Source organism: Trichoderma citrinoviride (assembly GCF_003025115.1).
Source record: "Trichoderma citrinoviride strain TUCIM 6016 unplaced genomic scaffold BBK36scaffold_2, whole genome shotgun sequence".
In the NCBI taxonomy this organism is placed as follows: domain Eukaryota; kingdom Fungi; phylum Ascomycota; class Sordariomycetes; order Hypocreales; family Hypocreaceae; genus Trichoderma; species Trichoderma citrinoviride.
Genome location: NW_020194710.1, coordinates 1,154,216 through 1,221,935, shown reverse-complemented (window position 1 = coordinate 1,221,935; position 67,720 = coordinate 1,154,216). Strand labels below are relative to the sequence as shown.

Sequence of the window (67,720 nt, the reverse complement as noted above, 5' to 3'; positions counted from 1 at the left end):
GGAGATACGAGATACGTTGGAGCTGCAGGCATCCTGATGCTTGCTACCCTACAATTTCTCTAAATCTCACCACATCAGATGTATTTGGCTCTCCAAGACAATTAAGAATTTATTCGTAATTCTAATGCCAAGGACAGGATCCGTGAGCTTGGTATATGGCTTGATGTTTACCATATAGAGAGTTTTGATCCAGTGAAAGAAGTACATAGTCGGGCGTTGCGAAAAGGCATCGATTTCAGCTACGTGTATGGGATATCTGCGGTCAACCGAGTGGCCGTAATCCCACCACCACTGTCCATTGACCACGAATAGCCTACCTGCACTCCTTGAACCAGCGGACCAGGGACGGGAATCAACAGCCAGCCATACCTTATTCCATACGAAGCCGCCAGGTAGTCAAAAAGGGAGCATGAATGCCGCCAAAACAGCGGTGTGTGCACGGCTGCCAACACCGTCGATTCGATTCCCACAGCAAACTGTCAGTATTCTCGCAACAAATGCCCTATTCCATCACGCTTGTCAAAACTCATGCACGTGGATAGCCGACTCTTCGGGGCAAGAATAAGGTCGCCCAGCAAACGAGTGGAGAGTCGGCCGCTTGTAGCACGCGCAAAAACCGCCAGTTGTCGGTTCTCCTCGACACAGAAGACAAGGATCCCTCGCCCGCTTGTTCCGATCTAATAGGGGCCCCCCCCCTCGTATTGCCGGCTCTCGTCCGTCCCAAGAGATCGTGGCTGGAGACAAGGGCCGGTCCATCTGTCAAATTTCCATGTCCACAGATGAATATCTTCCGATGGTGTTGTGGCGCACAGTCGGCTTTTGGGCCGCGATGGCCTTCCCGGCAATGCAGGAGCTGCAGCTGAGGATGGCCAAGACGGGAGGCATCTCGCGAATACCGCCCGGAAGAATTATAAGCCTGCATGCATGCTTCGTATAATTTTTGATGGAAGGGGGATCCGGACGGGGTTTTGACGCATTCTTGGAAATAACGTAGTAATGGTGGAACTCTCAGGAGAAAGCCTCATCGGGTGCTGTATGTGAAACGACGCACAACATCATGGGCGGGATATCGTGAGGATACTATGATGAATGAAGCAGCCCGCGGCGAAGGGGGAGGAGTAGTAGGGCAAGTAACGTGTCCTTTGCTTCCGGGATACGAGATGCTTCGGACGAGCAAGAAAGGAGTTGACAGATCCCGGAAGCCCTTTCGAGATGGTATACTCGTATAGGCCCCGATGCTCCACTGGAGTTGATCAAGGCACTGACACGATGCCGGACATAAGGTCCTCTGCGCAGCGGCCATAGCCAAGGTATGTAGTAGGTCCGCCAGGGCATATCCAAGCATGTTCGCTCGCGAGAGGGCTGTATGCACGTCTATCTTTGTCAAGGCCAATCGGACAGGCCGCGAGACAATCCTTGAACAATTGCTCGCGTTGAAACGTGCATACCTGAGTTACCTAAGCGGCTTCAACGGCGTGTCTATGCTTGATGCAGGGCCGTAAAGACAACCTGACAGATTACCGCCACGAGGGCTCACGATGAGGCTGGGTTTCTGAGTCGGGCATTGATCAGGGAAGCCACTCAGTCAGCAGACAAAACAAACCCGACAGGCCACTCCCCTGCCAACTCCTGGCAGCTGCATGGAATCGTCCTAATTTATCCTGAGGAAGACGGAAGAATTATTACGAAGGAAGTGGAACAGAAGCAAAGAGAAGAAGCGTCAGGCACTGTAATTGCATTTGTTTTGGTACATGTACTCGTACGGGCTGAAGCAGGCTGTGCAGCACGGATTCCATGCTGGTGAGAAGGGGGAAAGCAAGGGGATTGGTGACGGCGATGAGGATGACAGGGCGATCTTGATGTGTTTTGGGTAAAGCTGAATCGGATGGCATTGCCGTTTCTTGGCTCTGGATTACCTAACAATGCCGTGATGAGGTCGTATTGAGGGCAAGGTAGGATGGAATCGAGGCTGAGGTCGGAATAATCTTGCATCTGCATACAGTGTAATACCTGTAAGGTGCCGGGTCTTGTATAGACAGACCTATACGTGTAGTTGCATGTCAAGTGCATCTACAGATCAGAGCCGATGTACCGGATTCATCAAAGAATACTCCGTACACGTATCTCCATTTTCTGGAAGAACTGAGAGTCCCGTCACTCGGTATCACCTTGTAGAAATCAAATGACAGCCTGGCTACCATTTACCCAACGAGGCAAGAGACGAAGCCCTCCCATGCCGACTGAATACGAGCATGACGATGCCAAGGGATATTTGCCGATCATGGGGGATGTGGGCGCCCAAACCGGCATTCTGGCGCTGGGCTGCTGTGCTGCTAGGCTAGGGGACCTAATTTAGGGCAGCCTGGGGGCGTCTCTAGCCCCCGAGGCGGCCTGCAGCCAAGGGCCCTTAGCAGCGACTGGCGGGCATCTGGTCATGCGCGATGGCGCTGAGCTTCGGCAGGTCGATTGGAGATGCTGGGCGAAAGATGGGGATGCTGGGGGCTGCCGGCGAGGGGAAGCTGCTGTCCGTGGGTTGAGAGTGGCAACTTGGGATCCAATGCCAATTCTCCGATGCCTGCTGGAGTGGGAACTTTGCACGGGAGGACGACAAAGAACAAAGCGATCGATATGTATATAAGCCGCCCGTCTCGACGATCTTAGACAACTCTGCTCTCCATCCAACAGCTCCTCCTCACTCCTCAACAGACAAACAAACACTTCTCATTCATCTTCACAGAATCAACCAACTCATCCACCCACCACCACCACCAAGATGTTCGCCCCTGCTGCCATCCTCGCCCTCGCCGGCGCCGCTGCTGCCTCTCCCCTCGCCATCGTGCCCAGCTACCCTCCTACCCAGCAGTCGACCGGCTTCCGCCTCGTCGTCAACGTCACCGACAAGGCCCTCGACTTCAAGCCCTCGATCCAGAACCTCTACATCAACACCATCCACGTCGGCGCCGGCCTGAACCAGGTCGGCCTCGGCAGCAAGGACAACAACCCGAGCACCTGGTACCTCAACGGCACCCTCGCCGACAGCCGCTTCGGCGACGTCGACGTGACCCTCATCACCGACCAGGGCACTCCCCTCTCGCCCTACGGCTTCTCGCTGGTCAAGGACGCCGGCTCCTCGACTCTGTCCACCGCCCGCGCTGACGGCGGCCGTGGCACCACGGGCATCTCCCTCTCCCACTTCCCCGAGGGCTACCGCTACCTCGAGCCCGAGACCTTTGTCGTCTGCAACGAGTCTCTGGCCTACTACCAGGGCACGCACTTCCTCGTCCTTGAGCAGGCCGCCACCACCATCAGCTCCACCGGCCAGATTGAGAAGAACATCCCCGCCGGTTGCGCTCCCGTCCGCCTGCTGCCCGAGTGTGCCACCCTCGAGGATCTCCCTGCTGGATCCTACTCGAGCCACGAGTTCGCCATCAAGAGCGACTGCTACCCCGACGTTGCCGCCATCAACTGGAGCCAGTACGGACCTTAAATTGTCTTTTGTGACTTTTTGAGGATGCTTTCCCATCACCGACAACACACACACACATGCAGCATATACTGGAGCTTAGTACGACGGGTTGACTTGACTTAACTGATTTGCATTTCGAAGCGACGGACATAAATAATGGTGTTACGCGACAATACCTTACTCGCTATTGCCCAGAGCGTAGGGGCATATAAAGTAATGTTTTAATTTAGATAGTAATACACGGCTTGATCTCTCAAATTCTCTTGCTTCTTGAGTCGCAATTGATCAAACCTGTTACTGTCCTGCTATTTTCAACCTCGTGTAAGTCGCAATACAATGAAAGGCTCCATCCCGCTTTGACATCGTTCCCCCGAGCTCTTTTACTTGCAAGCACTCAATTCCACTCACCGTAACGTTCCCTTTGCAGACTTACTACTTACCTTATGCTTCTGCAATCAGACGGTTGTCTCTCTTCGTTACTCTTCGTCGATGGACACTGGCATGACCTGTATATGGTACGGAGGATGTATGGCATCCCATGCAGTAGATCCTACCCACATGGCATTACCTTATGATTCAACAAGTCTTCCCTGCCGGTACTTGACCATCAACTCTGCGCAATCCATCATTTTACCCTCTTCTGGCCAATTGCTCTTTCAACAAAGGGAGCGTCCGACCTGTCTGGTCCTAACAGTGACTGTCTCATAATACCTACGTCTACCTGTCTGGGCACTTTACGTCAGCGCCCCCATGCAACCCTCGTCATCGCCTGTCCTGGCCGAGGTATGTAAGGTACGGTACCTGTACCTATCGGTGTGTGCTCTATCCCAGCATGTCTTATGGCGCCTTATCCGCTATAAATCCCCCCATAGCCGCTGATAGGCCGCTACCCCTAGCGCCGCCCAGGGGCCTGTGCTTATCGGAGCTGCTACCCCGGTTTATCTGCTGCGCCATCTGGGGGACATGCGGCGCATCTCCTTGTGACCTCCATCATCCCCAACCTCTCCTCTCCCCCCGTGTCGCATCTGCCCTCGCCCTTATTAACCCGCGCTCTCTCCTCCGCGTCTGCTTTGGCTTTGCTTCCGTCCTCGTCGCAACCATGACACGGCGCGTTCCTTCTTCTCTCGCTCTCCGACAGCAAGCGCCGGCTCAGCACCAGGCGCACCCCCAGGCCCCGGTCTCCTCTCCCTTGTCCACGGCTGCGTCCGCCTCCACCTCTGCTTCCTTTGCTCCGACTCCCGCCCTGAGCGCCTCCAAGCACTTTGTCATCGCAGACATGGACGGCCGCCCGCCTCTCGACAACCGCGCCTGCGTCAACTGCATCTCCAAGCTGTCGCCCAGCGAGGTCTGCCAGGTCAACTGGCATGTCGACACCGACAACGCGTGCAGGCTGTGCGCCGTGCGGGATCTCAAGCCCGAGGCCTTCACCAAGCCCTTTTGCGACTTCTTGCGCGAAAACCCCACCGTCTTCCATACCGTCGAATACTTCAAGACGAAGCTTAGCCAATCCGGCTACGTAGAGGTATGTGCGCCCCGTGACGGCTTCCGAGCGCAGAACAAACGGGACAAGAAGCTGACGAAACCCCCCCTCTAGCTCCCTGCGCGCGACTCCTGGGCCGACAAGGTCCAGCCCGGCGGCAAGTACTGGGTCACCCGCAACGGCAGCTCCCTCATCGCCTTTGCCGTCGGAAAGTCCTACAAGCCCGGCAACGGCGTCGGCATGATCGCCGGCCACATCGACGCCCTGACAGCCAGACTCAAGCCCGTCAGCAAGAAGCCAACCGCAGCCGGCTACATCCAGCTCGGTGTCGCCCCCTATGCCGGCGCTCTCAACCAGACGTGGTGGGATCGAGACCTGAGCATTGGCGGCCGCGTCATTGTGCGCGATGAGAAGACGGGCAAGACCTCCAGCAAGCTTGTCCAGCTGGACTGGCCCATTGCAAAGATCCCCACGCTCGCGCCGCACTTTGGCGTCGGCATGATGGGTCAGAACAACGCGGAGACGCAGGCGGTGCCGATCATCGGTCTGGACAGCTCTGACGGCTCCAGCTCCGAGCTGCTTGGCTCTTCCGGTTCCTTTGCCAACACGCAGCCGCCGAAGCTGGTCAAACTCATTGCCAAGGAGCTGGGCATCACATCATACGACTCCATTGTCAGCTGGGAGCTCGAGCTGTTTGACTCCCAGCCCGCCACCGTCCTCGGCCTGGACAAGGAGTTCATCACCGCCGGAAGAATCGACGACAAGCTGTGCTCGTGGTCCGCCCTCCTGGGTCTCCTTCACTCCACGGAGCGGGACTCGGACAGCTACATCAAGCTGGTGGCCCTGTTCGACGACGAAGAGGTCGGCTCGCTGCTGCGGCAGGGCGCCCGAGGCAACTTCCTTCCCTCGACGGTCGAGCGCGCCGTCGAGGCCCTCAACCCCACGACCTACGGCCCCGGCCTCATCGGCCAGACCTTTGCCAAGTCGTTCCTCCTGTCCGCCGACGTTTCCCACGCCGGCCACCCCAACTTCCTCGGCAACTACCTCCCCGAGCACGTCCCCAAGCTCAACGTGGGCCTCGTCGTCTGCAGCGACAGCAACGCTCACATGACCACCGACGCCGTCTCCACCGCCATCATGCACCGCGTCGCCGACCTCTGCGGCGCCAAGCTGCAGGACTTCCAAATCAGAAACGACTCCCGCAGCGGAGGCACCGTGGGCCCCATGCTGTCGAGCGCCATGGGCGTCCGAAGTTGCGATGCAGGGCTCCCCCAGCTCTCGATGCATTCAATTCGCGCCACGACGGGCGCGCTGGATCCGGGATTGGGTGTCCAGTTCTTCAAGGGCTTCCTTGATTTCTGGGAGCAGGTTGATGGCGAGTGGGAGTAATGGCGTAAATTACGATGTGTGTGATGCGAATAATGCACGGAGTAGACGGAGCGTGTTTGATTTGGGCAGGGTGATTTGATTGATACATTCCATGTAGACGAATTAGAAGCCATCCATCGGCTTAATACAACGGATAGATACTGCCTGGGATTGCTGAACCGTAGTGTACGTGCTCTAACGCTGCTATCGTGACTCTTGATACGCAGTGACATATGCCCCATTTAGGCGTGGATATATTCCCACCTGGATTCTATATGTTCTCAACTTGAACTACCATCTGGCATCCCATCTTCATCCCCTTCCGTCATACAGCTCCAGTCTAATTCTCTCGAGATCACAAATTCTCCCGTTTTCAACGTCTCTTGGACAATGCCGTACGGGAAACAGGTAACTAGATATACCCCTGAACTGCGAATGCCTCATCTGTCCTTCCATTCACCCGCTTGTGTAAACCATACGTCGCAAGAATACAAGCCTCAGGGAAATCGCCTCGAAGATGTAAATATCAAACAAATCAAGCTGCATCCCCAGAATGAGGTGGCATCCCCGACAAGCTGCCGCCGTCGGCGTCATCGTCATCGTCATCGTCGTCATCGTCATCAAATTCGTCGCTTTGCCCAGCGGCACCGGCACCCTCGCCGCTCCCGTCAGCAGGCTTGCGCTTCTTCTCAAAGTCCTGCTTATGCGCCTCGGCCATGATCCTAGAAAAGCCTCGGGCGATGCGTGGTGATTCTTGGTCGGCACGGCGCCGAAGGCTGCCGCTGGGAGGGCCACCAGCAGCAACAGCAGTCGAGCTCCCAGAGTCGTAGGTGCCGGGGCGCTCTGCTGCTGTCGGCGGCCGTGGTGGCTGTTGCGGGCGCTCTGATGGGCGCTCTCCTTGAGGTGCCAGCATGGGGCTGGACTCGGTGCTGTCGTGCTCCAGCAGAGGCTCGATGCGGTAGGGGAGAGGAACCTCGCGAGAGGCCTTGTACTGCGCTACGTTGGCGCAGTGCTCGTTTTCCACTCGCAAAAGAGACCATATGCCTCGGCGGAAGACTTCCGTGAAGCTCACTAGGAACGAGACAATGGTGGAATGTTGGAGGTCGTGGGTGAAGATGGCATAGAAGATCCACGAGAATCGAAGTATAGGATCGATAACCATGATAACGTAGTAAACCCAGCGGTGCTTCAGAGCCAGGATGTCGCGGAGAGCGGTATGTCGGCTCTGGGTCTGGAGTAGGGAAAAGTCCATAAAAAGATCCCAAATGCCTGAGAGAGTCGCTTGTCAGCACACTGGAGGGCGTCGCACTGGTTCAAAAGCAGCCACTTACTGGTATATAAGCCGTTGATAGTTGAAAAGGTGGCAAACAAAACAAGGTCAGAGTTGTTCTGGCGAATGCGGTAGAGGGAAAGAGTCATGTAAGACAGTATGGTAGCTGTATATTTGCCGCAGTTGACCAAATGTGGGAATATATTGCGTGTGTCTCTGTAACGCCGGATACACTGCAGAAAGCGCCAGATGGCAGGGAGCGTCGTCAGGAACCCCAGGAGACGGGAGCTGGTCGAGTTGCACTGCCCAGGATTATGCCAATGATTGGCGTACAAGCAGAAGAATAGCTCAATATTCTGCCGTTTCGGTCAGCTGTCGTTCGGTGGTGGTCGGTCAACGGAGTACCACTTACCGCCATGGAGTATGTCAAAGAACAATACATGTCCCCAAGGAAGAAATCACGAAATTCTACAGGATATAAGCCAGACAAAAGAAGCCGCCACTGTCGTTGGTTAGCATCGCTGAAAGAGACAAACCCCATCAGGGGCTGATGGGATAGGGGGAGGTATGAGGTACTCACATGCGAATATGCAAGCCATCTGCGGCTCTTGTGAGCCATCACAGGGGCAGGGAAGAAGATGATAACGACAGTTAGGCCGATCAAAAGAACTGGGTAGTAGAGATACATGGTATCGGCACCATATCTGCTGAAATTGGCCCACATGATGACTCCGAAGACTAGAAGAAACATGGAAGGGAATTCGGAGAGCTGACGCCAATCGAGCTGGCTGCGCTGGTCGAACTCAAAGATAAAGGGGTAGTTGATTCGGTTTTGTAGCCAAATGCAGCAGTTGATGCAAAAGAATGAGAAGAGCATGAGCATAAGGAAATAGCCGCCGTATAGCTGCAGCAGGTAGCTTGTTTGAAGCTGTACTGTTGGGTCATCGTCATTGAGCAGCTGAACGCCGTAGACGAGGCCCTGGATGGTGAAGACAGCTCCAGTGCCGATCAGAAAGCCATTGAGAAACGAACTGCCAGATTCATCCTTGGGCTTTCTGTTGATCTTGCGCAGCTTGCCAACCGCCAGCTTCTGATTGCCGCGCTCAAAGTACCGAGCATACAGATCCTCAACTGTTTTGATATGGCCTTCGAGAACATCGCTGTTGACGAACCAAGCCTTGTTGACCTTTTCGTTCATGTAGCGCATCGGCGGCCGAGCATTGACAGCCTTGTCATACTTCTTGTTGAGCTTTCGAAAGGCGGTGCGGTTGAGCAAAGCGTACGACTTGAGAAGCTCCAGACTGCGATAGAACTCTTGCATTGCCAGCTTTAACTTTCGCTTTGCTGTTCTATAGGCAACCTCGTCATTTTCTGGGCGCCGTACATAGTCCATGCGATCCTCTGGAGCCCGGCCGCCACCTGCGAGATGCGGCGTGCGCGGCATATCCTGAAAGGCTTTCGAGTTCGGTCCCAGCGGGAAGATTTTATTCTTGAGCGGATGCATCCAGCTAAGCGATCGATCGGCGTTGGTCTCGTCGACCTTGTGATGAGACGACCGGGACAGAGAGCTATTCGCTCTCTCGTTGGCCAGTTCCTGTATGCGGCGATTGCGCATCTCATGGAGCTGCTCCCGCAGTATAAGCAACCGCTGCCCGGCTCGATCTTCGTTCTTCTTGTAAAACGTCTCCACCTTTTCCAGCTCCGAGTCGAGGAATGCGTAAAACTGCTGTTCCTTCTCCCGAACAAGATCAAGGCTTTGGCGTGGAAGGCCTGTTATTCGGGCTGACTCCCTGGCCGTAGACAAGCGGCGAAGTCCCTCCTCAGCACTATCTTTCGCCACCAGGGTAGGCAGCGTTCCGGAGGTCAGGGGACCCGATGAGGAAGACCTGTGAAGGTCGAAGCGAGCGCTTTTCATTGAAGGACTGAGAATGCGCTTGCCACCCGGGGAGGAAGCTGTTGTATGAATGGCAGGAGCAGGAAGCTCGAAGTCGTCGTCGTTGACGATGTTCTGGGTGCCGTTGTGGCCATTACTCTGGCTGCTCTCCCGCTCCTCCTGTTGACTGTCATCGTGAGCGTCCGGGAAGGCCTCCTGCGAGGTCGACTGCTGGTGTGCAGGGGGCGTGGGCACAAAGCTTCCATAATGCAGACTGTTGCCATCATTGCTCAGGGCGTCGTCTTCTGCCCTCTTTGCGACAGTGACCGGCTCCGACTGACCATGCCATCTCGAGATTATCGGAGATCCGTCAGTCTGTCGACCGGTTCCGGGGCGAGACGAGGGGATCGGAGAAGGCTCCGATTGAGGACCGGCAACTGCGAAGAAGGAGGGAGGACGGCGTGAGCTGAGGAGTCGAGGCGTCGAGCCGGTGGTTCTCTGGATGGCCGTGGCGACGGCTTTTACGTACTTTTTGCCAGCCTTGTAGTTGAGATACTTCATTCGCCATTCTGGGTGGTGACACAGAGAAGAAGTGACAAGTTAGTAATTTGAACCTTGGGTGGGTGCACAATGCAATGGTCTGCCATTTCCCCCCTTCTTTCCCTTCTTTTGCTTCTTCATCTTCGTTCCTTGAAGCTTTTGGTGTTGGTGGCAACGGGCAGGAAACAGGAGCAGGAACAGGAGCAAGAACAGGAACAGGAACAGGAGGACCAGAAAAGAACTAACAAAGAGGAAGCAATGCAAGGGGAAATCTTCCGCAAAACACCAAAGACAGCAGCCAATCAAGCTAATGCCAGCATCAAGACAAGTGCTTACCAGGAACCGCCTCCCGCTCAAGCTCCTTTGCGAACTTCATGGTTCAACCTCGACCTCGACCTCGGCCTCGATCTGCACCTTCACCTTGCGCCTTGCTTGACCGGGGGCTGCACTGCGCTGCACTGCACTGCAATATATCGATCGAAACGAAATGCCGTACAAGGACGAGTTTCGCCTGGCCCTCAGGCGCAGGGGCGACATAAAAAGGCCCGTCGGCCGGGGCTGCGATTCGTCGCCCAGCAGCTTCTTCTGCTTCTGGTCGCTTCTTGGCTTGCCCACCTTGGGCTTGGCCCTGGATAGTCGGCAAGGCGAGGCAAGGCAAGCTTAAGGTATGGATGTCTCAGCTGCACAAAGATCCAGGCACAGGAATGGGAGGAATCCGAGATGGACCTGTGAGAAGCCGCGGCCGAGACACGTGCGATGCCGCTGTTTTGGGATGTCTCGCGCGCCCCGCTCTTTTTTTCTCTTGACGCAGACTCAGACCGGGTTGACGTCAAGGCACTAACACGCAAGAGACGACAAAGAAAAAGTCGACCGCGTCGCTGCGTGTTTGGGCGTTGGCCAAGTTCAGTCCTTGCTCTCTCATCTAGGACGTGTTTTTTTTTGTGGTTTGTTCTGGCCGTTGTTGATGCCTGAACGCTCGGGACTGCGGTTCACGGTCCTCGTGCTACCAAGGCTGAATATATACGAAACAGCCTCCTTTTGCTGCTCAAAGAGCGGTGGGCGAATACCTGCTAATTCTGGCTGGGTTACGGCACCAAAAGCGTTATCTCAAATTTGGCCCCCCTGATATCGCCGAATGTCGCTGCCCCCAAAACGCCACTGCTGGCCTCAGCTTCATCTTGTTCAGTCAAGACGGGACGACTTTGTGTTGAAAATGTTTGCTTCAGGGGCGTTCGCGCTCGAACAGATGCAACATAGCGGGACTGTTCGTTTGCTCATGCTCGGCTCAGATGTGTATAAGATTGTAGGGGCATCATGAGAATGGCTTGGCCATATCCTCCCATTCCAATCAACACCGCCGCCTTAGCAAACAACAGCACTCACAAGGGGCGGATACAAGAGGAAATAAACAATTACCTAGTCAACAGATCAACCCCAAAGAAGCCGGGATCAACATGTGTCGTGCCGAGATCCAGTACCACTTTTGCCCGTGCCGGAACCCAGACTGCAAGGCGTCCAGCACCACATGCCCCAAGCAGCGTCCGCCCCCAAGGAACCTCACCCAAGGCCGACTGGGCCATTACGTGCCCACCGGCGGAGTTGAAGTCGACTCGTGCCTCGAATGGGACCTGGAACGACTGAGTCCCGGAGCGTCCCTCGTTGCGCCAAGATGCCCCAAGCTCGCAGAGGGGGCTGCCTTGGTGATGGGTGGCCTTTGCAGCAAATGTCTACACAAGTGTGCTGATAAGCAGACTGGGCCGGCCGGGCCAAGGAACTGATGAATGGTAGTGTTAATTCTCCCTTTCCAACAGGTGCGTGATGTCTGGGCCTTGATTCAACTGAGATGCCGAATTTTCAGGTCAGGTAGGTGCTTGGTCAAGGTGCGATTCAAGCTGGAATTGGCGTGTAAGGGACCTATCCGCGCTTTAGGTAGGCAGGAAGGAGTTCGTCCCAATCAAAGTGGTGTTAGACGGCGTCAGGAACTGGGTTGGCAAGATTGGTTACAGTAGAAGAGCATGCATGTTTCCATGCGATTAGTTTTGCGAATGAGAACTTTGCAACTGCTACCTCGATTGTCCAATAGAGTGACACAACGAATGGTGCATGCATGGACTCCCTCGACAAACGTCCCATCCTTCAAGCTTCCATCAACGAACCGTCTTCGGCTGCAACGGTTCTGGAGAGTTTACCGACGGTGGGCCATGCAATGCATCGTGCCTTTTTCGGTCGTTCGATTTCCATCTGGCAGCTGTCGATTCGACAGAAATGGATTACGTCAACGCAAAGTAATTTGGCCGTGGAGCCCATGGAGATGGTGGAAGAGAGTGGAGGAGACGAGTGTGATAAGATGCCGTTGCAGCGCATTGATTGCGGAGAAAGGATGGCGATTTTTATGGGAATAAACAGGGAAGTCGTGCATTGCGACGGAGTGGGAGAGAGCTTGGTCGAACCGAGTGGCACCGCATCCTCATGAGCTAACTAACGAACGATGGACGGACTGTGTGATGGAGCATCGTCGACGCCGCCGTTGAAGGTGACTGCGGTGCTCCGTAAATGGGGCATATACTTGTAGATGGATAGGTGCAGAAGCTAGTAGAGTATCTCCTGATCGGAAACACATGTGAAGTACTAATACTCCTTCGATTTGAACCAGAGCAAATAGAGAGGAGCAATGTAAGATGTGTATGTATTTCAAGGTTGAAAGTCAGACTTATCATATTATAAGGTATCGTATGTCTTTTGTGTGATGAGAGAGACACAGAGGATGCAGCCCCACTGGTGTGAGATTTCATCTCCACGATTGTTGGACTCCTGTCTGTGGCCGTCCATCTCCGCAGGCGCAAGATCTCACCCGGAACTCTGCCAGAGGAATGGGCACGGTGCTGGCAATGGCTTGGCTGCAATTGGCCTGGAATCTTGTTCGATAGCAACATAGGTGACTATCAATCATGTCTTCGGTGTAAGGTAGCGACAACGGGCGGCCCGTGTCATGTCGTGCCGACGAATTGGCCGCTGAAAAAGTCTATCACTGCTCCGTCGTACGAGGCAGCCAGCAAAGCATCACGCCGTGCGTCGCTGGCTTCTTCGGAGAGGCTTCTCTCTCCATCTGACTGTGCCGCAGAACCGGCAAGGTTCAACGTTCGCTCCTGGATGCTCCGAAACTCGTGCTTGGGAATCAGCAGATGGCGCGCTAATCTGCCGGCGAGAGCCGGGAGACGACGAGATCCTATAGATCCAGGTACGAGCTGTTACTCGCACGAGGCGTCCGGAAGGAGGGGGGTTAACGAGAGCCGGTGCTACAGAAACCTCGTACAACAACGGCGGCTGCTATCGTACGCCTCTTTTCTGGCTTCGAGGACAAGGAGGTTTTTACAGCTGCGATGCTTCTTCATTCCCGGCGATGCCGGTGACATCAGCAGTGGACTCTCCATTTTAGCTGCACGACGGTCCACTGAAGAGAGGGAAAATGGCGAGAACCACAAAAAAATGGCCGACTCCCTTGGCAAGGCAGACTTCACAACCCTGATGGGCTGCTACGTAGCAACCGAGGCGTATTTAGGTGCCCTGGCTTTTGACGACTTTTTATTTTTTTCTTGTTCAACTAGCATCCATTTGGATTGAAACACGGCGCGGGACGCTTCAATGGCCTTTAATCAGAAAGACCCCTTGATGTCTGGGGGTATGGCACTGCTGGGTTGCTTCCAGGTTTGATGAACGAAGTACCCGGAGGGGGGAAATTGCGCCTATTCGGGAATGGAAACCTGTCCAAGATTGTCATTTGGATTTGATATTGGGGAGGAAAACGTGGCATGAAACGAAGCTCCAAGCCCAAATATGGACACGGCTTACTATACATAGGATGAACGGCAACTTTGTGTAAGCTGCATGCATCACGCCGACAGTTTGTCAAGGCCCTTCTTTCTCCCATTGTTGTTCAATAATTGGTGGTGTAGTATAGCTGTTATACTCGCGAGTTCAGTTCATCTACAGGCAGCGCCTGAACCGAATGCGACGCTCAGCGTGCATCATCGTCATCGCCTACAGCCCCTCCCCTGTCGATTCAACTTCTTTCTGCTTCCACGACCTGGCATTGTCCCATCAAAATGCCGAATTCAAAATTCCCACTTGTTCCCGTCCTCCAGGTAAGCTCAACACTAGCAGTTTTTTTTCCCTTCTCTTTTTCACCAGCGCTAAACACGCCATGGTGCGAGCGGGCCATCTCGCGCGTGGGCTGCAGATGTTTCTCACCATTCGGGCAGCTAGCGAAGGGAAGGGGGAGGGGGGCCACTCTGTGCTCAATCTCGTCCATCTCGATTCATTCTGAGATGATGCCTGGCATGTCACTGAGTCAACGAGTACTTTCTGTACATGCAATAAGTTTAGTGAATGCTTCAAGGCTTTGAGGATGACGGGATCTGTACTCGAGATATTGTACAAGGCGCTAATTCAAGACATGCCTACCTCGCAGTTGTGAAGTATCAACTGAATAGTCCGAAGTGTTGACTTCATTAACTCGAGCCAAGACGCCACTGGTGGTCAATTCGCCGAGCCCACGAAATGTACATCAGCCCCGGTGCCGTCACCACCCACGTGCAGGTACCGGCTCCGGCACTGGCACTGGGGCCCTTTTGCCTCCAGCTTCCAGGCCCTTTTGCTGCAGCCGTTCAGGTTCCCGTCTCTTCCCCCCCTCCTCTCCAAGGCCCGCTAGCGTTCAGCTGCCCAGAACCCGGCGGTCCAAGGTTGCTCGTTCGTTGCACCCATTCTAGGCTCTGCAGTGGGACTGGCAGCGCTAAATCCGCTGGGAGCATTTCAAGGCTCCACGCCCGCCAAGGTCACATCAAATATCTCACCCTCCCTCCCACCTTTTCCCTCCATCTCCTCTTGGCCTATATTATATCATACCTTGTATCATCCGCGCCGCAGCCCTCATCTTGCTGCGCGTGTCCTTTCTGGCTGCCCTTGGGTACAGTTCATACGTTATTCTTCTTTTCTTGCCGCCTGCAGAGACTCGCGGCCAAGGGCATCGGCCAGTTCGGGACTCGTGCCGCGGAGACTCGATCCCGCGGACCTGCTCCCCGCTGACAGCAGCGCACGACAACCCAGACATCCTCATCTCTCCCTCGCGACAGCCGCTTCCCGGCTTCGCCCGAGCAAGGGGAGAGTCTGCCTCAGGTCGCTGTTCCTGCACAGGATAATGGACCCGGGCAGCATCTACAGCCACTCCCGCTCGCGGACAACGTCGTCCTCCGTCTTCCCGCCTCAACAGCAGCAGCCCCCGCCCATGCTTCTGTCGCACCAAATGTCGACCCAGCAGTTCAATCGGCGATCGCCCTCAGTGAGCACCTTCAACAACTCGAGCACACAGCCGGCCGCCGCGTACCGAACATCGTCCAACTCGGATCTTCGCCGCTCCATCTCCAACCGCTCCTTCGGACAAGCCCAGGCGTCGGGCTATGTGGCCCTCTTGCGGAAGCAAAAGGCGACAGTCTGGTGCGATCGCGCCCAGTATGAGGACCCCCGGTTGGCTGCCCAGCAGCGGGCTGCCAAGATGCGCGCCAACTTGGAGGTCAGCGGCGGAAACCGAGCAAGTGGCTCGGCTGGATCCTCGTCAGGTGGCCGCACGAGCACGGGCATAAGCGCAACCACAAAGGTCGCTGCCAAAATCCGGCACCACGGCAAGACTCCCGTTGTCGGATATGCCAACGAAAACCACGTGGGCGTGGGAGGCGTGCCCATGCGACTGAGCGCCACCGAAGTCGAGGGCGAGAGCAGCGGGGAGGAAGACTTTGCATCGCGTTCGCACCACCGCCGGACGGGAAGCAGCGGACGCAGCAGCATAGGAAGCAGCAGCCGCCGCAACGTCTCCTACAGGTCCTCCGGAGGCACTGTGACCGGGACCGGATCCCAGAGCGGCCGGCGATGGAGTCCCGGCGACACGCCCGAGAGGGCTGGCAGCCTCGTTGAGCAGCCGGAAGACAGCACGCCGATAACCGACGACGGTGCTAGCGGCAGAGCCCAGAGCACACACAGTGGAAGCAGCGCTGAGCGCGCAGACAACGTTGGCGAACTAGGAGCGGCTCCCAGACTTGCGAGCAAGTCTTTGATGCACTCCGCCTTGACGAGAGAAAAGAGCGTCAAATCCCCTGAAGAGCTGAAGAGACGAGGAAGCGTCGACGAGCGAACAGCCACCCTTACGTCCCAGCGCCTTTACATCGCCAACCCCGATTAAACATCATCATCCCGCACATCTTTACATATTGCGCCTATACATCCTATCATCGTTATGCGACGACACACGACGCCATCCTATCTGCCCGCCATTCGTTACCTTTAATCATCCTCGCATACTACCGTCACCACTAGAAACGACAACCTTCCGATCGCTTGTGCGCCCCTCTTCTTTTTGTTCTTCATATCCGCCTTCTTTCACAACTGTTCTTCTACCTGCATTGTTAGGCGTTTGGATACGTTTATATCGCTTTTGGGCAAGGGCGGAGCGTTGTCGCCAACACGGGCTCTTTCTTTCTACGCCTCGTACTTTTGTTTACTTTGTATTACACATTGACACCTTCGCTTCTGGAATTGAGCTTGCTGGTTGAGCGAGGCCGCTGATTGGAGCATGGATCGGGAGAGAGAGTCTTCGGACAGACGGGAGAAAAAGTACCTTACAGTTGATGTGCCCTGAGGAGGGCAGTTGAAAGAAACAAGATAATATGACGTAATGGCTAATATGTAATATTCTTCTTTTCCCGGCGGGTGATTTCACTGATTGTCTTTATCCATTTGCCGGATGTTTTCTGGAACGTTTGAAGCGTGCTTTCAATTTGTTTGCATGAATCAGTTTGGCAGATCTGTCGTCATTGATCTGCGGAAGCGGTCGCATAACCTGGCCAACTCCAGACACCTTGCTGGCCAACTTACAGACAAACGGCGGGGAAGCTGAATATTCGCTGGTATGGTCTGGGTAAAACCGCCTTCCTGCTTTGTCCTGCCTTGAGATTGAGCACTCGGGTTCTTGTCATCAACATGGTAACTAGTATTCGGTATCTGCGTATCTCGTCGTGGGAGTTCCTCATTATTGAGACTCTGTTGATAGTAAGAGATCCTCTCTCAGCTTGAAGCATAAGCGCGCAGTTATTGTTGTAGAAACATGCATCGCGAGAGCTTCATGTCACCCTCTCTGGATTTGAATGTTGAAGCATAAAAGCCTTGTTCTTCTGACGTTCTGTTCAGCCGTGCATGTCAATTCGTCAATCTTGAGAGGCCGGCTTCGATTTGAAGAGCAACGGACCCCGTTAGTAATCCCGATCTTTAGCCGTGGCAGCTCGCTCCTTCTCTCTCCACACCGATTAACGCGTCAAAGTGGAAAGCGCCAAATTAACGCGACTTGAGCAATCGCGACCTCACACTAACCATCCAATTCTGTACAACACACCTCAGCTTCGAAAGCACCGCCCCGGCATCCTCCTCACTGCAAGCGTCAGAGTCGATTTCCTCTCCACGTTCGAAGAAACCACTTGAAGTCATTCTTGCCCTCTGTTTCATATTCACTGTTCGCCTGCTGCTTCGATTTGTAGGTGAGATCCACTTCCCTGCCTCCAATTGAACGTGCCCCTCTCCTTTATCTGCATGCATATTGAGAGCAACGCCAGGGCTTCCTCTACTGCTAGGATTAGACTCTAACGCCGTGCAGTGAATGACAGAAAACACGAATTCTAGTACATCAACGGCGACAATGCCTCTGCTCGAGGTCTCACACAACGCAAGAGACCTCGAGTCCTCGGGTCGAAAGAGGACGCATAATGAATTCGCCGCGGAATCGGCAAAGGTTGATCCAGTGGAGGATGCTAAGAACATCGCGCCTGTGGATATTCAAGAGCCGGACAATGACTGTGAGCACATTGCCGCATACAACAATTGTTGCACGCCCCCAAAAAGTCAAACTACTGACATTCTCCAGCACCTCTTTCTTCCCCATTATCGTCGCCTGGCCGCCAAGACATAGAGAGCGATCTGCCACTGCCGTCATCACCATCAAAAGCGGCTGAGGCCCAAAGCACTTCTGGAGCGGCTGCACCAGACTCAAAACCCGCCACAGACATGAATCCGCCGGCCAAGCGAAAACGCCTTACGGCGGCGGAGAAGGAGATGCGGGACAAAGAACTTGCCGAGAAGAAGAAAGAGCGTGAGGAGCAGGCCGCGGAAAAGGCCGCAGAAAAGGCAAAAAGAGAGGAAGAGAAAACGGCGCGAGCAAAGGAGAAAGAAGAGAAACGAAAGCAAAAAGAGGAAGAGGATCGAATCAAGGCTGAAAAGAAACGAAAGAAGGAGGAGGAATTAGAGCGAAAGGCGAGAAGTCAGAAGACACTTGGCAGCTTCTTCAAAATCCCCAGCATGCCTAAGCACCCCGACGGAGAAGAGACGACGAGAGAGAATAGCCCCGCAAAGGCCAATTCATCGGCGGCCAAGGAGAAGCCAACAGTATCGGAATACTCAAAGATGTTCCAGCCGTTTTTCGTCAAAGACAACACTCAACTGGCACCGGCGATATCACAGATGGATGAGGCAACCCGGGCGACAAAATCCAAAAACCTGGACGAGTATATTGCGAATCAGCCTAGCGAAGATGCTCCTCCCCAGTTCGACCCCGTGAGGGCCTTTTCCTTCTCGGCTCGCCCCCCGCGCCGTGGCAAACTACATCAGCCAGTCCGACACCTCATGGAGATGGCTTACAAGGCTACTCAAGTTTCAGTGAACACGGGCAGTGCCGATTCTAGCAGAATCTTCACAGAAGTCCAGACGGGTCTAAAGAAGATTCCCCTGAAAGTGATTGCCTTCTCCCAAGACGTGCGTCCGCCATATTACGGTACCATCACTTTCAAACCCTTTGTGCTCGGCAAAGGAAACATGCAGAGACTCGCGAGAAGATCCATGTCCCGTCGGCTACCGCTCGACTACGATTACGATTCGGAGGCTGAGTGGCAGGACGAGGAAGAGGGCGAGGATCTAGACCTGGAGGATGAAGAAGAGGAGCTGGATGATGAAGACGATATGGATGGGTTCCTTGATGATTCTGAAGATGTTGGCCTCTCTAGGAGAGTGTTTGCCGACACCTTAAAGCCGGACATTACGGGCCCTTGCTTCGAGAACCAGCACCGCAAAGTCTCCGTCTTGGCTTTGAGCGAGAACAAGATGGAGTTTATTCATGGTGAGATTATTATTGCTTGTCTTTGAGCTGGACTGCGGCTGGGCTAACCCATCTCTCTAGAAGGACTCGATGAGCCGTGGGACATTGATCCTTTTTCCACCAAGTACTGGGAACCAGAGCCTGTCAAGGCTGCCAAGGGCAAGGCACCGAAGGCTATCAAAACCGAGGACGATGCCAAGCTTCTCGTACCTACTCCTGCAAATGCCTTTGCCGCATTGGGAGGCGCTGGTGGCCCTAACTCGGCGCCTGGGAAGCTTGTCAAGCCTGAGCTTCTGAACGACGTCAAGAAGGCCATCCTGGACAACAAGGCTCTCTCAAAGGTCGGCATCGTCGACTTCATCTTCCACCAGTTCAAAGATCAAGCCTCACGGCTGGAAGTCAAGAACACAATCGAACACGTTGCGGAGAAGAAGGGCACCGGTCGAACCAAGGAATGGGAGCTGAAGCCCGGCCATGAGATTACGCTATGAGGTGCCTTGTCTTGGGGAGGGTTACGCTGGTGACATTTTTCGCGTTACGATTGACGAAAATCAGCTTAGCATGGCGTTCTTTGGACGATGACAGGTCATCCCGGTTGCCTTGGGGGTTTCCCGAGCTGATTGTGAGCTTCGGGCTGGGACTGATTCGCATAACCGGAAGGGCTGTATATTAGACATTTTACGATGCCGTAGTTTTGGGCACGTGTTGCATCTCGAGAGCACATGTAGCAAGCCGGGCAACGATTTCGTTTCGGAGCTGCATAACGCCGTATCACACCGCTCCTGAGTTGACGCTGGTGAATTGCCGCGTTGTGCATGATTTTTATCAGGCATCTGCAAGCATCCAGAGATCGCCGAATCGCGGGGCTTCCGAAATACCAAGCAATTCGCTAGAGCAGATCCCCAGACGCCCCTGTCCGTGCGGTGCGCTAAGCACACCTCATGCACATGCAGACGCCAGACTTGACTCGATCCTTTCCAGCTTCTCCTTCTCTTCTCTCCTGCAACCCTCCAGCATTGTTCCAACTGAAACAGCACGCGCGGCTCTTCTGCGTAAAGAGACGCCGAGACGAGAACCTCGTTAATCTTTCTAGGTCGTCTTTGCAAGTTTTGTCCTATTCGATTGCGTCACCACCTATCCAACAACCTCCGACAATTCAGTCTATCCATCCTGAGAAAGCCGTCGTCTCAGGAGAAGCGAGATTGGACTACCGCCCGCAATTGCACAGAGTTGCCATGTTCAAACGACCCAGCTTATGACCGGCACGCTACAATAACACCTCCGCCTCGCACCAACTATCATAATCGCTCGACCGCTGCCCGCGCGACATGCCCAGTCGCCTGGGATGGAAGATCCGTGGGGTTCGCCGTGGGCTGTAGACTCGTCTCCAGCCAGGATCGAGCTCCCAAGCGCGCCCCAGAACGCGCACTTCTCCGCCGACCACCTCTTCCCTCGCCGCGGCTCTCGTTCGCCGGCGCCGCCGTCGCGATCGCGGTCACCGGCGGGGTGGGAGGACGACGAGGCCTGGGGCGGGTGGAATGGCGGTGCGGCTTCTGACGGCGGTGGCGGCGGCAGTGGCAAGGAGAGCCCCGGATGGGGGAGGAGCCCTGGGCTGAAGCCGGTGCAGGTCGCGCCGTCGGTGAGGTCTCTGTCGCCGGATCCCTGGAAAGAGGTGGCCTTGAAGCGACTGGATACGACGGCGGCGCTGGAGAATGATGAAGAGCGGGAGCCCAGGGCGAGGAGAGCTTCGGAGACGTCGGGCGACGATCGAGCTGTAGATTCCGCAATCAGCCTTGGCGAAGAGCAGGGCTTGCAGAGAGGAAAGCAGTTGAAGAGTGATATCGTTCCCCTCGTGGTGCCGCCGTTGGAAATTGATGCGGCAGAGGGCGCATGGGATGCGGAAGTCGCGCCGGAAGCGCCGGCTGTCGATGCAGTGATTCCGGCTATTCAGCTCGAACAGCCAGACTTTGCTCCCGACACTGGATTATCGCCAGTACTTGATGTTGTCTGTGGAGAGGAGAAACATGAGATTTCAACGGCAGCTGATGATATCCTTCGTGAAGAGGAGGCGAATATTGTTCCAGGGAGTTTCGAGGTGGAGGATCAACAACGGCCCACAGCTGCCGTCGAAGTGATGGGCAATGCTGCTGAAGATGCGGCAATCGTTATAGAGCCGGTTATCAGCCAGCCATTGCCCACTGAGGCTGAACTCGCCGCTGAATCCCAGGCCTGGCAACAAGAATCGGAGGTTAAGATATCCAAAGCGCCAGCAGTGAGTGAAGTCGACAGTCTGGGAGTACCAGCTCCTACTTTTCCGGACGAGACTGTGGAACGTTCTCCATCTCGGGCATCAAACAAACCAACCCTTCACTTTCCTATTGATCTTACCCTTCTCGACGACTTATTTCCAGACACGCCGCCTATCACAACCGAACCGGAGCTGGTTCCGGATGTCATCATCGATGACACCTTTGCTTCAGGCAGCGAGCGCAGAGCATGGTACCTCATTTCCCGCTTCGGGTCGATGCGGAAGCACGATATGGGGGATGATGATAACTATGTGCGGGTCGGCTGGGCCGGGTCTCAAATTCGAGAGCAGACTACCCAGACCGTGAGGAGATGGATGGAAGAAGACTCCATTACCGGGCGCGTGGTCCTGGGCAGACGACTTGGAGGCTCGGGTGCGGCCATGTTCAACTGGAACTCATCAGCACCGCCGGTGGAAATCGGAGAGTTCCTGGGAAGGCACTCGAGAAACTCGTCCATGACTGTCCACTCGGCAGCTGAATCACCTACTGCGTCGTCATTCGGTTGGAACAGTAGCGTCCCATCGTCACCAGCGGCTTCCAGGCATCCTCTGGCCAATGAGGTCCCGCAAGAAGATGCGCGAGAAGTGCCATCCCCCAAAGAAACCAAAGCGGACCCGGCTCTACAATCGCTGTCTCTCGCGCCGCCGCCTCTGCACAACACTCGGGCGCATATCCCCACGCCCATTCACATCCCACCCACGTACAGCATACATCAAGACGAGGATGATGACGACTGGGGCGAGATGATGACCGCCACGCCGACCACTACCATGTCATTCACCGAGGACGAAGAAACTACGAGCAAGCGTTACAGCGTTCCTCCTCAGTCTGCTTTCCAGTTCGACACGGTGGTCGACAGTCTCAAACCCGTCCCACCAAAGACGGACAAGGCGCCGAGCAAACGACCATTCTCGTGGCACCTGGGACAAACGCTCAGCAAGCCCTTTAGGCGAGGGCCCAAGACGCCCTCAACGCCATCGTTCCCCAGCCCACTCTCGAAACCATTGACGCCGCCCCAGGTTGCTCAAGCGGCAACTCCTCGCCATGGGCACAACGTATCTGCCAGTGTGTCGTTTATTCAGCCGGCAGAACGACCTAATTTGAGCGCGGAGGAGGAGGAGACTGTGGCTAAGCTGTTGGGGGATATTCCTGATCTCACGTACATGTTGCGTTAAAATGTGAAAGTATAATAGCGGCAAGAGGAGGATTTGTTGGACATTGGACGGCGATTTTAGGATAGCATATAGCAAATAGCAAGGCGTACCTGGGTTGTGTAGGTGATTTCGATAGTCATGTACCCTGGATGGAAAGCTTGGATATCTCCTCCAAAATAGAACTTGTATATTTGGACAGGGCATTTTGAACTATTCATGTCTAGTATGCTCTTTTGTACTACTATGTTAATTATCATGTATGTAACCCCTATCTTACGCCGTTCGTCATCAATCAACCTATATGCTGGGCATCCCATAAACTTCGTTACCTCATATAAAAGCAAAAAATTCTGCTCTCATGAAATGTCGTCCAAACTCCTCCTCTTGTTCGTCTTATCAGAAGCGTAAAGCCTCGAGAACGCACCCCCCCTCATGAGCAGCTCCCCAGGGGCGCCAACCTCCACCAGCGACCCTTCCTCGAGCACGGCAATGGTATCGAACTCGAGCAGCGAATCGAGGCGGTGGGCGATCATGATGACTGTGCGGTCTTTGAACTCGGATTTGATGACGCGTTGGATCTGGGCGTCGGTTTGGTTGTCGATGCTAGTTGGGGATATAATGAGCCTCCATCCCCTTTTTTTCTTGGATTAGTGATGGAGGAGTGAGGGGTTACGTACTTGCTGGTTGGTTCGTCGAGAATGAGGATACTGCTCTTCTTCAAAAGCGCCCTCCCTAGACAAAACAGCTGCCGCTGCCCATGCGAGAAGAAGGTCTCGTCGATCCTCTCATCGAGCGGATTCACCCCCTCGTCATCGACCTTGGCCCGAATGACGTCCCAGATCGCCGCCCTCTGCAGCGCGCCGACAATGTCCGCGTCGGAATGCGCGCCCAGCGGGTCGGCGTTGAAGCGTATCGTGTTGGTGAAGAAGAAAGGGTCCTGGGTGAGGCAGCTGAGGCGCTGGCGGACAAGCGGCTTGGGGATGGTGGATATGTCGATGCCGTCGAGGAGGATGGCGCCCGAGGGGGTGTTGGCCATGCGGAAGAGGGCTTGGATGAGGGAGCTTTTGCCGCTGCCGCTGCGGCCGACGAGGCCCAGCTTCTGGGAGGGTGCGATGGAGAGGGTGATGTTGGTGAGGACGGGGTGGGAGTTGGAGCTGTTTTGGGACGATGGTTAGTTTTGTCGCTGGGCTCTTTGTTATAGATCAGGAGGAGGAGGAGGAGGAGGAGGGGATATAGATGTGTATGTATATATACGCACTCGTATTGTACGGATAAGTTGACAAAGTCAATGGACCCCCGAGAAGGCCATTCTGCAGGCGGCACGTAGTTTTCTTTGGGGAGCAGCTCCGAAGGGGTCGTCTCTTCAAAGGTCTTGATGCGCGTGACCGCTCCGAGCGAGGTTTCCAGCTGCGACCACGCGAGGATGATGCCCTTTAGGTTGAGCCCGAGGTTCATCATGTTGACGAGGGCGACGCCGAGCAGCGAGGGGTTGAGCTTGCCCCTGAGGACGACGGCGAAGACGACGAGCAGGACGGTGAGTACGGCGACGACGAGGTCCAGCACGAGGGTGAGCCAGCGCTGGATGCAGTTGAGCAGGTAGGAGGGCTTCTGGGCGCTGTCGAGGAGGGCGAGGTTCTTTCGCGAGTAGGGGTGGGTCCAGCCGAAGGCGCGGATGGTGGCGAGGCCGTGCATGGATTCGAGGAAGTGGGAGTATAGGGGGGCTTTGTGTTCGATTCTAAAGGGGGGGATTTTTAGTAGGTTCGGTTGTTGTCGTTGTTGTAAGGGATGGGATGCCGTGAAGCTTACTCTAGGATGCGGAGTTGTTTGGAGGTTCGGACGTAGAAGCGTTGGATCATGAGGAGGATGGTGATGACGAAGGGGAGGGATGCGGCGAAGTAGCCGACTGCTCCGACGGCAAGGCCGGTGACGCCTATGCAGATGGAGATGTCTGTGTGATTGGCGGTCAGCTTTCAGGGGAGTTGAGTCTGCGGACTGTAGTGGGAGGGATTTAGTTACCGAAGAGGAATATGGCGAGGGCCACGGGGAGGTCAATGTCTACCAGTCGCAAGTCTTGACTGAATCTGTTCCATTAGGCAATGTTAGTATAGTATCGAGAAGCTGGGATGATGAAGATGAACGCTCAGGAAAAGTACATGCCTGTTGACGAGCGAGCCAGTCTCGGAGTTGGAAAGAAACGACATGGGAGCCCTAGATGGTGTCGTGTCAGTCCACGAGTTCAGGCACAGAGTTCTTCCATGCAAGAACTTTTACCTCATGACTGCATTCAGGATTCTGCTGTGAAACTTTTTGCTGACGGTAGGCCCGATGATCAACAGGAAGTGTCTGATACGGCTGTCAGTATCCCTCAGATTATTCCTATCTTGTGCGCCGTGAAGGCTCGACTTACATGATTGCCAGAGATATCAGAGTGGCCTCTATGGCGGCCAGGACGGTAAAGATGCTCAACCAGTATCCGACATCGTTGCTCGAGCGTCCTCGGCCGTCTCCCCACCACGTAAGCCAAACAGCTGCACATGAATTAACATGAACTCGAGACAAGAGTTGATAGATGGGTAAAGCAAACCACTTACATCTGAAAGATGAGCAGAAAGCTTGTCCGCCGACATATGCACCGCCGATGGCCAAGCTCAGGGGCTGCATCGCGGAAAAGTAATACTTGAAGGTGCTGCGGTCGCTCGACACTCCCTGTTGCTGTCCTTGTTCTTGGTCTTGCTCTTCTCCATCATGTTGGCGTTGGCTGGGATTCTTGGGCTCTTTGGTTGTGTCCTGCTTCGGGGTAGCCTCCTCGTCGTCACTTTCGGAATGGGGGTCTGTGATGTCGAGGCTTTGGATGTATTTGCCTGTTTCTTGGAGGTTTGCAAATGATCCTTGCTCAATGACTTGGCCGTCAGTGCCGAGAGCGATGATGTGGTCGGCGCCGGGCAACAGATGGACTAAACAACACCAGTTAGAGACACTTTCCATCGATATAATCAGGCGTAAGTGATACTGGGCTTACCGGAGTGGGTGGCGAGAATCACGGTTGTGCCGCTGCGACGCAGAAGCCCATCTTTGCTGAAAACACGAGCAAAGACGATGCGCTCGGTTGCCTTGTCCAGGGCACTGAAGACATCGTCAAAGATGGCTACGGGCTTCCGAGCGTAAACAGCTCGGGCGATTGCCTGCCGGGAGTTTAGATGATCTGATTCCATTCAAATGTCAAAGCAAGGAGAAAATGCTCACCAGTCTCTGTTTCTGGCCCCCGCTTAACTTCACCCCTTTGTCGCCTACCATGGTCGAAACACCATCTGGCAGCCGGGAAAGATCCTGAGCCAAGTCGCAGGCCTCGATGACGGTGTCAAACCACTTATCTTCAAAGTGTCCGGATTCCGCCACGATGTTGTCTCGAATCGTTGCGTTCATCACCCAGGGAGTTTGGTCGCAGAAGGCGACGCTGGGTGTCGAGAGCGACACCTTTCCGCCGGTCGAGCGAGTCTCGCCGAGGATGGCCTTGAGCAAACTCGACTTTCCGGAGCCGATGGGACCGACGATGATGGTGAGGGATCCTGATGGTGCTTGCGAAAAGGAGGCGTTGATGTTGCTCAACACCTTTTTGTCCTTCCAAGCAAATTCCCCTCCCGCAATGTGAATACGCGCGCCTTCATCCTTGAAACTGTCAAGGTGGCGAAGCTCAATACTGCTCCTCTGTGATTCCTCCCCTTCGCTCCACGTCGATGAGAGTCCAGGCCGTGCGCATATTTCGCGGTGATCGGCCCTCTCGTTGAGTAGCAAAAAATCTTGGATGCGCTTGAAGCACCCCAAGGCGGAGTAGGCCGAGGAGATGTTGAAGAGGAGGTTGCTGAGCGGGTTGCTCATGACGTTGAGGATGGAGAGCGCCGTGATGGCCTGCGAGGCCGAGAAGGACTGGCTGTCGCTGAGCTTGGCGACGATGGCGTAGGCGCCAAAGGTAGCGGCCTGGGTAAGACTGATGTTTGCGTTTCCTGCACAATGAGACGAGGAATGAGTCGTTGCCGAAATGGGAAAGAGTTGAACTAGAGTGCTTTGGAGGTCGACTTACCGACTGTGTTGGCCCATACCGTCATCCATCGGAAGCGTTTTCCAACCTGTAGGTCGTTGTCGCGTTTCTGCTCGAGGAGTTCGGTGAAGCGCTCAGTATAGCCCAGCATCTTGACGGCTTTGATAGAGCCGAGCACTTCAGAGGTGAAGTTGATGCGATCTTGCGTTGCTTTCTGATAGACGGTCTGGCGTTTGACGAGGACCTTTCCGATGAACCAACACAATGCGATAGAGACTACCAAAACGTGAGTATTGGCAAAGCCCAAGCCCCCCTGAGAAACCGGTTTTCACCACTTACTTATGGCCATGGCAATGGGAGCGACAAAGACAAGTCCCAGTTGCGCGTACAGCATCCAGATGGCGATTCCGACGGTAAGCGAGTTTGCCCACGCTTCTATGAGCAAGGCATTGGCACGCTCGGCGAGAGTCTCGATGTCGTTGCCCATGAGCGTCAGAGCGGCTGATTCGTTCAGCTCGCTTGCCGAGAGCCTCAAGATCTTGCGGTAGATGAGGCCAATCAGGCCTCCTCGAATCATGGCGTTTACTCGAAAGGTGAGATGTTCGTACCATGCTGTCAGGATCTAGTTGTCACGACTTAGCTTTTGGAAAGGAGAACCCCGATTGTTTGATGTTGCGGTTGAACGTACCGCAGATCCAACAAAGACAAAGGCAAAGGCACCGATCAGGCCGTAACCGATATTGTCAGAATGCTCGTCTTTGGGCATCGCGAGGAAACGCAGTGCTTGAGACACGAGGAAAGGCTGCGCAAGAGTTAAGGCAATCGTGGCCAGGCGGGGGAACACAATGCCGAGGATTTCGAGCTTGAGGATCCAGACAGAGTTGAGAAAGAGGGATGCCTTTCGTCCATCGCGAGTGACTGGGCGATAGTCAGTTGTACGGCACCCAAAATAGAAGAAGAAGAAGACGTGTGATGATGCTCCATCGTGGCATACCTTTGTCCCATCGCTTGGTGAAGATGACGGCCAGCTTCTCGGAAGAGAGCTTCTCGTAGATGGCGGGAAGGTCGTGGAGGGTCAAGACGGTGGCCCAGCCCGAGATGAGCAGCGAGTTGAGCCAGACGAAGAAGCCGCGGTTAAAGGGGCCGCTGGTGCTTTCTGTCGACCGCTCCTTGCCCGAATCCAGCAGGATGCGCCTCTTTTCGACATTCTCCAGCACCAGCAAAGCCAGCTTCAAGATGGTCGAAGTGAATAGAACTGCCGCATAGGCGACATTCACCGAGAGGAGCCATTCTGTCCGCAGCCGAGCGGCGTCGAAGAGGAGCGACGTGAAGAGATACGAGGTGAGCAAAAAGGAAGGTCGAATGGACTTGACGTGCTCAATGTGCGAGAGGAGGACGATGCAGCAGGCGGCGACGAGGTTGAGGATGGCGGCGGCGAGGGAGAACCTGGTGTTGAGGCGACGGGAGGAGGCGACGAGGGCGAGGGAGCCGACCTGGAGGCCTGCATAGGCACTTGATGCGATCTTTGGGGGGTGCTGTTAGAGATTTTTTTTTTTCTACTTCTGCAGCGAGGATTGTAAAGTCATAAGAGAAAGTGGGCAGACGGACCAGTTTCGGTGTATAGGCTGATCGACGCTTCGCCTTGTCTGGAGTTCGGAGGAGGTAGATGGCTCTCGGGATGGAGAAGAGGAGGAACAGGGCAGACGGAAGCGTGGACAAGATGCTCTCTTCAAACGAAACTGTACGAGAATGACAAGGGTTAGCATACTGTTCTATATCGAAAGATCATTCAATGGTTTGCTTGGAGGGAATCGCACGTGTAAAGTCAAAGCCGCCCCGACAGCCATCGGCCCAGACCGCCGGGCCGAAGAAGCCATCACCACACGCCGTGGCGTTGTAAGATCGGTGGCGTATCATTATGCAAAAAGAACTTCGTACAAAACAAATATTACAGTGATGAATATTCCATGCTGCACATTGCTACAACGCTCAAAAAGATGCCAATGCCGTAGGGCTGAAGACAAGTTAAGGGGGTATAAGGTTGGGTGGAGGGAAAGGTTGTTGCAGTCTTATAACGGAGGCCATGACTACCTCATTCGAGAATCCTTTCGAACAAGGATCAACCATCACCGCTGCATCGCATGGGAAGAGATATCAGAGACTCAAAGACGTTACGCATGCCGCCGCCTCACATGGAAGAAGAACTAACAAAAGATCCAGTCAACAAGCGGAGCATATCGCAAATAAGGCCGCTGACGACTTTCGCGGCAATCGTACCCGTCGAGCTAGTCAATCGAGTCATAACCTGGCCAAACCCCGAAAGCGATCCTTCCAGCACTAAATAAACTGCACCCGAAAGGCGTGGCTTGTGATTATGACTCTTTTGGAGTCTCGATTCGTTGCCCCGGGGGTTCTAGCTCTATCTCTTATGCAAGTTGTGTGGGGAACAAGATTCGCCATTTTGGAAGCCTATAAAGGTTGTTTCGGACCTCCATGTAGTTTCTTGGTAACGCTCGTCAGAGGCCGCGTGATTGTTGCGCGGCCTCAGGCGTAACTGACGGGTTCGGTTGGCGACGTGAAAAGAGACACGCACGACTTGTGTGCGTTGGCCGGCCCCGGTTCAGTTGAGGCAGGCCAAGCAGGGGTCGGGGATTGTCAAGCCCTGAACTGCTCGATACTACGTATTGATGGACAAAGGATGCACCATCAGGGAACCTTCGATCTATACTTGTCACCTCAGTTCACCTTACTGTTATATCTTACATGTGACTGAGTCCTATCTGAATACCGTATCCATACATCTAGTCGTCATGAGGATTCATCGGCTCCATCTCGTCATTCTCATCATCAGCCGAACTCTTCTTCGCCGGCGGCGGACGCACAAACAGCAATCCAACCCAGGTAATCATCGACAAGAGCGCAATGTAGAACCACGGCAACCCAGTCCAGACGCCCTTCTTCTGCAATCCCACATCGAAACACCACGCCAGCACGGGACCCCCGATAAACGAACCGACAATCTCGCTTGTGCTCACCAGAGCATACAGCCTGGACACGAACTCGGGCTCAACGTAGTGCGTGACTGTGGCTCGAGCCAGGGGACTGGCGGCCGCGCCAAAGGTTTCGACAAAGAGGCCGATGATGAAGAGGACGACGTTGTGGCTGAAGCCCTCAATCACTGCACCGACAAAGAGCAGGACAGTAGAGTTCCGCGTCAGGAACAGATCCTTGCTGAAGGAAGAGTAGCCGAACCGGCGGGACACGAGCATCTCCGAGATCTTGGGGAGGACGGCCAGCACGGTGAGGTTGAGGACTCCAAAGGGGGCGAGGAGGAAGCTGGTCTCGGCGAGGCGCCATCCAAAGTGCTTGCTGACGTATTGAATAATGGTGCTGGTGTATGCCGTGAACCGTGCGGCTTGAAACAGAAATGTAAGGAGAACCAGAGGAATGCTGGGGTTCTTCAACAGACCCAGCGCTTCCCTAAAGTCCTTCAAGCTGCTGTAAAATTGCCGCTTGAGGGCTTGGATAGACACGTCGGCGTCGCCCCTCTTTGTCTTCTTGTCGACGTGGAGCGTCTCTGGTATGAAGCAGAAGAGGAGCAAAATAAAAGGGTAGATGGACCATCCGACGAAGATGGGCACCCAGGGGCCAAGCCTCTCCATCAGGAATCCCGTGAGGAGAGGACCAGCCAGACCACCAGCCGTAGCACCAAACGTAAGCTGAAGAAAGCTGGCAGCTCTGTTATACAATTCGCCGTCAGTCATTTGTCACTCATATTCATCGTGGGATCGTCCGAGAATCCTCACTTGTCCTTTTCAGAGCTAACATCAGCAGCCATGGCATAGAGCATGGACAGCACAACCGGGGTCCCACCACCGATCAAGAGAAGCAGTGAGGTGATCATGAGAAAATACGGATTCTTGCGGAGAACATGCTGGCCGACTCCCAGCACCAGCGGGCCAGAAATGGCGGACAAGGTCATGCCTGCATAGGCGAGCAGTATCGTCGGCTTGCGGCCCATCTTGTCGGCCAGCATGCCGTAAGGAAACGTGGTGAGCAGGCCTAACGCACAAGTATATATGAGCGAATAATGTCTTCGAGAGCGTTTTTTACCAAAGTAATGCAAATACGAAAGGAGACACGCACTCATGATGGAGTTGAACAGCCCCAGCCAGCCAAGCAGATACGCCATTCGCGCCTGGACCTCGTCCGTCTTGCACTTCATCTCGTCAATCATATCCAGGGAGTCGTCTCCGTAATAGACGTGGCAGACGGTGTCCTCAATCAGGCGGTATATGGGGATCATCAACAGCATGCCGCTGGCGACAATCATGAACTCCAGAACGGCAATCAATCTCACTGCGGTTTTCGGCAACTTGACCTGCCATCGTGCGGCCTTGAGGGCGGGAGGCGAGGCCGCATCATCAGGGCGGTTCGAGTCATCGTGTTGGCGCTCATTGTCCCCTAAAAGAGGCGCGTCGACGGGGATATCGAGCAGGACTTCTGCCATGGGGAATGGAGAAGCTGTGAGGAAACAGCTGTATATGGCCTATACAACTCGACTCATAGACGAGAGAAGATGGGAAAAAAGAGAGGTGACCATTCTCGAAGTTTAGCCCGAGGAGCAGGGGCGAGGGAAAAAAAACTGGGGGAGATTGATAAGAGCGGATATAGACACTAAGTCTCCGTGTCCGAGGATCCTGATCCCTGTCCAGTTGACAATAACATGATGAAAGCCCTATGTATATCCGTCAATAACGGAGGTGAATCAGCAGTTTGTGTAGGAGAGGACTGTGGCATCAGACATCCTTCACTCATTAGGCTAAATCAAGATGGCTGTCTCGGAGTGTGTGCCTGAAACAGGGCTCATGTACATTGGTAGTAGACTGGCGATGCCTTCTTGAGCCTCTGACAACCATGGAGAAGTATCTACGAGTCCTTGTCAGCAGGGGCGAAAACACTTGATGAATGATGAAAATAGAAGCGTTTGAGTGAGATGATGTCAAACAGCGAATAGAAACTGTATAGCCATTGAGCTGCTCACTATTTGATGTAAGCCGTCATTCTTCACAGAGAGCCATTTCATCATCGCCATCAATTAGCATCCTCAACCCCACTCAGCGCGGCTCATCATGGCCAAAACTCACACATACAGTATTCAACCTCCAAAATCTTCACATTGACGCCCATCTCTCTAGCACGTCCAACGCTCAACGTCACTGTGCAATCTGCAGTACCTAATCATAGACAACTCTCATTACAGCATCGTTCTTCCTTCGTCATGGCCACTCCTCTGCGCATCGGCTTCGTGCCCGAGCACTTTTCTACCCCGCTGCACTTCGCCCAGAAGCACTTTGGCCTCGATGCCACGCTGGTCCCCTTTCCCTCAGGCACGGGCCACATGATTACGGCTCTGCGGGCTGACGAGATTGATATTGGCATTGGCTTGACCGAGGCCTGGATCGCCGGCCTGGGCAAGGAGGGCGTCGAGGGAGATGGCGGATATCGCCTGGTTGGCACCTACGTTGAGACTCCGCTCTGTAAGTCAAGATGAAGACATATCACGATATTCAGTTCTGACACGGACATGCACAAGGCTGGGCCATCTCGACCGGCGCCAAGCGCCCCGAAATCACCTCCGTCGACTCCCTCAAGGGCGGCAAAATCGGCGTCTCCCGCATCGGCTCCGGCAGCTACGTGATGGGCTACGTCCTGGCCGACCAGAACGGCTGGCTGACCCCCGGCGGCGCGGAGCCCTACGCCGACACCGTCGTGCTCAACACCTTTGAGAACCTGCGCAACGCGGTCAACTCGGGCGCGGCCGACTTCTTCATGTGGGAGCACTTTACATCCAAGAAGTTTTACGACTCGGGCGAGATCCGCCGCGTGGGCGAGATTTACACGCCGTGGAGCAGCTGGAAGATTGTGGCGTCGACGAAGCTCGCAGGACCCGGAGGGGTGGATGCACGTGTGAAGGATTTGTTTGAGAAGCTGGACAAGGGGGTTGCGCACTTCAATGCGAACCCGGAGGAGGCGGTGCAGTACATCTCGACGAACCTGGACTATTCGGCTGAGGATGCGAGGGAGTGGCTCAAGACTGTGAGGTTTCCGGCCAAGACGGAGGGGGTCAAGCCTGAGGTTGTGTCATCGTGCGTTTCGATTTTGAGAAAGGCTGGAGTGCTGGCTGAGGGTAAGGGCATGGACTCGAAGGAGATGATTGCGTGAGCACCGATCGAAAGCATTCGAAAAGTTAGACAATAATGAAAAGTCAGTCAGGCAAACTTGATCGACTGTGATGTATAAATCAACGTGAAGGTGTGGGCCATCTCTAGCAGCGCTCTTTATACCTCCTTTTCCGGCATCTGCGACTCGTAGGTTCCTGCACTTCCCTTTCCGCTATGACATATCTCTGTTGCCTGTGCAACAGTTCTTTCCTAATCTACAGTGACTATATTTGTGACAATTGTTTGGACACTTCAGTAATACCGGCTTGCTGGATTTCTTGGGCTTCACCATATCAATATCGATTCATGTCTCCTGTGCCGATGTTCCTACTCCCTCTCTACAGCGACATCTCTGTTCATGATTATTTGAGTCCCTTGGTTGGATTCGTCCATCATTTTATCATCGCATCTTTCTTTCAGATCTCTTCTCTTCCACTGATACTCCATGGAACCATCATCTACCGCCGCCACGGTGGCCCTGTCTCTCCCCGAGCTCGTCCGCAAGATACTGGAATTCTATTTCGGTGTTCAATACTGGGGAGATCGTCCGGCATCCGTCTCAGCCATCCGCGTAAACAGATTATGGTTTGACTGCGGGATTGAACAGTTGTGGTCAAACCCCGACGCATACAGACACCTTGGCGAGGTGCCTCCGGAGCGCCGACAAATTTACGCCTCCAAGATCAGAAACATAGAGGTGTGGGATTCAAGCAAACATTGTAACCTGTCGGCGTTGGAGGGCCTTGAGTTCCCCCGACTGAAGCATCTCATGACGGACGTCCCCTCGATCGACTCCTTCAACAAGCATCAAATGAAGCCTTTCTGCGTTCGGTTGTTGCGAACGTTCATATACCACGGAGAACGTGTCTCTACTGAATTACTCGAGTTACTGCGAGATAACTGTCCGAATCTCAAGCACGCCCTGCTCTCTACATACAAGGAGCAACCCCCCACTGCTTCCTTTGCTGGATTTATACAGAGCATGCCGTTTCTGGAAACCTTCATCTTCACGACGGCCAGGATTGCGTCTACTCCTCCGTCCCCAACAGTCGATGGTGACCTCCTATCGAGCTTGGCACGCCGGAGCAACTTGGTCATCTTGCAGCTTCCATGGCCTTGGTCAAGGGATGCGGCAGTTTCTGCAACGAGGCAGCTTGTAGACGTGGAATCCCACCGCGAAGCCAGGCCTTTTCCTTCGCTCATGTCACTCACTCTTTCCGTCCCATCAAACGCCATGTCAAAGCTGGCTTCGATGTTGACAAACCTCAGCCGCCTCCATTTGGTAATCAAGACGTCAGATGGTGATGCAATAGAGCCTCTCCGCGAGTTGGTCAATCTAACAAGACTGCAAGTAATGTTCGGGGAAACCGTGTACATCCCAGGAGCTTCATTGGCAGCACTTGCGACACTGTCAAAGCTCGAATCCCTGATATTGGCGCCTCTGCACCCCGTTTGGATCAATGTCACGTCTTCCTTCTCAGATGCCGACCTCGAGCTGGTTGCCTCCCACTGGCCACGTCTTCACTCCCTCGTCTTCGGCATCCATTGTGCAGTCTCCGGCCGGGGATTTCGATCTCTTTCGTCTCACTGTCGGGAACTGCGCCGGTGGGAGATGTCCGGGCCGCTCCAAGTTGATGAGCTGTTATCGGAGAATCTAGGTGGTCCTCCCTTATTTCCAAAGCTGGAGTATTTGCGATTCGCGGGTTTTGCAGGCGTGATGTACAACATGAACACAGACAGGTTCGTTTTCGCCTTGCGTCAATTCTTTGGCCTGAAGGACGCCAGAAGAAACCGCTGACACCCTTGCAGTTACGTCGGTCAAGTATACTTCCAGTACTTATTGGGGCATCATTTCCCTCGGCTCAGCGAAGTCCATACTCCGCATTGTCGTATCCGGCCGGGTGGACACGCGTTCACGGAGACAATGCTGTAGGAAGCAAGGCAGCGTGATGATGGTGTCGTTTTCTTCACGCTTTTCAACGATGTACTGGTGTGAATCAGATGGAGGACGGTTTGTTCAGCGGCTTATTCAAAGCATGTGGTTGCATGTATGCACTTTTGAAGCGATTGGAAATGCTTGATTGATATTGGATGCTGTCGTCGGTGCTACTGCAGCTTCTGGAGAGAATAGCCAACAGCGATCAATATTATTGTGATACATTTATTACTTATCAATCAGACGTGTCTTTGTTCAATATGAAGCGAGGATAGAGATTGTTACATTCAATGCAACTTCATCTCCTCCTGAGCGGAAAGTACCGAGGTTGGTGTGACGTCAATCCAGGCCGGCAGTTCAGGGTATGACGAGATAATCGCGATATCCGTAGATCGTCTCGCCGCTTCCTGTGGACTAAACACCACAAATGCTATCACACAGTAGCAACCTTGATCAAGATGAAGCAACTGGGCTTGATAATCATTCCATTTCAGGCATTCTACCAACCAAAAGCCTGTATCCATCTATGCAGCATTACCGAAAGTAAACAGCCGCCGTGTCATCGGGCATTACCTACTTGGGTAGCTGACAGCTTATGTCCCACCAAACGGCAGATACCGCCACCATCTCCAAGCAAGCTTGCTTAGACAAGCACACGGTTTACTGATCTCAGGGCTCCAACCACCTTGTTAACCGCTATCAAACGGGGCGTTCTGGGGTCCTGTTTGAACCAAACTCAATCCGTTGATGCGGACTGTCGACCGATGCAAGCGGCGCAAGCGGACCACTCCAGAGCTCGGGATCTTCCAGAAAGGCTTGGGAAGCTTTGGATGGGACGTTGGCTGACATTATTGGGAATAAAACCCGGGTTTGAATATGATGTATGGGTGATCTGGGGAGAGGTCAATGGGATATATAAGTCGGGGAAGAGGAGCTGTCGAGGGCAGTTGTCATTCCATGATTCAGACACATTGAGCATTCAGAGAGAGAGAGAGACTGGGAGCAACATCAGTCCTCGGCATACACATTTGATATTCACCAACGCTTACACCAAGCTCTTATCACACATTATACTCAGCACCACTTACACCGAGTTCTTATTACACATTCAAAGCCACTATGCCGTCTTTCACCGTCTACACCGGATCCAAGAGCGGCCATGTCAAGCCGGGCACCACCACCAAGCCCGATCTCACCGGCGATCAAGTCTTCCTGCGCGTGACTGCGTCAGGAATGTGCTACACAGATGTGCACTATGTAAGTCCTCTCAAACATCACTTATACCCACTCCTCACCAGCTGGCTAACGTAGAAACCCTCGACATAGAAACACACAGACAACGCTCTCGGCCACGAAGGCGTCGGCATCATCGAGGAGGTTGGCCCCTGTGCCAAATGGCTTAAGAAGGGCGACCGCGTAGGCTGGGGTTATCTGACCGACAGCTGCTGCCACTGCCTCGAGTGTCTGCAGGGCCAAGACATCTTCTGCAAGGAGCGGGCAATCTACGGCTCGGGCAACACTGACCAGGGCAGCTTCTCGTCTCACGCCGTCATGCGGGAGTCGTTTTTGCATCCCATCCCCGATGGCATGAGCGATGAGATCGCTGCCCCCTTGCAGTGTGCGGGAGCGACGGTGTTTACGGCCTTGCATGATGTCGATTCTGTCGACACTGTGGGCATCATGGGTGTTGGTGGACTTGGTCACATTGCTATCCAGTTTGCGGCCAAGCTTGGTTGCCGCGTCGTTGTTCTTTCGGGATCCGACAGGAAGAAGGAGGATGCGTCCAAGCTCGGCGCTCACAGGTTCGTCGCCATGAACAGCGACAACGTCCAGGAGCAGCTCGGCGACTGGGAAATCTCCCGTCTCCTGGTGACGACGTCCGCCCAGCCCTCGTGGGAGAAGATCCTGCCTCTTCTCTCGACGCGCGCCCGCATCTATCCGCTGTCGGTGTCTGAGGACAACTTTGAGATGCCTTACATGCCCATCATCATGAGCGGCATCACGATCCACGGCAGTCTTGTTGCCACGCGGGCTATCCACCGCAAGATGTTGGAGTTTGCTGCCTTCCACAAGATCACGCCTGTTATTGAGAGGTTTGACATGACCGAGGAGGGCATCAACAAGGCGTTTGAGAGCCTTGAGGCCGGCAAGGTGCATTACAGGGCTGTTTTGCTGCCTACGAAGCAGTGAGGCAACGGGGTTGATTAGTGACGCATAGAAGAGAGTAGAGCGGGCGATTTGATTTGATCTCTTTATATGTGGTGTTCTCTAGGGTTAATAGGATACCATATCCATATATAAAAGAATGGATACTTTGATTTTATAACCGAGGTCTCTCATCCTTCTCTCAACTCATGTAAGTAGATTGATCACCTTGCCGACCATGTCGGCCTGAGCGGCGGGAGAGCAGTTGTGATGGATGACATAGCTTGCGGTTTTCCGTCTGTATCTGGGAATGAGACATGAAGTTGATGGACATGGGGGTTTCGTCGTTGAGCTTTTTCTACTACCAGATAGAATCAAAGGTGTCTATAATCAAAGGCTTAGAACATCAGAGGAACGCGCCAATTTGAGTACCTCGGGTAGTTCCTACGTCTTCTTCAAATCTGCCACAAGGACGAATCAAGAAGCTCATCGTGATACAAGGCTGGATCTCTAATGCCCATATGAGGCCGCACTGAAATACCTATCCACACAAAAGAATACAACCCCAATCACGGCAGTTTCAAGGCAGTCTTGGAATATGACAGATGTTGCAGTTCAAAACCATAAACACCCAGAGCAGCTCTTATACCCTACCTATGTAACGACCCCGGTAACCTCGGCTATCTCGCCAAAGCCCACTTACACCGACCTGCTCACACACACAAAATCTCCGCTCGAATCAGACCCGTCTCCCGTTGCACTCCAGGAATTACCTAATGGACTCAAGCGCCTCCCCCAGCTGAACCGCGATTTGATCAACTTACTTGCTAGGAAAAGTCGACGCTTATCTCGCTTGGCTCGAAACAAAACGAATAACACCCCGATCGAGGAGAGAAAAACCATGAGCGAGATCAAGAGACGCACACGCACCGGCTGTCTCACGTGTCGGGCCAGGCGCGTCAAATGCGACGAGCAGAAGCCCGCCTGCAATCGCTGCGTCAACGCCAACGTCGAGTGCGCAGGATACGCGCCCAAGCGGCGCATTGACGTGCGGCCCCCAGGCCAGCGGCAGCGGGCATCCCAATCTCGATCACAGTCACAGTCGCAGCGAGGTTCGCCTCTGAGTATAACGGCAACTGTCGACGATGACGGAGTGCGCTCTCCGCCACAGCCTCCTCTTCTTCTTCCTCCTCCTCCTCCGGGCCCTCCGAGGTTCGCTCCGAGCGGCCCGCCCTCCTTCCGGGCCGCTTCCTCTCCGGCCGCGGATGCCGCCGCTTGTGCTGCGCCGCCGCCGCCGCTGCCCCGGCCTCAATTCCGCCACGATGGCCTCCCGCTGGTAGGCTTGCCCAGCAACCCGCGGCTGTCTACGCGGCCGTGCGCGGCTGCCCGCGAGGTTCTCGCCTACCACCAGGTTTTCTTCCGCACGCTGCCGATGCTGTTTCCGGCCAATCACTTGTGGTTCTGGAGGGACCGCCTCTGTGACGAAGCCTGGTGCATTGAGTATGCTCAGCGTGGGCTGTTGGCCCTCGGCTGCATGCATCGCGCTGCTCTCATGACTTCCATGTTTGGTGAGTATGATCAGGCTCGAGGGTTGGACACCAAAGTCATTGGTGTTCAGGAGTACACGCAGGCGCTACAGGAACTGTCGAGCCATATCCGGGAGGCCCAGAAGTCGCCCGGGACCTTGTCAGCTGTCATGATACTCATGGCTTATTTTGAGGTGAGTGACACGTACTCCAGGTGGATATCGGACGGTGCCAAGTCGGCCCAAGGCCAGAAACATCAGATACAGTTCTAACTCGACTGTTATCTCGAATAGTGCTTTGCGAGCAATATTCCTGCGGCTTATGGCCATGTCCGAGCTGCCAAGTACTATTACACAAAATACGTGAGATCCTATCCACCACATTGTACCAACCCTACCATGGAGGCTCTGGAAACCGCTCTACAAACTCTTTCATGGACCTGCTATATGGCTGTGCCGCTTCCCGGCATGCTGCTCACTGATAACGGCGAAGGGTACAGATCATCAATGATTGACGATGAAAAACCCCTCTCGCTGCGTTTCTTGGAGACCCTGGTAGACTATGGTATTCATAGCGAGATATGGAGTACAGCTCCAACTCAACAGGAACCATCCGCGCTGCTCAAGAACGTTTACCGGTTCCAGAAAGAGCTACGGCAATGGTTAGAATATCATGTCGAAGACTACCCGTATCTTGAGACCGATACAACAGCTCTGGCGAACCTTGAAGCGGACGGAGAATGCCACTACCCAATTCCTCCATCTCCCTTCTTGGCACTGTCATCAGAGCTGTGCTTCACAGGGGCACTGTACAACTTCATTATGGCCCGCGTATCGTGGACCCTCTGTCTCTATGACAAAAGCCAAGATGCAAAGAAGCTGGAATCCGAGGCCTACATGTACTTTTACCAGGCCATGCGATTTGCAGCAACCTACGCCATGAACACCTCCAAGACTCTTCCGAACACCACATATTCTACAAATACCTTTGTGACCAGCGAGGAGCTGGACAGGAGCTTCCTACCAATGCTCTACATCATTGGCCAGTGCAGCCCTCGGCCGTCATGGCTGCGCTGGATAGCGCAGCTGATGAAGCAGATCGGAGAGCAAGGACTCTTCAACGGCTTCGTCCTGTCCGCCAGCCTTCAAGTCTTCCACAAGATGGAACAGAGCCACAACCTCCTCTCGACGGATGGCATCGAGCGATATCCCAGCCCAGCGCTGCGCATCATCTCGACGTTGATACCAGAGACCAACGCTCAGGGATTTGTCTGCTTTTATGCGAAGCCTTCTCGATTCAACAGCGGCTGGGCCAACCGTGATGTCCCTTTATATTACCCTGTAGCTCAGGCCCGGTTCTCTACTGAGCTGGATGATGACAATGCTGCTAAGCGGGAGATTGAGATGTATGATGAGCAGCGGTCCATGGAAGAGCAGTTTACTTCAGGGTGGATTCTTGGTCGTCCGGTGGCGAGCGGTTGGAAGAGCCGCTTCGGAGAGGTGGGATTCGACCTTGATCATGTCCTTCATGATCATATCAACGGTGGCCGCTTGCTTCCGATGGTTTAGTAGCTGCCATGGGGGCCACACGACGTTGGATGCGAGTCCCGAAACCGGGCATGATAGTCACTGAGCCTGTAGGGCTTGCTGCCAACTTCTCTTGGGTCGATTTTTTTGCAAAACCAGATCTGATCATCGTGTATCTCATCAATGGGCAGACTGCACACACCGCTCAGAACATCTCCTTCGAGGAACGATGCAGGGTTGAGCATCATCCGCCACGAACCTTTACATCATCTGACATCGGATGCACTTCGTATGTACGAGTTATCATCTCGAGTGACTCAGCTCAACTGCCGTGAAAATCTACCTCTCGGATCTGTCTTGGAAATCTCTACAAAAACTACTCCGTAATGATCCGGCACTTACAGCGGATAGAAGGGAGCTGACGAGAACGTTGATGTGAAGCGTGAACAAGTTACCTGCTCGCCATCTGTTCCCAGAAATGGAGTAGCCCGAGGGCCCTTTGCCCAATTTTGCCAACCGCGAGCGAGGCTTAGCCACCTTTGACCAATGGCGTCAAAGATGATTAGAGTAACCAGATGGGCTGATGGAACGGTGTCGGTACGTCACTGGCTTCACTTACACCAGACATCCTCGGCCGAAGAAAAATGAAGAAGCAAATTATATATAGAAATTTGGCAGGATGAACAGTTATAAAAGGGTCGGAATTTGCTCGCTGGTGAGTGATACCAGAAAGCAAAAGCCCTTCAGATTGAACCCATCTCTGCTTTATATCACAGTTCAAGACCTCAGGTCATCACATTTCTGCTTTATATCACAGCTCGAGACGAATTGATATAGCGCCTCAACCATGGGTTCTACATCATACTCTGCGTCAAGCCGTGAAAACGGTGTGTATATATCGAGATGGCAGACTTGGTGCACCTCAAACTGACGATACCCAATAGGCAATCTACACTTGAATTACATCGACGACCGCAACACTGCAGCTCAGCAGACCGTATACACTGCCAGCAATGGAGCTCCAGTGCCCCATCCTTTCGGTATGATCCCCCAAGTACTGCATAATCCAATCTACTACTGACCATCCATCGTACAGAAGCCCAGCGTGCGGGAGATAATGGCCCGCTACTGCTACAAGACTTCCACCTGATCGATCTCCTCTCCCACTTTGACCGCGAAAGAATCCCCGAGCGAGTCGTCCACGCCAAAGGCGGCGGCGCCCACGGCTACTACCGAACCACCAACCCCCTCGACGACCTCTGCCTCGCAGACATCTTCTCCGCGGAAGGCAAAGAATGTCCCATCACCGTCCGCTTCTCCACCGTCGGCGGCGAAGGCGGTTCCCACGACCACGCCCGCGACCCGCGCGGGTTCTCCATCAAGTTCCGCACCGAAGAGGGCAACTGGGACCTCGTCCAGAACAACACGCCCGTCTTCTTCATCCGGGATCCGGCCAAGTTCCCCCACCTGATCCATACCCAGAAGCGGCATCCCGCGAGCCACCTGGGCAGCGGCGACGACTCCACCATGTTCTGGGAATACTTCTGCCAGAACCCCGAGTCCGTCCACCAGGTCATGTACACCTTTGGCGACCGCGGCATCCCCGACAGCTGGCGCCACATGCACGGCTTCAGCGGCCACACCTTCAAGCTCGTCAACAAGCAAGGGTCCTGGGTGTACTGCCAGATCCACGTCCGCTCGAAGCAGGGCACCGGCTTCCTGACCCAGGAGGAGTCGACGAGGCGCTCTCCGGACGCCAACCAGAAGGACCTCTACCAAGCCATCGAGCGCGGCGAGTTCCCCCAGTGGGACCTGTGCGTGCAGACCATGACCCCGAAGGAGGCTGAGGAGCTGTGGGAGACGCAGAAGATCAATGTCTTTGATCTTACGCACTGCTGGCCGCAGGGACAGTTCCCGCTTCGCAAGGTTGGGGAGCTTTGCCTCAATGAGAATGTGAAGAATTACTTTGCGGAGATTGAGCAGATTGCCTTTAGTCCATCTCATCTTATTCCAGGTCAGTCACCGTTCTACTTATCATCATCAAGTAGACAACATGATATTCTGGGCGAATCTTGACCTGACACGATTCAACCTAGGAATCGAACCCTCTGCCGACCCCGTCCTTCAGGGCCGCCTGTTCTCATACCCCGATACGCAACGTCACCGTCTCGGAGCAAACTACCAGCAACTCCCCGTCAACGCCCCTCGCACAGGCTATCACATGGCCAACTTCCAGCGAGACGGCCCCATGGCCTTTTACAACCAGGGCTCGAGGCCAAACTACCTCTCCTCCATCGAGCCCATATCCTTCAAAGAGCGCAAGACCAACCTGGACATAACCCACGGCCACTTCGTCGGCAAGGCGATTACGTTCTTGTCGGAGATACGACCGGAGGATTTCAGTCAGCCGCGCGCTCTCTGGGAGAGGGTGTTTGACGATGCCGCCAAGGAGAGGTTCATTGGGAATGTGGCGGGCCATATGAGCACTTGCACTGACAAGGAGATTATTCGCCGCCAGATTGGCATCTTCCGCGAGGTGTCTGATGATTTGGCCACCAGGCTGGAGAAGGCTACGGGCGTCAAGGGATATCCGGGTATTAGTGGGCTTGTCTTCAACGGTTGCCATAATGGAATGGCGAAGGATGCTGCCCTTCGAGCTGCGAATGGCCAGAAGAGGCCTCACTTTAACGAGAGTAACGGAGCGCCCTCGGCTGGAACTCACGACTAGAAGTCAAGATCGTTGCATAAGTAGAACATGGCGTGATAGCGATGCTTATTTTCCATTTGGGTGTAGAATTTTCAAGAGAGTATAGATACTAGATAACGTTAAACTTGGATCGTTCAACTTGAGATGCCTATCAACAGTACGGGTCCACGATTTGGGATGACCGAGGCAGGTGAATACTTGCGGACGCCCGGTTCATGGTATACATGGACACTGAACAAGAGTCAATTCGTGCCTATGTATAAATCAAGGTGCATATATCATTCAACTTTTATCAAACTCAAAGCTTAGAGACTAGTACGACAAGCTGTTCATGGTCGACCTATGTTACCTGTACACGTACATAGCACAGGTTATCTCTAGCGCGAAAATTAAGATGACCTGTACTATATACAGGTTATCTTTACGTTGCTCTGCTAACTTTATATACCCACATGCAAGCCACACCGATCAGACTGGGCAGCGGATGTGTATGCATTGTAAATTGATTTCCAAGTCCTTGCGACCGGTCAATCAACCACATCGCGATCAATCAACCACGTCGCGATCAATCAACCACATCGCGATCAATCAACCACATCGCGATCAATCAACCACATCGCGATCAATCAACCACCTCGCAATCAATCAACCACCCACCAAATGCACACCTATTACCCTATAATAGAAGGTCTATAATAAGGTAAAAGTGATGTAGTTAATTAACTATATGTAATACAGCTAGGTAATTAACTGTAATGCAGCTGATTGATTGTGATGCAGCTGATTAATTGTGATGTGGTTGATTAACTGTGATGTGGTTGATTAACTGTGATGTGGTTGATCACGATGTGGTTGATCGCGATGTGGTTGATTGACCGGTCGCAAGGACTTGGAAATTAATTTACAATGCATACACATCCGCTGCCCAGTCTGATCGGTGTGGCTTGCATATGGGTATATAAAGTTAGCAGAGCAACGTAAAGATAACCTGTACATAGTACAGGTTATTTTAATTTTCGCGCTAGAGATAACCTGTGCTATATACGTATACAGGTTACATGGGTCGACCATGAACAGCTTATGTGTATACTTAAGCTTGGAGGGGGTAATGTGCAGCGATCAGTTGATCATAGAGTCCGTTCGAGAGCTGATGCTGCTCACGTGTAAGACATGTACTACTAGTAAGTAAATCGAAGGCGGGCGACACGTCAATGTTTCCGTTGATACATGTAGTTTGTATTACTACGGCCTCGAATACTAGTAAACCATGCATCCGAGATCAATGGCAGAGTCACATTTTCCTTGCTCGTCGGATGCTGCCCGCGAGACGGCGGCGCTGATATGCCCTCGACGCTTTCTCCATGTATGGACGAGACATGTCCTTGCCTATATATCTGCATCACGTTACCTTCATCCTGTATCTGGGTTAATATACTTACTTCTGCTACGCGGAAACTGCCGGCCTTTGTGTAAAAATGGCACCATTTCATGGCGGTAAGCCGTGCTTTTGCATTCACATTGTCTTCATGGCACTTCCGATGTCTTACACGGTCCAGTGGTCTCAGCCCGGAAGACGCCCTACTATCCCAACAAACCTATTCCTTGTGCGTGTATGTATGTCTTGGATGACGTTTAGATAAGGATCCTCACTGATGTGCTGCTCGAAAATAAAATTCATCTTGACCGATTTTCACAAGGCTGCGACCTCTATATGACTGTTATCCTCAGGTCAACACAATAGATAAGGAAATCCGCGTTTTAGAGTCAGACCCAGGTCACTTATAGTGGTTGAGCAACTAAGACCCTAAGGCCGAAACTAGGTCTCGACGGACCGGATCCTCCACCTCGTCGGGCTGATTTTGTCCTTGAATTCGTCATTGCTCTCCTATGCGGCAAACGCAGTCAGGCTGCGAACTCACCAAAGTCGCCTGCAGCGATATAAAAGCAGAGCTGCTTATACACGTGCCCAGTCGCGGGCGCTCCGAGATACCGACCCGATACCTGTCACTTCCGAAGCGCATACATGGACACATACAGAATGCACGCGACCACAGCGTGACCGGAGCTTGATCACGGGCCTACAGCAGTCGAGAGAGAAGAGCGAGAGCGAGAAGGCGCCGCTGTCGATCGAATACCATAGACGATTAGACGATAGAGAGAGCAAATAAACCCAAGAAGGACGGGAACAACCGAGCAAAGACACACAAAAACCGGTGATGCCTTCATCTGACGGCCCCGAGAGAAGACGAGCCTCGCTCGGCGCCGTCAGTCTGGCGACATCCGATGGCCGCGCGCCGGCAGTTGGCTTTCGAGAGGGCCTCGGCCTGGTGGGAATCGCGAGGAGGACGCTGGGGATATCCTTCCTGCTGCTGACCGTGTTCCTGTGGACGCTGTCCAACTTTCTCGCCAGCGTAAGAGAGCACACGCCTTGTTATAGATGCAGCACGGTTTGCGTGAGAGAGCCCTATGAAAAAGGCTGACTTGTGTTTTTTGGGACGTTGTATGCAGTTCATCTTCTCCGACGAAACTTACGACAAGCCCTTCTTCCTCGTCTACTTCAACACCTCCATGTTCGCCATCTCCCTGGTGCCCATGTTCATCCGATACCTCGCGCAGAGAGGAACCCACGGGCTGCAAAGCGACGTCAGGCGCATGTGGGCGCAGCACCGATTCCAAGACGCCGCGGCGGCCAGCAGCAGTCCCTCGACATATGACGAAGAGCACGATCGCCAAGCGCACGAGCGGCTGCTAGTCGACGACCACGAGCGACGAGACCCCACGGCAACATGGAGGAGCGCCGCGGCAGCAGCCACGGGGGAGGAGAAGCTCGGCTTCCGCGAAACGGCGGTGCTGAGCTTCGAGTTCTGCATGCTGTGGTTCGTGGCCAACTACCTGGCGTCGGCGTGCCTCGAGTACACGAGCGTCGCCAGCGTCACGATCCTGACGTCGACGAGCAGCGTCTGGACGCTCGTCTTCGGCTCCCTCTTCGGCGTCGAGACGTTTTCCCTGCGCAAGCTCATCGGGGTCGTGGCGTCCCTGACGGGCATCGTCCTCATCTCCATGGTGGACCTGTCGGGCAAGAGCGACGAGAACAGGGGCTCGTTCCCGCACAAGACGCCCGGGCAGATTGCGCTGGGGGACGCCATGGCCTTTCTGAGCGCCGTGGTGTACGGCATCTATGTCACGGTGATGAAGCGGCGGGTCGGCGACGAGGACAAGGTCAACATGCAGCTGTTCTTTGGGCTGGTGGGCGTGTTCAACCTTGCGCTGCTGTGGCCGCTGTTTTTCATTCTTCACTGGACGGGCATCGAACCGGTAAGCTTCTTATTAACCAAAGCATCTACGCCTCGGATGGTTCAATGCTGACGAGCCTCCCAACAAACAGTTTGAACTGCCGCCTACAAGCCAGATCTGGGCCATCATCATAGTAAGTCAAGCCACCTCTCATTGGCAGTCTTTGACTTCCTCTCTGCCGAGTTATAGCTTGCTCATACCTACAACCAGATCAATGCCGTTGCGTCCTTTGTGAGCGACATCTCGTGGGCCCTGGCCATGCTCCTGACGACGCCGCTGGTCGTCACAGTGGGCCTGTCCCTGACCATCCCGCTGTCGCTCATTGGCGAGATGGTGCAGTACCAGCAGTACTCCAGCTTTGTCTACTGGATCGGGGCGGCCGTCGTCTTTGTCTCGTTTGTCTTTGTTAACCACGAGACCAGGGAGGAGGACACGGGCAAGGTGGCGGCGGGTGTTGCAGACGATGAGGGCGTTGTGTATGGGACGCCTTGATGATTAAATATAGCCTGGTTTATCAGGGCACTTCGATGTTACATATATGATGTCCCCTTGGAACGAATTTATCTTGTCGTCTTTCCCCACGACTTCATCATGTTGGTTCCTGGCGCTAGCGCTATTGTAGAAGCGATAAGGATGGCATTCTCGACGTTGCCCACGATTCCGCATACGACTATAAAATGCCCATTATTGCTAGTGAGACCCGCAACGTCTATTCCGATCAAGCGCTTAATTCCCGATCGTGGCGAGTTCATCTAAGGTAGTACCAAATAAGAGAGCAAAAATCCCTGAGCAGACTTTATACCGCCATCGCACTCTGAGGGCGTCTTTGAGTGCTCTCGGCGCTGAGCCATTTCCCATGTACATGTACCTTGCAGCTGTCTGGTGCTGAGAGTTCGTCGATCATTGACCATCTCGACTCGTAAGTCAGTCATCCTCGCGCACTGCCATCAGCCCCCTTATACGCATCATCAATGTCATGAAGTTGTGCCCACACTCATACCTTATTACCAGTATGCAGTCTGTGCTTTACTAAAGAGAAAAGAAAAAAAGAGCAGATACAGCGGCGAGCCCAAGACAAAGCAGACCCTGATCCAGCTGATTGATCCAGCTGAAAAGAATATCATATCAAGGGCCCGTGACCGACAACCGGGCATCTCCCCCTCCCTTGCAGCGCAAAAGGCACGAGATCAGAAGAGCCGCGAGACATGGCCTCTGCGAAGCAAGCAAAGCAAAGCACCTGCCGTTAATCAAGCCTTTCCGCTCACATTTACCTCCTCAGCCTCATGCACAAGCTTTTTGCTACGCGGGTTACACAACTTCAGGGCAGCCCCAGGAACTACTGCAAGGGCAACCCCCCTTCTCAGACGACGCGAGCCTGTCGACGTCTCTTGTTTGTTTCAGTCAGTCAGTCTGCCTGCTTTCTTGACATTCTCCTCTTGCCTGCTTCTCTCCAGAAAGAGCGAGAGAGCAGAGCAGGACCCCGGAAGCATCTTCACTCCCGAGGTCTTAGACAAGTGGTACCTGCTGCCTGGCACTTTGTTCCGTGGCCATCACATGGTGCAAACATTGTCTTTTGGCCTCCTTCTCTTCTGTCCGAGTATATTTCCCGAGGCTTGCTTCGAGTTATTACTCTCACTCTTTGTTTGACCTGTCTTTAACTTCGTTGAGAACTTGTTCCTGAGATACCACCCCTCATCATTATACCCTCGACAATTTGATACCATCCTCCCTACAGCATCTCTCTCAATTCATCTTCATCACACTGTTCTATTCTATTCCTTTCTTATTCTTTCTCATCAACAGTCTTCACCTCACCCGCCGTCTCCCACAGCCCGCACCTCCTATCACAATGTCCAAGCCCGACGCCGACGATGCTGCCTCTCCCACCACCAGGTCCCTCGCCATCGACATCGTCGCCGCCACGAGGTCGATGCACACCAGAATCAACAAGCTGGTGACATCCCGGGTGCCGCTCGCCCTTCCTCCACATTCTTCCGATGCCGGCGCATACATCAGCGGCCTGCTGCACTTTCTACCCGTGTACATTACGTTTGAGAAGCTGTGGCTGGACATACTCTCCAGTCCTCCCGATGAAGGCGTGGCGGATGATACACTTCTCGATGCAGAGAGCAGGGATGGAGTCTTGAAGGTGGAGGAGAGCAAAGATGGCAACATCGAGGTCTCCGAACGCGTCCGTACGATTCTCGTGGCTCTCTACATGCCCCAGCTCTTCCGGTCCGACCGTCTTCGAGGCGACATCAAAGCCATGACGGGCTGGACCGACGAGGCCCTCGATTGTCAGATCCAAGCCGTCAAAGGAACCGGCCAACTGTCCGCCTTCCTCTCACACATCAAGCAAGCCGTCCACGCAAAGCCGCACGTCCTCATCGCCTACTCGTACAACCTGTTCATGGCCCTCTTCGCCGGCGGCCGCTACATCAGGGCGTCTTTTGAAAAGGCCGGCAACGACTTTTGGACAACCGTCCCAGAGCCCATCAAGCCGACGATGCAGCCGTGCGAGCCCAGAGCAGGTGCTGCGTCCTTTTCTCCGCTAGAGCTGACGGGCGATGATGGCCTCGGCCCACCATCGCATTCTTTCCAAACCTCGCCTTGCGATGGGTTTCTGCAGTTTTGGCACTTTGACTCACCAGAGGACGGCGAGGATTTTAAGCGAGACTATAAGGAGAGGTTGCTCACGTGGGAGGACAGTCTGAGTGCCGGCGAGAGAGAGGATATCCTGCAAGAGTCCGTCATCATCCTGGAGAGCATCGGCCAGATTGTCGGACAGCTGGACGATGTCTGCTCGGACGAGCGTGAAGAGGGGAAAAGCGATCTAATGGCAAGGAGGCCGTCCTTGGCCAGCCATTTTATGCAGGCCCAGTTTGTGGCTCGTCTGCGTGACAGCTTCTTGATTGCCAGGGACAGGGGCGTAGGAAATCCGTTTCGGAGTCGATCGGTTGACACAGATGCCAGCGGGAGGGAGGACGAGGAGGATGCGGATACTACCCAACATGTCGGAGCCACTGGCGCCCCCAAATCTATGAGATTTGCAAAGGCGCTGCCGATTCCTCCTCGCAACAAGGGTCGAGGTGTCGTCACGGAGGAGCATGGCAAGTTGCGTGTGACATCGCAGATGCATCCGATTTTCGCGTGGATCGTCGGCTTGTTGATGCTGTATGTGGTTGTTCGCGTCAGGGGAGTTGTGAGCGCTTAGGGGGATACCACAGTGATTTGAGTGAGCGTTGAAGCAGACATGCATACCCACCTTAGAATTACGATGATGATGATGAATTTCCTAGAGACATCCCCTTAGATAGTCGGATACCAACACTTGCTTATGAGATATCGCCATTGCATGTGTTCCGTCTTATCGTGATTCTTTCAATGTCGTTGAATCTTCGTTTATTTTACTTTATTTTACATGCATTTGACCATCAAGGGGCTCAAAACAGTTGCTTCTATGCTTGGCCATTGCCCACAGCTAACCCTATACAAACGCCACGGCTATGCTTTCTAACAATGATTCCGAAAAGGAAGAGGAAACAATCCATACACCCTCTCTCTTGCTCAAAACAGACAGCGTACATGGCTCCAAAAAAAACGCTTTCCGTACAAATGCTTGCTCGTACACTACATGCCCCCATGGGGCTGTTCTTCAAAGCGGTAGAAACAAAGACAAACCACGCGGGGGGGGAAAGGTGGGGCCCAAAGACAGGTGAAGAATCCCATACCCTCATTTCATATATTCGTCATGACTCTTGTTGCTCCTCTTTCTCTTTTCATCTTCCTTTTTTTTTCTTTTTTCTTTTTTTTTTTCTTTTTTCCATGTTGCTGATTATTCGTCGTCATCGTCAGGGGTATCCCAATCATCTCCCACATCAGCCCAGCCCGCCAGATGCCGCTCGCCCCCAAACTCGCCCACCTGCCGCAAGTACCGCGCCCGGGCTTCGTCCTGCTGCCACTGGCGAACGATGTAGTCGTCTGAGGCGGTGACGAGCTTCCCGTCGTGAGACCAGCTGAGCGTGGTGACTTCGCGGCTGTGGCCACGGATGAGGGGCGTGCCGAGGCGCGAGATGGGGATCAGAGGCGTGGCCGACGATCCAAAGGCAGACGGCGTGGAGATGCTCTGTGACGGGGTGGCAAAGGAGGGTTCGGGGGCCGTCAGGTGCGAGCGTTTGGCCCAGGCGCTGCGGATATATCGTTCGTCGGTCGGGAAGAGGAGAGCGCAGCCGTCGGTGCTGCCCACGGCGAGGAGTTCCGAGGAGCCATTGACACTGGGGCGGATGTCGCACTTGACATAAAAGGACTGGGCGCGGAAGAGGTCGTGCTTGAAGCCGTACATGGGCCCCAGGCCGTGGGCGCCGTTGGGCCTGCGCTTGGTTGCTCCGTTCTCAAGCTCCGGCGCATGGCCCAGCATCAAGTGGCTCGTAGAGTAGGCGTAGACGGTGCTGTCTTTACAAACGGCGTAGAGTCGGGCGGCGTCGGAGCTGAGGGCCAGGGATGTGATGCCGTAGGAGCGCCACGTGTGGCCTCGGGGCTCCTGAGTCACGGCGAGAGGCGTCTCTTCGGCCTGCCGCCGAGGCTTGATATATCGTGTGTCCCAGAGCTTGATGGACGCATTGGCCTCGGAGGCAGAGAGCAGGAGGTGTTCGCGGCCCGGTGGCATCCAATGAATAGCGGTGACAGACGCTGATGAAGTGTTGCCCTGCACCGTGCGCTCGTGGGCGTTGTCAATGGTATTTACGCCCTTTGCCTGAAGGGGTTCGAGGGAGGTGTCGCGCTGGCCGATGCCGCTGGGGCATGAAAAGTTGTTGACTGGTGATGAGGAGCATCGCAGGTCCCAGATCTGGATCCGACCAGCCCGGTCGGACGAGGCAATGACATTGCCGGCTGCCTCGCCAGGCTGAAATGCAACCTGCCGCAGCGAGTCCCAGTGGCCTCCTCCAAGCTCGGCGGCAACGGTTTGCGTAGGAACGTCGAGAATCCGGCCGCTTCGGTCGCCGCACGCCGTTGCCAGGCGCATATCATCTTGTGAGAACGCCAGATCCATAATCGCGTTGTCGTGAACGGAGATGTACACGTCGACTTTTGAGTCGTCCAAGTCATCGTTCAGGGTGGTGTTGAAGAGACGAACGCACCCCTGCTCATCACCAATGGCTGTAACTGAAGCCTTGTGGCAGCTGGCCAGACTAAAGGGAATCGTGTTACCGCCTCCGCCCGAGGAGACGCAATGGTGAAGATCGTTGCTCCGGCTGTAAAACGAGGCCGTCTCAATCCTCGGGTCACAAGCCGGCTGGCTCAGATGCTGTCTGCCGTGATGTAAAGAGAAGCCATGCTCACGGTCAAGGAGGTGAGACTCAAACCCACGGTCCCGGAACTTGCGCACGGGTTTGGGCTGATATCCCTCCAGCTGCTGTAGCAAGATAATCAGCAACAATCCATGGAAGAAAACTATGAGGTGAGAGCATACCAAGGGGGCTCGCGGGTCGGCGGCAAATAGCCTCTGTGGAGTGAGTCCCGACTTTTCCTGCCCACGGGAACCACTGCGGCTGGCCTTGAAGAAGAGATTCTTTAGAGACTGTTAGCAACTGACGTTTGGTCCCCCTTGAACAATATATCTTGATTTACCAAGGTCGCTTTCCGCCTGTCCCCCAAGCTTTCAAGAGTCTCCTTTGGCTTGGCGCCTTCCCCGGATGGGCTCTCCGTCATGCTCATATCCTCCTCTATGATGGTGCCGTTGACTGGACCCTGGGGACCGTACAGCGAATCGCCTGCGATTCTCCTCCTCTTGACGCCCTCCATCCGCATCTCCTCCATCAGCCTCTTGTGCTCTCCGCTGACGCCTAATCGCTCACTGGGAGAGGGCGGACATAACGGATCCGAGCTCAGCGGGTCGCTGAGAAAGGACATGGGTGACGCCAGCTGGCGATTGTTGACAGAGGCGCCATCCAGCATGCCCAGGACTGAGCGTCCGCTGGGCAGAGACGACCGCGGCGTAAAGAAGCGGCCAAACCTGCGCGGCGTCACCGACGGGTTCCGTCGTTCCTTGCGCCGCGTTGACCTGATGGGCGACAGCAGAATGCTGGAACTGGCTGGAGAAGAGGCATTGGCGGGCGGGCTCGAGGGGACGGCATCAGATGCGGTAGACGGGCCATAGTGGTAATGCACCATGTTGCTGCTGGCGGATATGGCGATGCGATGGATGCCTTGTCCCAAGGCTGAGGAAGACGGACACAACGGACACGGGCGACGGGCGACGATGACGATGACGAGATGCAAGAGGGCCTAGGCGAGTCGAATCATGGCAAGGGAGACTGGAGGTTGAAGAGCTTTTGGAGGCAATAAGCGGAGACGTGCTTTTGGATAAGCGAAAATGGCTGAGGCGAGGGACATGGACGCAAAGTGGAGAGACGCGGTCTCACGACGCGGGAGCGTGTAAATGGGATTCTCTGGCGCGTTTTTGGCGGTTGGCGAGTCGGGCTGGACGGCCCAGCTGCTACAGGCGGCAGGGCGCTGAAGGGCCGCCTGCCACGGGGGATCTGCAGGGGAGTCGGCAGCGCTGTCAGGCCGTTCAGTGGCCTCCACTGGGCTGCTGGAGTCGCACTACAGGCGGGTATGCTCCAATGTTGACATGCCCGAACATGAACATGTCCGATCGCATCGGGGGCCTTGGGCGATGGCTCAATGTTTGTTGTGAACTCGTACTGGACGTGTTTTCCATAAGCTGACTTCGTAACCTTCTCCCGACCAGCTCAGCCAAATAAAGTCAAGGACGCAGTTGGCATTTCGTATGATATAGGCTTGAACATTCCTTCAGCATCGTACTGAAACAGATGCGTCACCGATGGATGCAAGTGCATGTGAAAGCCGAGTACATACGGACACCAATGGGTGACCTTCAAATAACTCAGCTTCCCTGACCAGGGAGTTCCAGCAAGGGTTGCTGACAGTGCAGCGCTCCCTGACGTTATCAATATCCAATTTACAAAGAAAGCTCGCTATGTATGAAGTGAATATTTCACCCTTTCTGTTGAAATTGAGATACTATCCAGTTCAATGTGAGATATGAAATAAGGTACCTAGTGTTTGACGTGTTGATGCTGCAGCACGTGGTGGCTCAATCTTGCGTTACGATACCGAACCCACGACACGTAAACACGCACAGATCAAAGTGTCAATAGTAGTATTCATTTGGCATCTGCTAGAGAGCGCACGAATCAAGAGACGAGTCGCCCGTGTAATTAAAGCCAGCCGCGCGGTGACGTGCTTGATGCATGCAGGTGGCGGGCGATGCCACCTCCTGATAAGATAGGAAACACGTATATCATTCCGTGTCGCCGTTCCAGCTTATTAGAGAGATTAGAGTGAGAACTCCTTTACTCAACAGGATCAGAGTCTTGGACAAGATGTGAGTTTTTACCCACAACATGAAAGTACACATATACTGCTGGTATTGATTGGACCAAAATCCCCTGACCAGCAAACAAAGTTAAATCGCCACTCGGTTGGACTATCAGGTACCTGTACCTGCCCTGTATTATAAACGGGTGCGCCTTCATACTCGAAGCTGCTAGAAATACGCCACACAACGTTCGGTTCTCTACCAATGCCAACGGAAAATTATAATTGAAAATATCTGTCTGTTTAATACAGTACTGTGATATTCATACCGTCTGTTCAATCTTTGTTGACCATGAACAGACTGAGCACGTGCCCACGTAGAACACCTTGCATCGTCTCATATTCTTCAATGCGCTTGTTCATCTTCAACAAAGCTCCTCGGCCGTCAAATACCTAGAGCCTTTTCCACTGGTATAAATCACACAGTCTCGTAAACCCAAGTGACAAGATCCATTCTCTAAACACTTCTCTCAATACCATCAGTTGTCTACCCAAGTCATCTCTCCCGAAAGGCATCTGACTTGACAATATCTTACAGACAATTCAATCTCGAAAGCGGTAAGTCGCCCTTGTCCCTGGTGCTCTGTGCACGCACCGCAGCTAGCCCCAAAGCGGCATGGCTGCTGGCATAATCCGGTGCGCGATGGTGTCATTTGCTGTGATTCATCCTCCAACTCCGTCCACGTGCATCTGATGGATTACAGCTGCTTCTCCTTGCCTCTTACATGACCGGCCTACAGTTGACATTGTCATTGACACGATACTGGCAGATATCGATTCAACCTCCATCATCACTTCCGATCGCTTCCTCAGTGCCGGTTCCAGCTGCCCGCCATGTGCCGTTTTCTGGTACGTCATCACCCCGGGAACCATGAAATCCATCCAAAACACCAAAAACTGCCCCAATTCCGAGATCGGGGGTCTTCGCGGCGCGACTAACACAATCCCTCTAGGTCTACAAAGGCAGCGACGAGATCCTGCTGTCGAAGCTGATTCTCGATCCGACCCATTCGATTCTCAAGCAGTCGTTTGACTCACGGTTGCGACTGGTAAGACGATGCCCTCCCCTCCCTTTTCTCCCTGTTCCTCGCCACAACCTCACCGTCAGACATGGCTGACATGCTCTTTTTTTTCCACATCTCTAGGACACGCGACGAGGCCAGAACAACGCCGACGGCTTTGGCATAGGCTTCTATACCGACCCCAAGCTTGGCTCAGCCCCCTGCCTCTTCACCTCGACGATCCCCGCCTGGAACTGCACGAACCTCCAGCGCATTGCATCCAAGACAGCCTCCCGATTGATCTTCGGCCATGTTCGAGCAACGACCGAGGGCTCCTTGAGCGAGGACAACTGCCATCCCTTTACACATGGAAGCCTGATGTGGATGCACAATGGCGGACTCGGCGGCTGGAAGCACATCAAGCGGCCCCTGGGAAGCTTGTTGGCAGACAAATGGTATCTGGGCGTCAAGGGAGGGACGGACAGCGAGTGGGCATTTGCTCTGTTCCTCAACACTCTCGAGCAGTTGGGCTTTGATCCGAGTGCTTGCCCGCCCAACGGGTTCGGCCCTACAGTGTTGCGAAAGGCGATGGAGAAGACAATTGCCCAAATCAACGAATTGACAGACTCGATTCCGCAAAGCGTCCTGCAAAACGAAGACGTCGATACCAGGAGTCTGTTGAACTTTGCCGTGACGGATGGCCACAGCGTCATTTGCACCCGTTACATCAGCAGCTCCAAGGATGAGGCCGCCAGTCTATACTATTCTTCTGGAACACAGTGGGTTACGAAAACCTCCTCGCCGGACGATAGACAATACCAGATGGACAGAAAGGACAAGGGGGGCGACATTGTTCTAGTTGCCAGCGAGCCCTTGACATTCGAGAGAGGTAGGATCACCAACGCCAAGATTTGAAATATGATGATGCTGACTTTCGATGCCAGAAAATTGGGTGAATGTGCCGACCAACTCAATCTTGACCATCCACAACCAGACCGTCATGGTTCACCCCATCCTGGACAAGTACTACGAGGGAGACCCGTATCACACGCGCTCCAGCGCCTTCGTCCAGGAAAAGGGCCTCGCTACCAACGAAAAGGCAGCCAGTGGCTCTCAGAGCCCGGCCAGTATTGACGGGACACAGAAGACAATTGCTCAGTCGTACTTTTCTCGCGGCCTCAGCCCTGATTTGGTGCGCCGATCACTCACGCCGGTGTCTGCCCGAGAGTCGAGGTTAACGTCTCAGCTCCAAACAGCACAGCATCTGACTGCAAAGCCACGATGATCTGGTGCAATACCTGTTCAGGGGTGTAAGTTTTTCGGGCTCAGTTGACTGAACGGCTTTCGTAGTAGCCCTCAACAATGGTCACGCTGGTCCATGATATTTTTGTTATTGTTCTTTGGCATAATTGCAGGCTTTCGGTTGATGGACAATTGCTTTACGTGGGATAGATTGGGATAAAGTCTCTTTAGGCGAAAGGGTTCAGAACTGGAATTGGTACGCATTAGATGGCCGGCGTTTCTTCTCGGATGGTTATTGCAATTATTTGATGCTACATTTGATATAATTGTTTTCTCAGGATCATCCCTTGTGCCCGACATTGTGTGCTACCAGAACGTTGATGCTTCGTTGTTGTTCAACCATATCATCCCCCAACCCTATCAAGTCCACCACTGTCTAGACCAATCACTAGAAATGAGTTACATGGACTATCTAGTTCCTCCATCGTGCAGTATCTGTCACCTTCATGGTCTCTTTAACTCCCAACGAGGATATGGATTTGTTTGTCTCACATGCAGTCCCTCATATCACAAGAGGCTGTGCCATCGCAGTATCCCAACCTGTATCCAGCGAACCAACCTCTCCTCGATTATGAATTGCTTCTCGTCTCATGTTTGAACATTGGTATATGTTCTTTACAGATACACTTCGCCTTCATATCATCTCATGTATCCACCTCCCCATCAGCGTGAAGTTTGCGACCTCATTTAGGTGCAGCTACATGAGAGATGCTGGTGTTGGTGTCCAGGAGACAAGGCACACCTCTACTTTGGAAGATCTCATCCCAGTCAGTTGCGGTAACACATACATAGCACCCTCATCTATGCCTATATCAAATATACATCTACCTTGTTGTAGAATGCGAACAAAAGAGAGTTGTCTACCAACTACTTTACCGTCGATATCAGGATGGAGGATATTGCCGGTTTCTTCAAGATGCTTCTACGGCTGTAATCAAGAAGTCACACATTGATTGCAACGAGCTCTTGAATCCACGTGTATGTAATGTCGAGAAGAACCAGTCCTATGGCGGGTAACTGTCAGGTCTATAATATGTCCTTGGATCACCAAAATCTCACAACAATATAGCATTCCAAATGGCACAATACACGGCGTAAGACGTGTACGCATTTCCACAGCATTTCTTTATCTGGGGCTCATGCGCTGGGAAGAGGTTGTACACAGCAACCGGCTCTGCATACATCTAATGTGAAGAGAACAGACCTTTGGGTAGTGATTGTCAGGCCTGCAATATGTCCTTCGTCACAGAAAGTCACAACAATATAGCATGCCAAAAAGCATAATACACAGCGTAAGACGTGTGCGCATTTCAACGCCCGATTCGTCGAGGGTTCATATGTACTCGAACCCCGTACTCCAGCGCCGTTTTCCTCCCGAAGGTCTTCCTCTATATCCTCAGCTCTAACGGAGAACGAGGTTCTTCGAACAACACCAACACACGCACATCCTGCCTCTCACCTCAACGTCAAGCCCCCATACTCAGGGAATTCACCTCGTATATCACACAGCTCACCCCCATTTCCTCGGAACTAGATCACGGAACCACGCCGGTTCCTCCGGTTCCCCCGTGGATCTCTAAGCAAAAGGTCTTCGCCCATTGCCATAACCGCCACTATCACAAGCACGGGCAAACAAGCGACTGAGAACTACGGGATGTGGGAGAATATCAGGGGGGGGAATGTCCAACTGGCTGTAAGAACACACCGTTCCTCCCTTAGCAACAACAGCGTCATCATATAGCCTTGTAAACCAATTCTTCGTAACGGGTCCGCTACGGTGAGAGAACTGGGCCACAGCCAGGTGGTGCTACTTATCAGACGAGGAAACCTGGACAGACGGCGATGGTTCGTTTTGGAACGGGCTTTTTGGCGAGTTGCTCCGTTCACATGCCAAGACCATCCACAGCTGTTCTCCCCCCTGACTCCGGCATATGAAGAGTCCTACACGCCCTGAGAAGACAGCTTCGATAGCCCACCGAGGGCACGATGGGTCTAAGCCCAGTTGAATGATCAACCTTATGCCATCTACATACGGTCAACAGCAGTGGGTATCCTTATTTCTCACCTGGTGTGAGTTTAGAACAAGACTCAAGTCATGATGCCCGGTTGATACAACATACGATTCCATAGACATACCACTTCCTCTTCATCCTCGTCTACCACGCCGGTTCTCGTCATCCGTCCCCCATGATGACCTTTCTCGCTTCTCTTCACTCAAGACAAATCATGTCAAGACGCAGAGATACCGAGGCTCCCACTTCACCCCTACTGGAAGAAGCAGTGTGAGATGACAACCCCCCCTCCCTCCCAACACCACCCCCCATCGGCCCGCCCGATCTCAAGATGCGGCTGAGGAAAATCCAGACGATACCTCAAAGGGGAGAGTCTCACCTCCCCTCCAAGGACCTTTTGAGCGTTGGTTGGGTCCTTGTCTCTGTTAATGTATGTACTCCGCAATTTTAGAAACGGGGGGGATGATAGGAAGTGCAAGCTAGTAATGAGTGCCGAGCTCTCTCTGACAGGCAGCCAACACCCCCCCCTTTATTTTCCTGGATTAGTTTACTCTTGTGCATCTGCTTTTGCCTACGATGCGACCTGTTTGGTGCATCGAGAGAGCCACCAATACAGGCGGCATACACACTCTCTTCTAACAAGATTGAGGATGACGTTCGCCTAGTCCAGAAGGGAAGCACTCCATGTGTGGGACGATATGGCCCTGCCGAAAGGGGGGGGCCACAGGTAAGGGGGAAGGGTGTAGACAGCATCGATCAATGCGCCGTCCTGTTATTCCAGGGCTGTCTGCTGTGTTGTTACGTTGTATGCCAAGTCGTCTTGTCCGTAGTGATTTGATGCTCCCTGTTTCCTTTTTTGTCTCTCCTGGTGTTGACGAAGCTCTTTCGGGGTACATGTAGGCTGGATTTGGATGAAACACCGCCTAAGAAGGCTGAGCGTTGTCTCGGCGAATCTCGACCCTTTCTATTGAGGATATAAAACCGAGCTTTGACGGTTTCTGAGGAATCTCTTACTTGTGGCTATTTTTGGAATTGACGGAAATATCGAAGAGAAGAAAACTCCGGTTGATCTGAGGCAGTGTGATACACGCCGATGCGGACGACTATCCCACGGGACTAGCCGTTGGAGCTGCGATGGCACTGATCGTGAAACTAAGCTGAAAGTGATCTTAGGTGTCAATGCAGAATGCTCCCGGCTATGTTAGATTGCGGTGAGAGGATCGATGTCAGAGCATCAATGTTATGCTCAAAACGACGACTTTTTGCGGCGGCGGCGGCGGCCAAAGGTGCCGCTCCCTTCTCCAGGTGTTGTTCTCACTTGGGAAAGCAAGAAGCCCGGAGAAACCGACAACACTTACAATACACTTACGAATCATGTATGTCTTCATACGCGCAAATGCTTCCATGTAACGATTGATGCCTCTCGCGGAGCTTCTTCCTCTTTCCGCTCTGCGTTCCCTTTTCCGTAAGAACACCCTGCAGCTCGGGAGCCGAACGAGCCCGCCAATGATGCTCAACGCTGGTCTTCTCTTCAAGCTATAAGCACGGGGGAGTCGGTGGGGGAACGCATATGCCTTCAGTCATCATATTGCTGCCCTCTCACCTCCAATTGCCGAGGCACCATCGTGGTCCTGAGAGGGCGGGTGTGTGTAACCGTTCCCGCCGTTACGAGTCGGCAAAGCATAAGAAGGGCATGTAATCTTACAGCCTTGCACGCTCGGAAGAGCCACCGGAGGGCGCTGCAGGTGCCAAAGAGACCCTGTAGAAGGGTGGCCTTGTCCGCTTTCTGGTGTCAAAGTGCAAGGATCGGGAATCCGTATAACACTCTGCAGACGAGGGAGGGCGAGAAACGGAACACCAGTGCGTGCCCTGCGTGGTGTTCTGGGGGCTGGAGACGCGGTGTAAGCGTGAGATCAGAGTCGAATTTTGGTGGCAGGCAGCAATTACTGGAAATAGAGGATCCAGAGCGGATTGGATGATGGCTGCATATTATGCCGCAAATAGCAGGGCGCCGGTGAGACTCGCATACAAGTAAGCAGTTGAAGTTGGGCAAAATGCGTCTCGGAAGGGTAAGATAAGCGAGGCCATACAGGAATTACCGATGGGATGTGAAACTAAATCCCGACACCGGTTGAGGAGCTTGACCGAGTTGTTGAAAATAACAGACAGCACTCGTATTGGTAGCAGTGGTAGGCCTGCAGAAGCGAGGCGCCTCCCTTCATGCGCGGGCCCGGGCGGAACGTCGAATTCGCAAGGCTGACGCTCGGCTTCCAAAGCATGCGGCCCGAGTTTGAGACGCCGGTCATGGCAGGATACGGCTGGTATCTCAAGTGACCATACTATTGTCATTGAAGGTCGTTGTCAGCGGACTGTTCCGTACTGCGAAATGCGGACTTGTATCCTGGGGAAACTCACAGCCATGCATGAAATAGTCTGTCATTACTACCAGGCCTCGGACTGGTATTAGTATGCAGAGTGACGACAAGACGCTGAAGGCTGCGGAATCAAAGGCAGCAAAACTCGAAATAATCTTTCGTTGTCCAGACAATTAACGCCGCGGGATGGTCTCGTCCTTGAGTCGCATTGATCTTGTACTAGCATGCTGCTCTATGCCTTTCAATTCTCAAAGAGCGTGCTCCGGGCTATCTCTGAGGGCCAATCCACGCGCTTGGTGCACAGTAACCCGTTTGCACGGGTTCAGCATTACCGGCCGAGAAAGTTGTCCGCTTATGGCTGTCCGTCAAATAGGGTGTAAGTCGCGGCTGTTTACTCATCGATTGACAGTAGGGGTGGCCTGGCTTGTTCCAAGTGTTCATGCAAAGAAACAGCCATGGGTTGCCAGCATGGGTTGATGGTAAAACGTACGGACCTGACGTTCGCGCAGGTACATCAGAACAGAGCCTGATGATACCTGTAAGAAGTATTAACAAAGTGCGTGGCAATGAATCGGTATGGACGGCCAATATTAGCTGACAAGACAGAGCGAAGCTTGCACCCCCAAAGATGCAAACCCCGTCCAGGCTCATAGGTAGTACGGGCCTAGCTGTCGATGGAGGCCTGTCGCCATGAGCTTGAAAGCCCTGTTGCAGGGCCGGATGCATCTCGACTTGCGGCAGAGCAGGGAAAGCAATCGGACAGTCGGGCATTTGTCGTGTCACGGGCAAGGGATAGGCGATTATCCCCGACGTGCCTGTTCCTCCACACTCGGGGGCATGTCGGGCGTAATTGATATTGAAGGGGTCCCAAAAGCGTCGTTACAGGTCCAAGGCGAGAGGCCGAGTGCCAGGGCTTGCAGAGACTAGGTACGGTTCTCGCGGTACTACTAGCATGTAGAGGGCGTACTGGTGCTTCTCTTCTTCCCAATGATCGACGAATTTGTACTAGCATGAGAAGCCAACTGGGCTGTCGAGCCAGGGGTAAAATATTTGGTCCGGTTGTCAAGGAAGATGTCTGTCCGCTAGCATGAGGTTCTTGTTGCTTGGCATACGTCGCTGTAGTTGTATGCCACCTTTTCTGTCCAAGAAGTAATGGCAAGGAACGGGAGGAGATTCATTCGATAGTTTTAGGCAGCAAGATAAGACCTTGCTGTCAGGATGAAACAACGGAAACGGAACACGGTGATGTACCGGTGGCATGCGAACGATGTTGCGTTGCTGGAGCTTTCCCCTGGTGTTTGTCGACGGTGCGCAAGGGTGGCTTGCCATGTATCGTGTATTTCATGTTTGATACGGTTTAGCCCAGCTCCAGCTGCACCCCATGCCACTAGGAGCTGGACCTTGGTATGTAACATCAAGATCCGTGGAACGAATCACGACGCAGCTGTAGCGATTTGGCTTGTCGCCATCACGTGGTGGGTGCCTTGAGTGACCAGGGCTGGGCATACGGTTCCTATAATCGTCTCCTTGTCTCGTGGATTCCGTCCATATATCTGAACAATCGCACTGGTGTACCTGGAACTGCCTACACACGACGCAGAGAGATGCGGTTGTCAGTAAAGTTCAGAACACAGTCATATGCAGGGGAAGGTGTCAAGAGACGAGACAGAGGAGTATGTGCCCTGGAGTCACCAGTCAAAGCTGAGAGCCACACAAGTGTTTGGTACTCACACGCAGTCTTTGCAGTTAGACTGCATCTACCTAAGCACGTCGACTGAATGTGGGGGCGTGAGAAACGGTCATTAATTCCTGCAGATGAACCACCGTGGCTGCAGCATGCCTCCACGACAGTTTCCAGTTAGTGATGGTTACATGCCATTGGGATAGCGCCTTTCCATGGGAGAGAAGGGGAAGAGAAGACAAAAGGAAGGGGTCCCTGGACAGAGGGTGTTGCTATCAAAACAAAGGTGCATTAGATGAAGCACTTGGGCTTGCTCTCCATGGATGGGAAAATCGAAAAAGGCCTCGACAATGCCGTCTGTGCACGCCTGCATACAAACATTGGCCCTAGCAGATGCTTGGTAGAGCTTGCAAGCCAGCGTACGATATAAGCACTTGTACTTAGTGAATGGGGCACTGCCGAGTGTTGCAATCGGTGAAAGAGTACAAGTCATTGTACTGGTAACAGCATATCACCAGGGGCCCGTCGGTGCCATCGAGATGTGCTTGTGGGTGAGGCGGGGGAGTGAAGAACTCGAAGCCCATCTTTCCACGCAGCCACCATGGCCTTGAGGCTTGAGAGCTTGACCTTGACCTTGACCTTGACCTTGTCCATGTCCAAGTCTCAGTCCATGTCCATGTTCATGTTCCACAGCTTGACCTTGACTTTGACGACCACCGTGGTAGGCCCATCTGTCATGGTTGATGGAGTGGGAAGGATTTGCGGCAGTAGCGAGATGGCTGATCGATAAATTGATAACCGGCTTCATTGTCTGACCTGACTTGCCGCCCGGATCGACGAACTGGTTGGTGACTAGAAGGGAGAGAGAAGGCTCTGCGAAGGACAGCGGAAGTCGTCTGTTCCGTCAATAGGCACGCGCGTTTCTGAAGGGGAGCCAGCACTTGTCACGTATCTGTTACCACTCGGAGTCCGCTGTCAAGACTACTGCAATGCGTACTCCGTATCAGATACTCGAAGCAGGTTCCTGAGCATGGTTTCCTCCACTGTCCGCATGCTGAACAGGCATATCGGTAGTGGCCACACTCCATAGGGAGTACCAGTAGCAGTAACAAGAACGAGCAGTTAGCTGTGCCTCTGAGTCGGCCCTGCATTTGTCTGCACCTTTTTGGTCCGCCGGCTAAATGACGTCAAGAATATGGGGGAGCGATCCAGACCTATATTTAGGGTTCCATACAAGCGAACTTGTCCATATCCTTAGTTGTAGCTGGCCATAGTCCAGGGAAAAAGCGATGCGGGCTCGGTCTCCGTGTAAGCCGAACCATGTCCACGCCCTCTACAGCTTGTCGTACGCTCGTAATAATGGACAATGCGCTGAAGAATCATCAAGTCGTCTCACTGATTCCAAGCCGCCAAAAACAATCCATCATTACAGGCCGAGGGTACGAGAGCCGCCAGCAAGCCGCGCCGCTTGAGGCATAGCTTCGCGACCACAAGCGGGATCCTGGGACTGGCCTCCAGACGAAGAAACGCCAGGAACTGGTAGATGCACCCCTCCCCTGATTTGTCCCCCAAAGCCATCCCATCCCGTGGGGCAGAGGCACTGGTGGAATCTGCAGATCCGCCGCAGCCCGGCCGTCGCTAACACTAACATGTCCCAGAACCAGGCTAGCCCATAGAGGCCTGTCAGGACAGGAACACGTCGCGCCAGGGGGGCCTGGAAAGCTGGAGCAAGTCAAGGATTCAGTGTTGCTCTAGCCCGCGGTGCTTCCGCTGCGTCTCTTTCGTTTGTCCTTTCCCTGGTTCTGCCCTCCAAGAGATCGATTGTGCTGTACCTCCGTACTTGTGCTCCGTAGACAGGTGCCGGGATCCTCGACGTGGGCCTCGCGATCATGTGGACTGCAACTGACCAGGGCAAGGGATCGAGACCAGGCAGGGCCAACATGTCGTCTCCCGTGCTAGTGTGAGTGCTGGTACACTCCCCTCTTGCCTCATACCCTGACGAGACCGCAAGAGAGGCCTTGCGGCCCCGGACGGATTTTCGGTGCAAGCTCTGGGATTCAGGGTATGTAAGGCAAAGCGAGGCTCAGCTCAGGGATATAGCCTGGAAATAGCACGAAGCACCACTAACAAAGTTGCAGTGCGAGTCCTAGGCACTGTATGAAGAGGGACAATGCACCATGGTGTATCAATGCCCATGGCACGGGCTGCCAGATGGTCGGTGGAGTTGCTGGCCGCATTGATCCGTCTAGAAGACCCGGCGTGTCTGGCTGTGGAGCGCCGGCTTGATAGAAGCGACAGCTCTGTGCTAAGACAGGCACAAGTGCTCCTTAGTTCCACCTACATGGCGCCACTGGGACCGACGGATGGACGAGGTTTGCTGGACTTGTCGTTGGTCGCGCGTGTCTGTGCCTGTCAGTGCCTGTCAGTGCCTTGTGCCTGGTGCTTTGGCTAGCGCACGTGTGACACCGTGATGGTGATGGTGATGCCGATGCACTGATGCCTTTTGCAGATAGTATGAAGCAGTCCACAATCCAAGCCGAGTTCGGCCCTCTTCCCCGTGACTTGCCTCGTGATCTCCCTTATTCGTATTGTACTTGTATGCTTGCCTGCCTCTGAGGAAAGAACAAGCGAGTGGAAGCGGCAGTTGAGACCAAGCGGCTGTTTCCGCACCGGTTTCCGCGCCGGTTGTCGTGTTCCGGAATATCTGCGCCTCCGGGCCGATATCTATCCTCCGTTCTCGACTCAGAGGCATCGCAGCCTCGACTCTCGCAACACCAAGCAGAGTTCGATACCTACCAGTAGTACGGGTATGCAACACCACGCCCCTCGACGCACCGTATTCTAGGCTCTCAACCCCATTTCCCGCGCCCCTGGCACTGGAATCACGTCTTGCCGCCCCCCCCCCCCCACAGCGTGTCCGTCCGCTCAGTTGACGCTTTGGCCTCTCGCTGCCCTCACCAGCTCGACTCCAGAAGCCTCCCGCGTCTCCGCTTGCCACGCCAGGCTCAGTCTAAACACCGAAGCTCCGTCATCTCATTTGCCAGCATCACGTTCCTCCTCGTACTGCGGACCGGAGTCGACGCCTTCTATCTAAACTGGAAATCCGTAGTGCTGCCGACGATGCACGCACGGAGCGTCCGATTCATAAATCGACTACAGAAGTATTAGTATATGCTTACTTTGAAGCTCCCCATCCAGCCCTGCGTTAGCTCAAACGAATTCGACTACTAGTACTTGTACTGATACGGGGAGAGGCGGAAGCCCGGCAGATAAGAGAAATGAACTTGGTCGGGGTCCCATTGCCACCGCGTTGGCTGGAAGTCCATGTTTTGTAATCGACCGCAGGCATAACCAGATGCTTTCTCTGCCGGCGGAAACCTTGCGGGACACGGAAAAGAGAGTCGGCCAGTTCTGCCCTAGTACGAGTACTGCCTAGGTAGTCCTAGGTCTGTCGACCACTCCTCCAGCCGTTAGCCTCGCCCCCGGCAGAGCTTGGCTGCTAGGGCTCCTGCGAGCGAATCACTTGGCCCCGTTGTCCCCCTTCATGAATCGCTGTCAACGGCACTCGTGGGTGTAAGCGCTTGGCGTCAACGATGGCTTCTCTTCTCCATGTCTTGGTTGAGATCCCGATGGAAGTGCCGGGCGTCCATCAAGGTCCACACAATGTGGAATTGGCCAAGACACCTCTCAGACTCGTGCGCCTTCTTCAGGATCGGGGACCACAGTACACATCGCTTGTCGCTCACGTTTTCTCTCTCCTCCCGGGGCGCCCTTTTCCGCACCTGTAGCCTGGTCATTCCGCGGTCCGGGCTGTCGTCGGAGGCGAGCCAATCACAGGCACCCAATCCGAGAGGCGATTACTCTCTACGGCGATTCTTTAGTTGGCAGCGCTGGCGCCAGCCGTTCCCTTTCCTGGTATCGACGGCTGACTGTCGGATAAGCAGAAGGCTTGGTAGCCAAAGTCAACGCCTACTCATCCCTTGCTGCAACAGCCAGGCTTGCTCTCGGACCGACCATGTCATCACGAGAGATTGATTCCATGTAACTGGAGACGGCAAAACATCAAATGCAGCCGAACAGATGGGCTTCAGAATATCCATTCATCGCATAAACTATTATTATCAATGCCGCTACAGATTATAACCCCCCCCTGCTGGGTCCTTTGGCTCGCTACCAGATATGCCTCCACAAGCCTCACGCTCAGACCACTGCAATCTCTGTGCTTACGCTCTGATCTGATATCTCCTAGAGCCGTCAACACCTTGTCTGCTGCTATTCCCGCCCTGAATGGTTGAGCCAATAAGCGCAAGCGGCCGAGCAAGTTACCAGAACGATCCGGAGTTTTTTGTGCTTCTCTGGTCTTGCCTACTGCCTCTGGTCATCTGTCGCTTTCGCCATGTACGCAAGTGCGCGACTCATCTATCAATGTCCGGCCTCCCCTGGACAACAAATTGCCCATCACCTCGGGCTTCACAGCCCGATGACATACTTTAGCCGACGAGACCCGGACCTGGTTCCCCTGTACACAGAGCCAGCTCCGGAGAAATTCTACCAATATGTCTCCTTTGATAATCTTGACAGCATCACGATGCTTGAATCATGGACTGACTGGGCCTTAGATATCGCGCAAATGATACGCCTCATAACAGAACGTGATGAAGGGGAAAATGGCACAGCGAAATGATCTCACGGCAGGCTGTGGAGTAGCGCGCCCTCGTCTTACCGTACGCCCAAGAGGTTGCTCGCCTGTATCTCTCCCGAAGCATGCCATCGGACGAGTACCTGCCGACGGCGGTACGTGCCGCGCCTCTCCCACCCTCTGTCATCTTGACTCTCACCGTTGCCCGCTCTTTGATATACGGAGGTGCCACTCTCCGCTCTGCTACAGGTATGTAGCAGATGATGGGAGATATCCCACCATACAGGCCGACGACAAAACCACCAACAGCTTCCATGGAACAATACGAGTACTACTCGTCCCTATCCAACGGCCCCCCACCACCTGCAAGCCGATCGAAATAGGAAGAGGATGTGCATACCAGCATGAGTGATGTGAGAAGAAGGGGGGAACAACACCTTGATGGACCCTGAAAATCTCACCTCTCTCCCTCGCCGGCAATTTCATGATACACGCCATGCTATGATAAACCACACCTATTCACCTTCGAATTAGCTTCACTCCTTCTCACTGGCCCCCAAAACAAACTTCCCGTCCATGCGGACCGTAGTCGCCTCGACCTCGAGAATATTCCGCTTACTCGAGGCATCTGCCGAATCTGTCCCGCTTCCGCTAAAATCTTTTGCAGCAAAAAGCGCTCAGCGGGGAGTGAGAAAGAGAGAGAAAAGCGCCGAGTCTCGATTCGTCTCGCTCGCCCACACCTCTCAAGCTCATCTCAAGCCCCAAGATGGTGGCGCGCACGCCAAAGCCACAACCCACCTCCTTGTCATCATCCCATTGCCTCTTTTGATCCTTCGTCTCGGGTCTCGGACCAACTGATTCTGATCTTCGTTCGAACTGCACGCCCCCCCGCTAGTGCCTACCGTGGCTGCGTGGGAGGAGGAGCGCTGGCTACGGAGATCCCCCGTATGCTTGTACAAGAGCTGCGGGAGTGTTCAAATGTCTCAAGCCTTCTGCACTCCCTCTACGACGTACAGAGTCTATTTTTGTTAGTACCACTCATGCCTATCTCTACTACTCCGTTCCTGGCAGTGCAACGACGCAGGTGCCTTGTTCCTGGTGCCTTGCAGTTCGATAGTTGACTGCTACCACACTACAAGCACTTGCCAGGCGTTTGTTCACTCTGGGCTGGCTAGTCGTGCCACTTTCTCTACTCTTCCGTTACAGCGGATGGACATACGGAGCCCTTGATGTAGCCGGTCCGCTTTCACCCACCGCGTGGAGCGCGTTTG

General features: G+C 53.9%; 17 protein-coding genes across 17 annotated transcripts; 14 read left to right on the top strand and 3 right to left on the bottom strand.

Moving 5' to 3' along the window:
* Positions 1-2,773: 2,773 nt before the first annotated feature.
* On the top strand, positions 2,774-3,489 carry BBK36DRAFT_1187809 (hypothetical protein; the record flags this gene model as incomplete). The annotated part of the gene is made up of 1 exon (XM_024896551.1): positions 2,774-3,489. The coding sequence occupies one exon, from the start codon at positions 2,774-2,776 to the stop codon at positions 3,485-3,487; it is 714 nt and encodes a 237-aa protein (XP_024752935.1).
* Positions 3,490-4,742: 1,253 nt separating this feature from the next.
* Positions 4,743-6,335, top strand: BBK36DRAFT_1111645 (peptidase M18-like protein; the record flags this gene model as incomplete). Its single annotated transcript, XM_024889724.1, has 2 exons — positions 4,743-4,988; positions 5,061-6,335. The coding sequence occupies 2 exons, from the start codon at positions 4,743-4,745 to the stop codon at positions 6,333-6,335; spliced, it is 1,521 nt and encodes a 506-aa protein (XP_024752934.1).
* Positions 6,336-15,191: 8,856 nt separating this feature from the next.
* BBK36DRAFT_1110379 (hypothetical protein) lies at positions 15,192-16,226 on the top strand (the record flags this gene model as incomplete). Its single annotated transcript, XM_024889579.1, has 1 exon — positions 15,192-16,226. The coding sequence occupies one exon, from the start codon at positions 15,192-15,194 to the stop codon at positions 16,224-16,226; it is 1,035 nt and encodes a 344-aa protein (XP_024752933.1).
* Positions 16,227-17,732: 1,506 nt separating this feature from the next.
* Positions 17,733-19,672, top strand: BBK36DRAFT_1165864 (hypothetical protein; the record flags this gene model as incomplete). Its single annotated transcript, XM_024894831.1, has 3 exons — positions 17,733-17,889; positions 17,958-19,202; positions 19,425-19,672. 3 exons carry the CDS (start codon positions 17,733-17,735, stop codon positions 19,670-19,672), a joined length of 1,650 nt encoding a protein of 549 aa, XP_024752932.1.
* Positions 19,673-20,526: 854 nt separating this feature from the next.
* Positions 20,527-22,665, top strand: BBK36DRAFT_1165863 (hypothetical protein; the record flags this gene model as incomplete). The annotated part of the gene is made up of 1 exon (XM_024894830.1): positions 20,527-22,665. The coding sequence occupies one exon, from the start codon at positions 20,527-20,529 to the stop codon at positions 22,663-22,665; it is 2,139 nt and encodes a 712-aa protein (XP_024752931.1).
* Positions 22,666-23,000: 335 nt separating this feature from the next.
* Positions 23,001-28,597, bottom strand: BBK36DRAFT_1109514 (P-loop containing nucleoside triphosphate hydrolase protein; the record flags this gene model as incomplete). Its single annotated transcript, XM_024889488.1, has 16 exons — positions 23,001-23,247; positions 23,322-23,798; positions 23,903-24,379; positions 24,451-24,592; positions 24,661-24,725; positions 24,916-24,987; positions 25,052-25,172; positions 25,236-25,598; positions 25,664-25,826; positions 25,888-26,645; positions 26,723-26,956; positions 27,020-27,302; positions 27,369-27,598; positions 27,675-28,203; positions 28,289-28,419; positions 28,498-28,597. The coding sequence occupies 16 exons, from the start codon at positions 28,595-28,597 to the stop codon at positions 23,001-23,003; spliced, it is 4,392 nt and encodes a 1,463-aa protein (XP_024752930.1).
* Positions 28,598-29,481: 884 nt separating this feature from the next.
* Positions 29,482-31,190, bottom strand: BBK36DRAFT_1138031 (MFS general substrate transporter; the record flags this gene model as incomplete). Its single annotated transcript, XM_024893214.1, has 3 exons — positions 29,482-30,418; positions 30,487-30,742; positions 30,827-31,190. The coding sequence occupies 3 exons, from the start codon at positions 31,188-31,190 to the stop codon at positions 29,482-29,484; spliced, it is 1,557 nt and encodes a 518-aa protein (XP_024752929.1).
* Positions 31,191-31,961: 771 nt separating this feature from the next.
* BBK36DRAFT_1156174 (periplasmic binding protein-like II) lies at positions 31,962-32,905 on the top strand (the record flags this gene model as incomplete). Its single annotated transcript, XM_024893898.1, has 2 exons — positions 31,962-32,220; positions 32,277-32,905. The coding sequence occupies 2 exons, from the start codon at positions 31,962-31,964 to the stop codon at positions 32,903-32,905; spliced, it is 888 nt and encodes a 295-aa protein (XP_024752928.1).
* A 444-nt stretch (positions 32,906-33,349) lies between these two features.
* Positions 33,350-34,900, top strand: BBK36DRAFT_1165859 (hypothetical protein; the record flags this gene model as incomplete). Its single annotated transcript, XM_024894829.1, has 3 exons — positions 33,350-33,475; positions 33,512-34,648; positions 34,838-34,900. 3 exons carry the CDS (start codon positions 33,350-33,352, stop codon positions 34,898-34,900), a joined length of 1,326 nt encoding a protein of 441 aa, XP_024752927.1.
* A 1,059-nt stretch (positions 34,901-35,959) lies between these two features.
* Positions 35,960-37,030, top strand: BBK36DRAFT_1110572 (GroES-like protein; the record flags this gene model as incomplete). The annotated part of the gene is made up of 2 exons (XM_024889601.1): positions 35,960-36,097; positions 36,167-37,030. The coding sequence occupies 2 exons, from the start codon at positions 35,960-35,962 to the stop codon at positions 37,028-37,030; spliced, it is 1,002 nt and encodes a 333-aa protein (XP_024752926.1).
* An 856-nt stretch (positions 37,031-37,886) lies between these two features.
* On the top strand, positions 37,887-40,079 carry BBK36DRAFT_1111079 (hypothetical protein; the record flags this gene model as incomplete). The annotated part of the gene is made up of 3 exons (XM_024889665.1): positions 37,887-38,080; positions 38,210-38,705; positions 38,805-40,079. The coding sequence occupies 3 exons, from the start codon at positions 37,887-37,889 to the stop codon at positions 40,077-40,079; spliced, it is 1,965 nt and encodes a 654-aa protein (XP_024752925.1).
* Positions 40,080-40,884: 805 nt separating this feature from the next.
* On the top strand, positions 40,885-42,765 carry BBK36DRAFT_1187762 (catalase-domain-containing protein; the record flags this gene model as incomplete). The annotated part of the gene is made up of 4 exons (XM_024896550.1): positions 40,885-40,924; positions 40,982-41,077; positions 41,134-42,051; positions 42,134-42,765. The coding sequence occupies 4 exons, from the start codon at positions 40,885-40,887 to the stop codon at positions 42,763-42,765; spliced, it is 1,686 nt and encodes a 561-aa protein (XP_024752924.1).
* A 1,782-nt stretch (positions 42,766-44,547) lies between these two features.
* On the top strand, positions 44,548-46,530 carry BBK36DRAFT_1134270 (hypothetical protein; the record flags this gene model as incomplete). Its single annotated transcript, XM_024892251.1, has 7 exons — positions 44,548-44,682; positions 44,721-44,841; positions 44,890-44,905; positions 44,952-45,155; positions 45,253-46,059; positions 46,130-46,171; positions 46,249-46,530. Exons 4-7 carry the CDS (start codon positions 44,961-44,963, stop codon positions 46,528-46,530), a joined length of 1,326 nt encoding a protein of 441 aa, XP_024752923.1. The 5' UTR covers positions 44,548-44,682; positions 44,721-44,841; positions 44,890-44,905; positions 44,952-44,960.
* Positions 46,531-47,887: 1,357 nt separating this feature from the next.
* Positions 47,888-49,264, top strand: BBK36DRAFT_1187752 (heme oxygenase-like protein; the record flags this gene model as incomplete). The annotated part of the gene is made up of 2 exons (XM_024896549.1): positions 47,888-49,129; positions 49,172-49,264. 2 exons carry the CDS (start codon positions 47,888-47,890, stop codon positions 49,250-49,252), a joined length of 1,323 nt encoding a protein of 440 aa, XP_024752922.1. The 3' UTR covers positions 49,253-49,264.
* A 609-nt stretch (positions 49,265-49,873) lies between these two features.
* BBK36DRAFT_1110804 (WD40 repeat-like protein) lies at positions 49,874-52,209 on the bottom strand (the record flags this gene model as incomplete). The annotated part of the gene is made up of 3 exons (XM_024889631.1): positions 49,874-51,451; positions 51,509-51,607; positions 51,667-52,209. The coding sequence occupies 3 exons, from the start codon at positions 52,207-52,209 to the stop codon at positions 49,874-49,876; spliced, it is 2,220 nt and encodes a 739-aa protein (XP_024752921.1).
* A 2,064-nt stretch (positions 52,210-54,273) lies between these two features.
* On the top strand, positions 54,274-55,725 carry BBK36DRAFT_1187745 (N-terminal nucleophile aminohydrolase; the record flags this gene model as incomplete). Its single annotated transcript, XM_024896548.1, has 4 exons — positions 54,274-54,288; positions 54,393-54,488; positions 54,585-55,329; positions 55,385-55,725. The coding sequence occupies 4 exons, from the start codon at positions 54,274-54,276 to the stop codon at positions 55,723-55,725; spliced, it is 1,197 nt and encodes a 398-aa protein (XP_024752920.1).
* An 11,518-nt stretch (positions 55,726-67,243) lies between these two features.
* On the top strand, positions 67,244-67,570 carry BBK36DRAFT_1110569 (hypothetical protein; the record flags this gene model as incomplete). Its single annotated transcript, XM_024889600.1, has 1 exon — positions 67,244-67,570. A coding segment is annotated over one exon (327 nt), but the record flags the coding sequence as incomplete, so codon positions are not given.
* Positions 67,571-67,720: the final 150 nt, after the last annotated feature.